We start from the raw sequence: 72,089 nt of genomic DNA on the forward strand, positions 1-72,089 counted from the left end.
AAAGTAGGATTTTTATTTTGCTGGTTTCGTACAAAAACCTACTTCAATTTTATAAAGCATTAATTGAGAACCGAAACCTATGTTAATTTTATAAAATAGAAAAGTAACAAAAAAGTTAATAGCATATCTAGTAGTATATGCCGCTTCTTCGAAAAAGTAGCATCAACATTGAAATTTAATTGAATCCCCAAATACTTTATCATTGTTTTTGAAAAATACGCTAATATAGCTATTTTTATTTTCTTTATTTTTACATCAAAACATAGCTTGAATAACATTTAGGCTTAGGCCACCAGATGAGCCCGTTGTGCCTCCAGACCGCGCTAGAGGGCGCCCAGAATGCCGCCCCTCCTATAGAAGGTCAGCAACTCCTTTAGCCCAATACCGTGTACTGTGTCCGGATCGATTAGGGCCGTTCCGAAGACTCCAAATCCTGCCCATATCAAAGCAGGGCACTTGGTAAGCAGATCCTCTCCTTCCATGCACCACCTGCACTCCGGGTCGTTTCCAATGCCTAGCAAGCAAAGATGCCTCCTAAGCCTGCAATGTCCCGTCTAGTTGCTCTACACTCCCTTCTGGGCAGTCCAATCAGCTCTCTGGTCCAAGGGAGGGCGGGACCATCTTTCATAAGCCTCTCCTGTCTCATTCCCGGAGCAACCCTCCAGCCAAGGCCCGTTCTCTCACCCAGGCTTCGAGAACTCCCCGCCCACGAACGAGACGATCACATTTTCCATCCGTGATCTTCTTCTTGAAAACAGACAATTTTAAACCTCTGCAAAACGAACAAAATATATATTTTTGTTTTCTAAAAATCGGTTTTTAAGAAAAGCCTGACATTTGCATATGAAACTACCATATCCTTAAAAATATTTAGTTCTATTTTGAAGAAAGCGATAAAAAAATGCCGTAGGTCAGTCTAAAACTACGTAATATTATTGAGTTGTTCTTCACAAAGTTGATCGAAAACCAAAAACGTAACGAGGCCATAACAACGGGAACCAAAGATGCTTTAAATATTCACGCAACATCGGGGCAAAAATGAACATTAATTTGTGACCAAAAAAAATGTCAACCCGGCAAATTAAACTCATCAACAATTACGATTAAATGTAAATTATAGAGGTCGATGTTCAAGATAAACGGTTATATATAATTTTGAGGCGAGTTAGCTCTCGCTACAGTTTTGTTTTCTCGGGTGTATCTGCTGGAAAAGGTAAGTAAAAATATTCCTCGTGTTGAGACCGTTGCCACACGAGTTCAAGTAACATATAACGATATCAGCTTGTGCTTAACTAAGCTCCACTCAAGTCACAATTCAATAATAAATAATAATACCTTACAAACTAATGCGGTATTTTATTGGTTTGTGGGATTAAAAAACTAACTAGAACTAATTGAAACCTATTTGTGGTAGGTATTTGAAGGAACAGTAACTTTTATATAGTGTTTTTAATGAGACCTCTGAGTTCAAAAGTATTAATTCAATTTTGTTTTATTGCAAAAAATGTCGTTAAATGATGGTAAGAAATATCAGAAGTCTGAAATAATTACGTAATAAGAATAATAACAACATAACTCAAGCAAGAAAAGAATACAGGATGGGTATCATTTGAGTAACCTCTATACCGTTAAAAAGTACGATTTGCGATGGCTCCGTCGATCATAAAACCAAGAGAGAAGGTAAAGTCTGTTTATAGATATAAGAAAGTGACTAACTAATACAAATTAAGGGATGACCAGGGCAAGCCATAAGAATGAAACATGGCCGAACAGGTCCGTACTTTGCTTAGAATTTAATTTATTATTTATTATTATAAATCAGCGGTGGTGTCTTCATGGTAATCCAGAGAAGAATCTTTAATATTTTTCGCAGACAGAAAAAGTCCATTTGGAATCCAACTATCTTTATCTTTTACCTCTTTTTTATGGCGCTTTTGTTTTACACTCAATTGAGTGAACCCAACCCTCTTCCGCGCTATTATAAGTGTCGAACCAGGTTTCGTCCAAGTAAATAATTGGACTTTGTTGTTCTCTGTAAATCCAAATTTTTTCTAGATATTCCAGTGGCCATTTCCGAATTCTAAAAGATTCTATTAGAGCTTGCCTTTTGTCAATTTCTTTAAATCTAAAACCCATGTGTTGAATACACTTCCATAAGGTAGTTCTGCCACATTTAACACCGGTTTCATCTTTTTCAAGCCTCCTAATTAAGATATCTAATGTAGGCAAGCTTTGTTCCTCGTATAACTAGTAAATTTTACGCCGTATTATATCTTGATCACTTTCATCTACACTCGAGAAAATATCGTTCATTGAGAGTCAAATAAACATTGTTTATAACTTCCTTAGTCTCAATAGAATAGTGTTTTCTACATTTGGACGGGAGCATCTCCTGAGATAAGTGTATCTGGTGTGAGTAAGACACATATTTTGCATAATTCGCAAACGCTGTATTACACACGAAATAAGAATGATTACTAATAAACTTAAACTAAGTAGTATAACAAACCAAAGAATATTAAACACAGGTAGGTATAAAATTATTTTCTATTACGGACCACAATTTTACCTGATTTTAAATTCCGCAACTTTAGGTAAAAACCCTGGGATAATCCCATTCAAAAGCAATTGGTCACTTTCTATAATCCCATTCAAAAGCAATTGGTCACTTTCTTATATCTGTGAACAGACCATACCTCAGTATTTTATCTGCTTCCAATCATATACTAAGAATGGCAAAACCCATCCATTTTATAAGGTATGATATATTTTTTAATTTTCCGATTTTTTTAGTATTGTTTTAATTTTTATTGCATGGGCAGACTTTTCAGACAATAGTTTATTTAACAACTTATCATAATTTTTTCATGTAGATTCACCCACTTAAATCTTCGCATATCGTTAAGGAATATCTTGATCTATTTTTACATAGAAAATACATGAATCCGTCTCTGAGTATTGGTGTACTAGTTAAATTAATAAATGCTTAGTCTGTCTCAATCTTCATCGTGCTGGCTTTTGCCTGCAATCCAACGGCAACAAAACTCGGATCCGGTAGATATTAAAGGACAGAACATTAGAGAAAGACTGTCAAAGGTTTTGGTAGTAATATACTTTTTTTTTTTAATTTTTATTTTTTTTTTAATTTATTAAATTAAATCAAGAAAAACAATCACATTAAATATATACAATAAATTCATAGCTAGAGAGATTAATTACAATAGGATTTATGTTGTTTTGTATAAAAATATAAGAGTCCTTAATCTTTATACTGAATTTTTTCAGCTCTCAAAGGTTTTGGTAATAATATATTTTGTTTACTGGGGTGGGTATAATCCTATTTAATTACACTAAGAACAAACAATGACATTAAATATATACAACAAATTCATAGCTTAGAATGATGATGACATTTTTATTCTAAATCTAAATCTAATTCTGTTTCACCATCAGAGTCGCCATTGAGATTAATTAAATTAGGATTTATGTTGTTTTGTATTGAAATGTAAGAGTTCCCAATTTTTATAATGTGCTGCACTGAATTTTTCCTGCTCTCAATTGGTATGTTATTAATTACATTTTTATCAAATTTATAAAAGTAGGAGTAACAGTTTCTGTTCTGACTTTTAAAATACTACTGGGTTCCACAAATGCTCTATAGGATTAAACATTCAATGATATGGAGGAAGACGAAAAACAGTATACAGTCAAAGCCTGTTGAGCCAAATTATGGCATACATACTGTTTTCTAATTGCATATGAATTTAGGACTTCCAAAAGTTGCGCTTTTTTCTAACTGAATTCAAAATAAATAGCTTGCGTTATCAATGGCAATAACACTGTTATTGGGAATATTTTTGTTGAAATCCATTTTTAGAAAGTTCGGCACTTGTATACTCATGATAATCCAAGCTAGAATCCTTAGTTTTCTTTGTAGACAACGGCGATCAGTTTGGGACAAATATTGATGCGTTTTCATATTTTTGAAGGTTCTTTGGTCTTTTTGAGAGGAACGAAAACATGCTTTGGATACATCTATCGAATATCGAATCGTGTTTCATCAAGGTAAATTATGGATCTGTTGTTTAATCAAAAGCTTTTAATTTTGTGAAGGTAATAAAATAATCTGTGTGATTCTACTGTTTTTTTTTGCGGTACTTAAATCTCATTTTAAAAACAGCTGTATGGGGGATGGCACGGCTTATATTTATACTGGTTTCATCTCAGTCTTTCAGTTTATCTATGGTAGAAACAACTTCGCTTTGAAAAAGACCATATGTTTTCCTTATTTGCACCAAGCGACAAACGAAGCGACATTGTTATATTCTTGTAAAATATCTTTTTTGAACCGCTAAGTAAGTCCTAAAGTAAAAAGGATTATTCAACACTTCCACAAATGGTCACGAACATACACAATATTCAGAAACATTTCAGAAAGAAAGAAATATACCTTGCCCACTGCTACCTTGTCACTCATGTAAGAATACTTTTTTGGCTAATGACTTTACCCAATAGTAATAGCTAATAACATCGTTAAAGCTTTATTGGCGAGGGCCAACACGATGAAGATTGAGATATAATTCAACTGATTCTGTCTCTCTTACTTCCAAGTAATATAATGGTGATCGTTAGTGATGGCTGTCTTGCATTGATCAGATACACATTTAGGGCGGAACAACATCTATTGGAGTATCGGTGGAAGCAAGATGAACAATCTATTTTATTCTGTCTGACATTTTATTGCCGACAATCACAAATCGTACCGACTATAGCTTCTATTTTCTTACCTAATAAAGATGATTTTTTTTCCACAAATGCGGAAGGTTTTCGTAATATGCGGCTAGAATTTTCGCGACGCCCCGTATAATCGACGCCTATATAGCGACGAAGGCCCGCCCGTGAAAGGTAATTATTATTCTTATTCGCGCGTAAGAAGAAAAAAAAAACGACTTATTCAAGGTAGAAGTTCAGGAAAGGTCTGGCCGCCGGTTTAGTCAACTTTCGAACCCCGAGCGAGGGACAGCCGCGGGTACCCCACCATTTTTTTTACGAAATCGTCGCCAAAACACGATGACCCAAAGCGACGGCGACGCCGCCGGTGTCTCCGCCGTCCTCGTTACCGTCTCGTTGATATTCGCCTCAGCTGTTTTCCTGATCCTTAAGTCTCTGTACGACAAGAGGCGGATTTTCAAATTCGCCGCGAAAATCAAGGGGTTCCGGTTTTATCCGGTGGTCGGGAACGGGTTCCACATCATCGGGAAGAGTAAGTTTAACTGAGAGGTTAAGTTTCTCAAGTTTAATAATAATTCCGGCAAAATAGTGGAAATTTTCGCGAATCGATTTTGCATTAGACTAGTTTTGATGCTTCTTTTCTTACATTACTCGTTTATTATCTACAGGGCGACCGGTATAAGAGGTGTAAGGTGTAAATCCATGAGTGTGATAAAAAAAATTTAAAAACAAAAGTTGTTTCTGGTAAAATGATCAGTATTTTTTTGTATTATTTCAATTGTCGCTCGATTACATATTTATTTGTAAATATTTAATAGAATTAAATATTTTTTTACAATGGACCATCCTATATTTTATTACATTTTGAAATACCTCTTTGAAACACGAATTCAAAAATAAGATTTCAGGATTGATATTGCTATTCAATTTTAAAACACATTTAAATAATGACTGGACAAAATAGAAGAGAGGATCGAGAAAAGAAACCTGTAAAATTTTCATTCATACCTTTAAAGGTTTTTTTAGTTCTTCAGAATTTTGCAATAAAATCAGAGTAAGTGTTCAAATAATCGGCCGTTTTGTTGCACGTATAACATACATCTTTTCAACATTGCTTCTGCAACAACTCATAATTTTCCAACGTTTCCATTTCCTACTGTATACATAATTTTTGAGGTGATGCCATACAAAGAAATCAAGAGATCTCGCAGCCCATCTCAGGTTGCCTATCCAATTGTTGGGAAATTTTGGCATTTAAAAAGTTCCTCATAATCTGTGTACTGTGTGGTGGTCCGCCATCTTGTTTGAAAAACATATGCTGCAGAGACGCTAGTGAAAGGTTCATAGGATCTTCTGTTTGTACAAGGTTTAAATATCTCTCAGAATTTAAGGTGTTATCGAAAAAATATTGTCCCAACTACCTCACTTGATGCCTAACTTCATGAGCTAGCTGTGCATTTACATCTGTCCAAAATATAGTGTGCTTATGATTAATGAGTTCACAATTAGTAAATCGGGATTCGTCGGGCAAAACAACTCGTTAATTTTCTGAATAAACCTGGCACAATGCCATTCTTCTGACACTATTGCCATCCTGAAGTCCCTGGCACCGACGTTCACGATAAGGATGATATCTATGATGCTTTAAAATACTTTTCGTTGTTGACCAAGCAAAGCCTGTGGTCTCTTCAATCTGACGTAAAGATATAGGAAGTTTCTTAACGACGCTTTGCAACGCCAAATTTTCTTTATTTTCGTCTGGAGGTTTGTTCCTTTTTACCTTAGAAAAACTCCCGTTGGTGACAAGGTTGTCTTTCAGACTCGGTTGACGTCTTTTCGGATATTTATTTAAATAAAGTTCTTCGGCCTTTGCTACGTTTCTTCGGTAATAAAACACGTCACTATTTCAAAAATTAATTCATTTAAAAACTCAATCTCTTAACTTCACACAACTGAGACTAAGTGTTGACAATAATCACGAATCGCCTGGGATACGCTGGCATCGCCAACTTGATCGAAAAGCAACGCAACGATATCAAAACATATTTTTGTTATTATTCCGGATTTATCTTGACCAAACATGAATGTGTTAGACGTGGTCAAAAGTCATTTTTAAAGAGGAACTTGAAAATGTAGAAATTCAATATGGTGGCCATAAGAAAAACCAAAGTTGACTTCCTCCGTACGCTTACATTATTTTCACGCCATTTTTAAGCATAATAAGCAAAATATTGTGGTTTTCCAAAAACGGAAATTTCCCTTTTCCCCCCTGTATCGATTTAAAATAAAACAAAGCTAGATGTACATAATCTTATACTGGACACCTTGTATAATTATCTATATAACAGTCTCTAATACACCATTATTAGCGAATATCTTTGGGATTCAGGTTATATTAAAAACCTTTTTCTTCGTAACATATTTTAGAAAACAATACTTTTTTTCAGACAATATTCAACATTGAAAGATTTTTACCAAATACGCGGGGTTTCGCAAAATGTTACTTCTCTCAATGTTGGTGAATCAAATACCCCGTACAATTTTATATTTTCGGACAGTCCTCTAAAAGACGAATCCGACGCACCGTTTCGAATTTATTGATGATTTCTATCAATTCCCAAGCAATATTAACGCAATTACAAGGAGCCCCGATTTAAACCCACTGGACTTCTTTTTGTGGGGGCGCTTTAAGAGATAGTATGAAAAAAGCACATAGAAGTTTTTGCATTAAAACAATAAACTCGAGATACAATTTACCAATTAAAAAGATGGCATAAATCATTTGGAGGTAATATTTACCACTTGCATTATTCCAAACGGTGTACATGTGAAAAATTTAATATAAAGTTTTTAATTTTATTTATGAAAAGGTTTGTCAAATGTTACTGTTATAAACATAGAATAATCTGTATTTTTTACAGTATTTTAAATAAATGATTAGAGATACAGCAATTTCATAAAAAAATATTAGAAGAGCTTTCAGAATTAAGGTTAATTGCATTAACATTGCCTCGGAATTGATAAAAATCGTCGCTAAATCCAAAAAGGTGCATCGCAGACGTCTTTTAAAGGGCTATCCGAAAATATACAGGGTGTTGCTTTTTAAAAAATTGAGAGAAGTAACATTTTGCGAAACATTGCTAAAATGATAAGTAAAGCGGAAGTACACGGAAAAATGTTTTAAAGGTTAGTGTGCAACGTAATCGACACCTTTCCGACATAACTTTATTCCCGAAGATATTCACTAATAATGGGGCATTAGTCAATATCTTTGAAAAACAAATCAGAATTTCTGAAAAACAAGAATTTCAGGCAGAATAATAATAGAAATTGGCAGTTTTATGATTTTTAACATTACAATTACTGTTATCAAAATTGTTATTGTTAAATATCAGTCTTCTTTCTGAGAGAAATTTTGGCTTGTTTGCAAAAATTCTGACTTATTTTTTAAAATTCTGACTTATGCTTATATTTTTGACGGCCTTTCGACGTTCGTAGATCCCTACAAAAGTAAAATTGTCCAATATGGGTGTTCAGAATCCATTGTTTCTATTTTCAAAAGTAGGGTTAGAGACCTTTTGGGATCGCTAATTTAAATTTGCGCGTTCGCCCAGTTTCTCAAACCCGCGTAACCCATGGCTTGTGCTTGTGCGCAGCCGCACGGGAAAAGGAGGAAGTTTTTTGACATTTGAGATTCGAAAAGACACTTCCGCATGGTCCGGCGCCAGAAACAGAGCCGATTCCGCAAGTCCGCGAGTTTCAAGCGGGAGTGCAATAAACGGGGCCCGTCCGGAACCGACAACACGATAGCCTGCGGTAAGCCTCCACAGTGGGTCGTTGCCTATCGTGTTCGCTGTTTTTACCATTTCGCATCCCAAAAGGGTTAAGCCAACCGTGTACCGTTCGACCCTATTGGAACCCTTAACATTCTGGTCCTTCTTCTGCCTGATTATCTGAAAAAGCGCGTGGAAAATGCAGTCTATTTAGATTTGCTGACCATTTTGCACGTATTTGTACCTTGTTTTGCAGCAATCACGTTTTTTATCTCTGTTGCTCACCGGTTTTTTTGCACTCTCCGGACATCGTTTTTTGCTCGGTGTATCGCGCACTTCGCAACTTGCAAGATCGCATTTGGCCACAGGACAATTGAAGCAAACCACATTCGTTTGACACTCGTATACCACGAATTTGTTTGTTTACGTTTTCGCGTCTTGTATTCCAAGTTTCGCGTTCGAATAAATTGAATCACCTCCTTTTGGACTTATTGCCTAACCATTTGTTTTACCATTTTTGGATTGAAAATTGCCGCCGCGTCGCATTCACGAACCTTTTGAAAATACGAATATGTTTGTTTACCTTTGCAGGAGCCTTTACATTACATTTAAAAATGAGTGAATACACAGGCCTTACTAGACAGCAGAAGTCCATCCTAACCCGTTGTGAGAATACGCTCACAAAAGCGCAAATGGCGCAAGATACACGTGCTGACACGAAAGACTTGAAAGTTTTTCAACTGCGTCTATCGGACTTGGACTCTCTCATTACTCAATTTGATGATTTGCACTGTCAAGTATGCAGGTTAGATTTAAACGAGAAGCAGGAAAGCGAACAGGAAGCACTGGTAGCTTCATTTGACGAGATAAAATATTCTATAAAATCCATTGCTCGCGATCTTCTTCTTGATACATTCCCACAAAATCCTTCATTATCGCCGATGATCAGACAAGACCATACCACCTGTTTGGAAATTCAAAAAGTAAACGTACCAACCTTCAACGGGGATTTGAAAGCGTGGCCCACTTCATCGATTTATTCAACAGTTTAGTCCATGACAGCACCGAGCTCAGTGATATTGCCAAGTTTCAAGCACTGAGCATAGCCCTTGTCGGTGACGCCCAATCATCTATCCGCAATATTCCATTGGTCGCTGCAAATTACAGGATTACTTATGATTCCGTCATGCGTATATACAATAATAAGAGGCGCCTTATTACCAACTACTGGACTAACATTTATTCAGCACCATCCGCTAAAGCCAACAACGCTCGGGAATTGAGAAAATTGCTCTCGACCTTCCGGGAAAATTTCGAAGCCCTCTCACACTACAACGACCTCAACCTTCTAGACTTTGTTAAAATGAATATCTTCCTCCAGAAAGTGGATCCTTCTCTCAAACAAAAGTTCGAGATAGATTACAGCGGAATAGACATCCCAACCTACACCAACCTGTTTCTAGAAAACAACTGTCGTGCCTTGGAAAACTGTAATTTGTCAGACAACCCTGCTGATCCAATAGTCCCTTTTCGTTCTAGTGGTGGGAAAAGGGGAGGTAAACCCCCTTACAGTTTGACCACCCGAATCGATAATAGTTGTAGTTGTTGTAAGCAGCAAGGTTTCCACCCCCTAATTAAGTGCGACAAGTTTTTAGAGATGGAAATACCACAACGCTATGCCTTCGTTAAGAAGGAACGCCTTTGTTTTAATTGTTTTAGGGCTGATTCGGTGTCATCCTGTACACACGAAGACGTATGCCACCTTTGTTCTGGACGCCACAACACACTACTTTGTTTCTCGAAAAAGCCTCCCAAAACCAACCCACCAAGCAACTCGTCTACCCCCAAAAGTACCATGTGCACCTCCACAAACATTGAACGTTCCGATACCAAGTCTGTTTTGTTTGCTACCGCCCAAGTGTTGATATTGAATTCGAATAAGGAGTTTGTACCCTGCCGAGCCTTATTCGACACCGCAAGTGAAGCCAATTTTGTTACTCTGTCATGTGCCAAAAAATTAGATTTGCCCATTGTTCCAAATAGCACACCAATCCAAGGTTTGAATAACATGACTTTTAAAGTCCCCCATGGAAACATCAACCTTCAAATTTCCTCACAATATTATAGCGATAGTATATTTAAGTGTAAAGCTATCATTACCCCGAACATCTGTGGACTTGTCCCTCCTACCAAGGTGAACAACGTTCCTTCCCAGTGGCCCTACCTAGATGGTTTGGACTTAGCCGACCCAGATTTCAGCAATCCAAATGAAGTGGACATCCTACTCGGCGTTGACTTATTTAGCCAAATGCTCGTTCCAGGTTTTGTGAAAGGACAAAACGGCCCATCGGCCGTAAACATCATATTCGGTTGGGTACTATTGGGTGGTACCAAAAAACCTAGTCCTAAAACCCTTACTTGCTGACTACCTTAGACTCTACCGTTAATGCTTTGAACCAGACCTTGAGAAAATTTTGGGAAATTGAATGTGTCCCTACCAAAGTCCCTCTCACCGACGAGGAACAAACATGTGAAGAGATTTTCTCGTCTACCTATTCTAGAGACCCCTCTGGCAAGTATATCGTTAGGCTCACGTTTGGAGAGACCTCCTCCAACCTCGGTGATTCTAGAAACCAGGCCTTGCACAGGTTTAATTTGTTAGAGGCAAGACTCAACAAAAATCCACGCCTTCGTACCTTGTATAACGAGTTCATGCAAGATTATGCCGACCAGGGTCACATGACCATCAGTTCATCCTGCGATTACCCATCGTATTATTTCCCGCACCACTGTGTGATGAAAGACGACAATGGTTCCACAAAAATTAGAGTTGTGTTTGACGGTTCATCTAAAACTTCCAATGGTTTAAGCTTGAACGATGTTTTATTAGTCGGACCTAAACTACAAAAAGACATCGTGAAAGTGTTAATATCATTTAGATTTTTCCCTGTAGTATTTAATACTGACATCCGTCACATGTTCCGAAATATCGTAAACGAACAAGACATCAAATACCAGAAAATTTTATGGAGATTCAATCCACTTGAACCAATCCGTGAATACCACTTACGCACCGTGACATATGGTTTAAACTGCAGCCCTTACTTGGCAATCAGGACACTGCACCAATTGGTAAACGACCACGGAAAAGACTACCCCCTCGCATCTTCCAGTATCTTAGACTCGTCCTATGTAGATGACCTGTTTTTTCGCTATCCATAGAGCAGGGATTGGAACTTCAAAGACAACTGATTGGGTTGTTAAATTGTGCAGGTTTCGAACTGCGAAAATGGACCTCCAACTGCCAAGAGCTTCTTGCGAACATCCCAGAGAGGCATCAACAAAGTATTTCGTTTTCAGATAAGGATTCCACAGTCCTTAAAGTATTGGGACTGCAATAGAACCCAGTGTTAGACGTCTTCTCGTACTCCGTTAAACCATTGTCCCGTGATTGTACAAAGAGAGTTATCTTGTCTGAGATCGCTCGGATTTACGATCCTTTGGGCTTCCTGGCACCAGTAATCGCGGTTGCCAAGTGTTTGATCCAACGTCTGTGGTTGCAGGGTATTTCTCGGGACGGCACACCTTCTAGCGACATCGTTACACTGTGGCAACAATACGTTTCGCAACTTCCTATGTTGTCTACCATTTCCATACCCCGTTACGTTGTAAAACACTCCGCTGTTACAATGGAACTGCATGGGTTCTGCGATGCTTCATCGACAGCTTACGTCGGTGCAGTATACATCCGCCAAGTTCACGACGACGGTGATATTGCTGTATCTCTCTTGTGCGCTAAAAGCAAGGTCTGCCCTCTAAAAATGCTATCCATACCTCGTCTGGAACTGTGTGCGGCCTTGTTGTTAGCAGAACTCATGTGTTTTGTTTCCGACAACTTCAAAACAATAAAAGTCCATAGCATTTTTGCTTGGTCCGATTCCAAAGTGGCTCTTGCCTGGATAAAATCGTGTCCTTCCAAGAGAAAGGTATTCGTAGCCAATCGTGTTACAACTATTCAAGAAAAAATACCACCAGATTGTTGGTCCCACATTAATGGTTTTGAAAATCCTACCGATTGTTCGTCCAGAAGTTTGCTTCCCAACCAATTCATTGATCATCCCTTGTGGTTCAAAGGTCCACCCTGGTTATCCTCTCCCTCAGAGCTGTGGCCCGTTTTTAACAACTTGCCTCCAGACGAAATCGATACCCCTACAGAAGAGAACCGATTAGCGTTTGTCACCAACCTATCGCCTTTAAACGACGTACAAATCTTACTCAACAGGTTTTCTTCGTTAGACAAAATCCAGAGAATCATCGCCTACTGCCTAAGATTTTATCGTAGAAAGTGCGACCCTGCCTTTTCATATTTTTCCAAATCCCTCTGTTTCGAAGAGTTATATTTTTCTCTTTATGTCATCGTCAGAGTGGTGCAGCAAGAGGTTTTCTCTGAAGAATTGAGGAGGATTCTGAAGAACGAACCTTGTTCCAAACCCCTTCGTAAACTTAGCCCATTCTTAGACACTCTGGGCGTTCTGAAAGTGGGGGGAAGGTTGCGTCACACGGACCTTGAATACGAAGTCAAGCATCCTATATTGTTACCCTGAGATCATAGAATCACCACATTAATAATAGAGAAATTCCATAAAACTCACGGACACCCAGGTCCTCGTCTACTAGAACATTTGCTAGCCCAGCAGTTCTGGATATTGTCCGTTAAGCGTGCCATCCGCAGTGTGATAGCACATTGCGTTATTTGTGCCAGAACCAACCCCAAACCTTACAGTCCATACATGGGCGACCTGCCCAAGGCCAGGGTCTCGCAGCTCAAACCTTTTTCCCACGTCAGTGTGGACTTCATGGGACCTTTTCAAATTACCTTGGCGAAGCGCAGATGCGCTAAAAGTATCTTCGTTTGTTTCCCCACCAAGGCGATCCACTTAGAAGCCGTATCTGACCTATCTGTCGAAGCTTTTCTAGCGGCCCTTCGTAGATACGTAGGCCGAAGAGGTCGGTGCTCTGCCATCTACAGCGACCAGGGAACAAACTTGACCGGTGCTAACAACCTTCTCTCTTCCTACTGCCGCCAGGCAGCGGAACAACTCGCCATCAAATGGTATTTCAACCCCCCAGCTGGGCCACACTTTGGCGGTCTCCATGAATCTGGGGTGAAGTCCACCAAAACCCACCTCCGTAGGATAGTCGGAAACCAAACCATGACCTTCGAGGAGCTGGCGACACTCTTAATCCAAATCGAGGCGATTCTTAACTCGCGACCTTTGTGTTGTGTCAGCCCAGACCCTAACGAACTTCTACCTCTAACGCCAGGCCATTTCCTTACTCTTGAACCCTTGACAGTCCCACCCGACCAAAGCCTCACAGACCAAAAAATTAACCGCCTCACCCGTTGGCAACTAGTGCAACAAATGCATCAGCACTTTTGGCGCCGCTGGCACGTAGAATACCCGCACTCGCTACAACAGAGGGAGAAGTGGAACATCCCCGATAACACCCGGAGTTTGGCACGTTAGTGGTTCTGAGAGACGAAAACTTGCCCCCATTGAGATGGACCCTCGGTCGAGTAGTCCAAATTTACCCAAGTCCTGATAAAATACCGCGAATAGTCCAAGTCAAAATCGCAAAGGGCCTGCTCGACAGACCACTGGTCAAAGTGTGCCCTTTACCAGCCAACTAGCCAACTTCCCAACCGTGTTTTGTCCTATATACTTGTTTTCAAAAGAGACAATTGATTACATCGAACCAATTGTCACTTGTTCCGCTCCGCTAGGGATACAGGAGTGTTTGCTGCAAAACCGTGCAAAGAGAATTTCGTTTAGTTTCTTCTTATTTGTTACATTTAGTTTTTTTTTTATAAAACATTTTGTATAAAAAATAGTATTTTTATAGTGGGGGGAATGTTCAGAATCCATTGTTTCTATTTTCAAAAGTCGGGTTAGAGACCTTTTGGGATCGCTAATTTAAATTTGCGCGTTCGCCCAGTTTCTCAAACCCGCGTAACCCATGTGACGGTTTGTGTGCAACCGCACAGGAAAAGGAGGAAGTTTTTTGACATTTGAGATTCGAAAAGACACTTCCGCATGGTCCGGCGCCAGAAACAGAGCCGATTCCGCAAGTCCGCGAGTTTCAGGCGCGAGTGCAATAAACGGGGCCCCGTCCGGAACCGACGACACGATAGCCTGCGGTAAGTTTTCAGTGGGTCGTTGCCTATCGTGTTCGTTTTTTTTACCATTTCGCATCCCAAAAGGGTTAAGCCAACCGTGAACCGTTCGACCCTATTGGAACCCTTAACAATGGGATCTTAAGGCCAGTTTATGCAAACATTTTGAGTATGTTTTCATTGTGGATATGGAATGGTTCAGTTTATCTGTTTCTTCAACTGTTTTAGCCAAAGGCGCAAGATCGCGTACTTCTATAGCATTGCCATCTCGTGATCGTGTATTGATCTCTTACAATAATTTGACGATAAAATTCGACCGCGGCTTTGACATTACTTGGTTGTAGTGGAATTTGTAGCAGAGATTTATTTTTTTAATAAAGCACAGTTCTTCTTCTTGTTAAAATAATTAACCTCGACACATATTTTTTTCGCAACCCATAAATCTTACGCCACGGCTCCGACGTCACGTTTATGGAAATAAAACCGTTATTACCTTATAATATTAATTTGCAATGCAACGCATACGCCATGTAAATTAGCCGTACGTAGTAAAAATCGGGCAACCTTAGCAGACAATTGAAGTTTAACGAAAAAAAAGTATTAACAAACTAGTCCGCTTTCTATTTATATATTTTTAATTAAGCGATAAAAACTAATTAAATTAACATTTTATAATAAGCGCGCGGTTCATTGATCAGCGATCGATTTTCTACCTTGCCTCTAGACGTTTTCGATGCCGTGCAGACCATTATCAAAGACCACGGACTGCCTTGCAATATGTGGGTCGGCCACGACTACAATTACGTCACCGCAGACCCCCAAGAGGTCAAAATCGTTCTCAACCATCCGAACTCGTTCGATAAGATGAGGATCTACGATAATTTCAAACTGGCGTTCGAAAATTCGCTGCTCCTCGCTCCAGGTACTCGAGGTTATGTTCCTCTTCTTCTTCTGTAACGAAACGGACTTTTTCCAGTCGACTTGTGGAAGAAGAACCGCAAGTTTTGCTCCAAGAGCTTCAGCCAGCCGATTCTGAACAATTTCGTTGAGTATTTTTACAGAAAAAGCTGCACATTGTTGGAGGTGCTGCGGGATTCCGACGACAAGGATAAATTCGAGGTGTTCGAGAGGTACACCTTCGACAGTTTTTGCGGTAAGCGTGTTCTTCTTTTCTCAAACCCGGGCGACTCAAGTCTTGCGATATAAAAAGACGGCTAATGTTGTATTAAATAAAATTTATAGTCACTTTGATGTTAAAAAATATTCAAAAAAGTACAAATTCATGGAAATTTAAATTAAAAAATAAATCTCTCCAAAAAAAAGTAAAATCTATTGGAGAGAAAATAGCAATGTGCATTTTTTCGAAAATATTATTTAAAAAATATATATGTATATTGGTGATTTTTTTTATTGCCCTAGAAATTCTAGATATATCTTTAATTTTTTTACAAAAATGTCGTTTGCAGGTTATACAACAATTAACAATTTTTCCTATAAGGAAGCCTTATTAATTATTTAATTTCAGGTGGGTCCTTGTCATTTATTGTGTGAATATTTTATATGTAAATTTATACAGGATGGGCAAAAATTAAGTACCACAAAATATATAAAAAAAAGTAAAAAGTTAATTTTTTCAAGGAAAACCTTGAAACCTTTCTATAATTTTATTGGATTTGGCATTAAAAATTAAGATGACTTTGTATAAGGCTGTAATAATCGTATAATCCGGTTATAAAGTTTTGTTTTTTATTTATTGAATATGGGAAAATCAGTAGACAAAAAATACCAAAAAAGTTTTTTTTTATTTTAAACAATAAGTGAGTAGTAATTTTAGTTTGCAACTAAAGTAATGTATACTGGCAAGATTCCTTGATTTTTTTGTTAACCCCCGCAGTTGACTTTTTTGGAGTGTTTAATTGTTTGTTAAAAGTTGAAAAATATCGGAACCTATTTCATGGCATTCCCGTTTTCCAGTAGTTTCGTCCCACAGATTAAAAAAAAACAGTTCCCTCAGCTTCACGGTGTATACCAAAGTTTACGCAAGCCAACTGACGACTAGAATACATCAGTGAATGTCAAGGATGATATATAGAACTGCTTTTGTAAAAAAATATAACATAAAAAATCTCTCATTTCTGCTCGCTTGCAGCCAGCCCTCATTATCTCATGAGCACTTTCTGTAAGTTTCGCTTCATCTCCACGCCTTTTTCAATGGCGTTGGGAGCTTGTTTTCGATCGACTTTGTTTAAGTCCCATTTGCTACAGGTGTGAACTTTTGGAGGGCCAAAGGAAAGATTAAAGTTATGTTTGAAAATGTTATTAAGCCATTGTCTAGACACAGGCGGTCTAATATTTTCTGTTGTGTACATTCTAAGAAATGCGAAGTTTCCAAATGTTTAGATCTTCGGACAAATATTTTGTGGAACTTTTATCTCGTCCATAGTGACCTTATTTAGATAGGATTGAAAAAAAATTTGATGATCTTGTTTTTGCGTCCTTTCCCTCCTTTTTCTCGCAGTATACGTCTCGCGAAATGTTTTTCTAAAAATTTCCACTTTAAAGTTTCCAAGAAGTAGTAATAATATTTGTACGTACATTGCCTCCTACTCCCAAAATATTAGCAGCATAAACATTATATTGTCACATTCTAATAGTCGCATTAAGAGGTACAAGAGACAAGAGAAGTCAAAGATTAGAGGCGATAGGTCACAACTGCGGCAAGTAACAAACCTGCGGAGGACTTGTTTTACCTACAAAGCAAATTTCATTCATTCTTTTTGTTAGGCTGTCCATTGTTTTTCTCTCTTTACTGTCTTGACGAACGTTACCGATTTTAGTCTTACAAATTGATATACTTGGAAATTCAAAAGCAACGTTGCAAAGAAAATCGTTACAAAAAGCTGTATATTTTCGGAAATATTGTTTTTAAAAATACCAATTTAAACAATGTTTTCTATTTCTTGAAAAGGGGAAGATTTTTTTTATTTTTTTTTTACATTTTTGTGACAACTATATATTAATAAGCCAAAAAATAGCAAAATACTTTTTTTTAATTTTAAATAAAAAGTCGTAAAAATAATTAAATCAATAACTTTCGCTGTTATTACGTAGAAGGAAGTTGTAAACCGCTCTTGACATTTGCTTTTATGTAGCAAAAGACGAGTGACGTCAGTACCGAATATTTTTGAAGAAAAAAATGGCTTCGAAGTAAGAAAATAAAAAAGACATTTTTATGTATGATAGATATTTTTCTACTCCCGTCTGTAAAATGCCTAATTACGCACCGATCTAGCGTGCGAAAAGCGTCGCTTTACCACGTCAGTTTCGTTTCCCACGAATCCGAGGCACTTCGGACATTTCCGGGATATTACCGCACGGGTTTGAGCACAATCGGATGTTTTCGGAGATATTTCCCACGCTTTGAATTTTGACGTTGTATGTTTTGATGTATTCGTGTTTTGCGAAAATGTACCCAAAAACTAACGGTCGTAGAAAAAGTATAGTATGCAACACGTTTGGTAAACTTTTTAAAATAATATATAATATATAAAATATAATATATTATAAACATTAAATAGTTAAAATTTCAAATTAGAATGAATAGCCTAAATTGGAAAACAAGAGTCTTCGATTATATGTTTTTATAGGAAATTAGGGATGATTTTTCACATACAATGTGCCATAACAAAGTTATTGTAAAAAATTCATGGTAACAATTAAAACGATAATATGTACAAATTTTCTGGATTCTTCCGGCTTCAATTGTTGATGATTCGAACTGATGGCTTCCTCAAATCTTAACTGAAACAATGTAAATCCATGCAAGAGTCTTCTAAAAAAAATTTCAAATGATTTCGCATTCTAGCGAAAGATTTACCTCCGAAAATTCCAATCGGGCAGAAAGATTATGAAATAACACAAACAATCTCGTATTATTGTATTAACGTATACGACAAGGAAAACGATCTCCATTACTATACTTGTCTCGTTCTATATTAAATTTGCGCAGCAAAGTTCATATCGACCACTTCGCTTCGATTTAAATAATTACCTCTCCGGGGGTTATTATATTGATTGGCTATTTTTTTGACAGAAAGCATTATCGGGTTGGACTACAATTTGCAAGTGAAGCCGAAAGTTCGGCTGGTCGAGTGGATCGGCGAGTAAGTCCCGAATCATAATAAATTTCCCGTTTGAAATGAAAAATGGCCATCGTAGGTTGCAGTCTATCGGCGGGAGGCGGCTGATCACTTCGTACTACTACCCCCTCCCCGTGTGGTTGTTTTCGGGAGAGGGCAGACGCGCCTACAAACTGCTGCGCAACGTCATGACACTTATATACGGGGTGAGTTGAAACTAAATTGTTGAACTTGTTAGGTAGCTTGAACATAAAATATTTTTTGGAGAAAAAAGAACATCGCGAATTATCTACGTAAAAACGGAAAGGTGATGTGTGTATCCTCTGGAGTCCCTCAGGGTTTGATTTTGGGACCTCTGTTATTCTGTGTTTATTACCCTTATGACCGTGTCTGCATCACTTTTATGCAGATGATAATCAGATGTATAAGTTTTTTTTCATAGATGTTCGTAGATACTCATTGATACTTTCATGGCAAATTGCATAACATTAAATTTAAAACATAAAAATCTTGCAGTGACAAAATATTCTTTGCGATTGTGAAAAAAAAATTAGTACACAGGCTAAATTTTAATCTGATAAGCACGTTACTCTATCAGGTAAGATTTTTTTATCAACATAAAAATAATTAATAAAGGAAAGTCTCGATTGATTTAAACATTATTTTTATTAGTACAAGAACAAAAACGATATTAAAAAATGTAAATTAAGTAACAAAATCTCAAACTCTCTCTCTCTTAGCCGAAAAATTTCATTAAATCACTTTTTAATGATCAGCAATAATCTGCCATCATTGCAACCTTCCATCGACAGTGATATCTGCCTTAAATTTCTTTAATATCTTGATGGTTTTCTTTATTAATAAACAAGTGAACGACTTTGTCCAAAATACCCTATAAATTCTCGATCTTCCTGAAATATAAAATTTTTATTTCGAAGTCTGGATGCTAAATTTTCGGAAGAATCCTAAGTCTCCCACTAAGTCATTAAGTTCTGATTGTGAAAATAACTGTGATATTGTTTTTACTACATATATCCTAAAAACTGTACTTCATTTTCTGTGTTTCCCCGATAACATTCTGCTAATTTATGCAAAATGTATGCCAGTGGTGTAGCAATTTCAAATTTTAGAATATTATTTTTAAAATATTAAACATGAGATCTCAACAGTTAATTCAGAAATGTTGTCTGATAGAAACAAAAAAACATTGTTTTTCTATTAATATAGTCTCTATAACTCCAAACGTGTGAAAAAAAGCAAATCACAAAATCTTTTTTTATTTTCTAGACTGGGCTATCGGTATTATTGCCTTTTTTTAAGATTGAAATCTTTTAAGTATCATATAATAATATATTACCTAGAGTGAGACTTTTATTTATGTTGTTTTAAACATTTAGATTTTTACTTTATATCTACAATTGATATTTGATCAATGTAGATTCAGTTTTAGTCCCTATATGACTAATTAGAATAATCGGATGTTTTCGGAGATATTTCCCATGCCTTGAATTTTTACGTTTGTCAATTCTGATTCGTGTTGTTTTGAGAAAATATACCCAAAAATTAACGATCGTAGGAAAAGTATAGTATGCAACACGTTCGGTAAACTTTTTAAGTCACTCGTTTATTAAACACTCGCTCCGCTCGTGTCAAATAAACTCATGAGTCAAATGCCGTTTACTGCACTTGGTGCATAATATACTATTACCACAAGGTCGTACAGTGAATAAAGAGTATTACCTTGAAGTTAGGCGCAGTTTGCGAAAAGCAAAACGAAGAAAACGCCCGGAATATTAGAAAAACAATTCATGGATTTTTCATCACGATAATGCACCTGCACTCATCGTTGCTTGTGCCTAACTTTCTGGTCAAAAACAAAACCACAATCATGCCTTGCGACTTTTTCCTGTTCCCAAAACTGAAAAAACGCATGAAAGGAAGGAGGTTTGGAACGACTGACATGATAAAGAAAAAATCACTGGAAGAACTCAAAGCTACACCAGAAAGTGCTTACCAGAAGTGCTTTGGGGATTGGAAGAGATTTGAAGAGGATAATATTAATTTTGATGAAATACTTTTTGATAAAACTTAAAAGTCACCTTACTTTTTGAACATACCTCGTATGCTGGGTGCACTTTTCAAACGCATATATATACGAAGTGAGTTAAAATTAATCCATCGAATTTAATTAATGGCGTTTTTAGGTTATCCGGGACAAACGGAGGGCGTTCAAGGAAAATCCAAGTACGTAAACCCCGTTCGAACGTGTATGGCGGTATTATAGGGTCTGCTTTGTGTTTTATATTAGTTTGCGTCGATGCGAATAGTCCGGGCCTGACCTTGCTGGACGCCATGTTGCACGCGGAGGGCGAGAAGTTCAGCGACAAGCAGATCTTCGAGGAGATGTTCCTGTTCACCACAGCGGTGAGTACTCAAAATTAATTTAATTTAATTTAATTATTTAATAATGATAAATAATAAAATAATAATATAATTAATATACAGCGTGTAGAAAAATACCAATTTTCAATCTCGATTAACTGAAGAAACATAAATTAATATACACTGTTTAGAAAAATACTGGTTTTCTCTCGATTGGCAAAAAAGACATACTTAAAAATAGCCATAGGAACTTCACTATCATTTCTTTTAATAATTTTATTTTACTTATCAATTACTGCATTTTTGACTGATAAAAAAGTCGAAAAATACCAAAAACAAGAGGAAAACAAAAGATATAAAAGGGATGAAAGAAATATATTTAATACTTTAATAGCACAACTGTTCAAATAGATTTGTAATTAAGTTTTAAAAGAGAATAAATATATAATAATAAAAAATTAAATTAAATTAAAAACACCAACTTCTCAAAATCTCGATTAGCAACAAATATACTTATTAAAATAATAATAATTTAGCAAACACTGTGTGGAAAAATTATGGTCTTCAATATTTCGATTGTGAACATAAAAGCTTATCAAAATTGGCATAAAAACTTCGCTACCATTTCTTTTCCTTAATTTTGTTATTATGTTAAACTAATTTATTTTAATTATCAATTAGTTAAATTTTTTACTAGTTAAAAACTGGAAAGTGAAAAGGATAGGAAAGTGAATAAAACAAATAGATTTAACTTTAATGTCACCACTAATCAAATAGATTTGTACTAATATTCTAACAAAAAAATAAATAATAAATAAATAAATAATAGATTAATAACATATATTAATATATAGTGTTTATAAAAACACCAATTTACTAAATCTGGTTTAACAAAAAAGAAATTAACAAAATGGCCATAAATAAAAATTTCGCTATCATTTCATTCACTAAATTTGGCTATTATTTGAAACTATTTTTTTTTAATTATCAATTAGTAACATTTTTACTTACAAAAAAAAGTCGAAATATACCGAAGACAAGAGAAAATTGAAACATAAAAAACATAAACTGATTAAATATTTTTGTACTAACATTTTAATAGCAAAATAAATTATAAATTAATAATAAAATAATAACGTAAATCAAGACACAGTGTTTAGAAAAACACCAGTTTTCAAAATCTCTAATAATAGAAAATCAAAATCTGTAAGATTGAAATAGCTTTAATTTTTTGATATCACAACAGATCGAAATTGTAACAGGAAAATAAGTAATAAATAATAAATAATAAAATTAATAATAACAATATTAATATACACTAGAAAAATAATAGCTTTGAAAATCTCGATTGGCGAATAAAAAAACTTCTTCATAAAAAAAGTCCGAGCGTTCCAAACTTTTCTCGACAGCGTCCCGACGTAATTATTCCGCGGTTGATTTAAATTATCACTCGGTTAATTCGAGTGGTTCGTATGTTCGTATAGGTTGCCTTTCCAATCATTGGACTCTACTTTTTTTGCTACACGGCTTCCGAGAATTTTCCTGCTGCAATCCGATCGGGTGACTGTTTTTTTTTTAACGGCGACTAAAATGTCACAATATTCTATTGATTACCGTTAACGATATACCGAGCGATGAGCTTGAAAATCCGATATCTATATCGTGAAATTATGAATTTGAAATCTCGGTGATCAAATTTTTAGCTGCAGTTTAAAACAGATTTTTAATGAACTGATAAATAATTGCTGTATCATTAAAATTCCGTGTTCAAATGAAGTCAGCATATTTTCGGAAAACTGTTGGCAACTTTTAAATGGATACAATTATGGGTAAATTAAATCCCTATTTAACGTTTAGTTTTTATGTGGTTATCTAGGCTGATATTGAAAAATGTTTGACATCTATGAGAACTAGCGCAGTTCTTATAATTAATGACAGAACACAATTAAGACCACTAATTCAGGTCAGTTTCGTATCGTATTAACCGATACTTTTTTGTTTTATTCAATTAAAAAATCTTAATTTTTACGAAGAGCTGGGGGCAAAAAAACACTGGACTTGAAAAATCATATTCTTAAAATTGGGTTCGGTATATCGAATATTAGGAACATATGTAAAAGAACGCGCAAGTAATTTGTTTGTCAGTTCCCGCGCATTCTTCATTCTTCCCCTCTTGTATTCTGCAATAAAATGTTGTTATAGTTAATACAATTTCAATTGGTGGTAGTGTTCTTTGTAGGAGTGTATAGCAAAATTATCTTCTCTCTATTTAACTGATTCCTAATATCAGATATATGGAATCCTAATATGGGATATGCAATATTACGAAACCAAAACTTGTTTTAGAATCCTTTTGGGAGAAGAAAAAAATCGACTCAAGGATTTATACATAAATTAAGAGACTGAAATTTACTGAATCCTATTAATTATGACAAAAAAATTGGTCTTACTTAATGGTAATATGACGAAACTAAGGTAGGTGTCTTAAAATTTTGACAGCACACAATTTCAATCACAGCAAACGATTTTGACTATTATCTCGATTGATGGGGACTAAAATATAGCTAAGAGGACTTGTTTATTGATTGCATATGATTTTGTGATTCTATGATTTGAAAATAATGATATTGGTAAAATGTCGTCCTGTTAAACATTAGTTCTAGAAATACATTCTATTTTTCATGAAATATGTAGAGGGCGCCACTTGCACTCTATACTTTCAAATTGTTACACAGTTATGACCGTGGTGATGGATTTCTTGAAAGTCACTGTATATATATTGCAAGCTCGATCGGTTTGGGAGAACGGTCGCGCTTTTTTTTATTTTAATCGTCGCTACCAAGTCGATCTGCTCAAGGTTTCTCGACGTTCGCCATTGCATCAAGAATTACCCAATTCCTTTTTCAAACTATACTAATTAAATTTGCTTCATATTCTGCATACGAGAGTCTCGAAACCAGACAAATAATACTGTTGGAATATCAGGTCCATGTAAGTCGATATTATCAGCGATGCGCTGTTGCCGCGTTTTCGAAAAAGTACAATCTTTAACATTCTGAGTACTTTCTTTTAAGTAATTGATTTCCTTTTTTTTTCAATCCTGTGAAATTGGGAAAATCTCCGAAACTACACTAAGAAATCTATAAAGCTCGAGCAAAATGACAGACATCTAGGCATAATGAACGAATAAAATGACACGTTACCGTGTCACCTGGTCGCCTTGTGTTTCTAAAACTGAATCATAACTTCAGCTTCATCTAAATAACTACAAAAAGAACAAATTTTAGTTTTAATGAGGTTAGCCAAGCTGATATTAAAAGATGTTCTTCTATAAAATTAGTGCTACTTTATCTTACAATCTATTCACTCTTATAACGAATCACCTGACACACATACAAAATAAATACATTCGATGTTCCACATTTCTTGATTCTTGGAGAATGTCCAATGCGATTCCACTTACAAAAATTTTGAGCCACCACATATCACATTGACATATCTTGTTGAAGAACTTTTGAAATCTTTTGGAACTGTCCTTTCGATTATTAAAATAACTAATGACTTCTTTTGTCAAATCGATCGAAATAAAGTATCTTGCCCGAGTACAGCAAAGCTTTTGACACTGTTCATACTGATTTTATTTGTCAAAAGTGTTTTTTTTTTGGTTTTCGAGATAGGTCTACTAAATTAATCAACTTACTTTGACAGAGGATACTAATCTACGATTGACAAAACATGTCAATGCTGCTATTGATTGCTTAAAAAACTCTATGCAAATTGTGTAATAATGGTTTCCCACCTTAAATTATCTCTAGTGACAGACTCCAGAATGCTTATTGCTACACATGGTCTTACAATAATAGCAAATATCACAGGATCAGTCTCGTTATAAGCAAAGAGAAACGTTTGAAACTTACATCATTGAGATACCTTCACTTAAAAACGTTAGACTACTGTAAGGATTTTTTAAAATAGAAGTAAAAATGCCTTTGAGTTAGTTTTTTATTCAGTCAGTCAAGTACATCTCCCACAATGTATAAATAAAGATTTTTGCTTTAAAAAAGTTAACCAAATGAATAAAAACTAATTTTCTGAAAAATATTAAAGCATTTAAAATTCTAAAGAAGGTATCATAATACTAAAATCGATATCCTCGTTTCACCAACGTTGCAAATGTTCGAGGCAGGATATTTAACATCGACCATTTCTTTCTCTAATATATTAAAGAAAATCGTCACGCTTTCGTTGTTAAAATCTTTTAATCGTGCAATCGAGGTTCCTGTTGGACGGCGAATGGATAAATTAGAATTACTTGATCAGTACTTGATAAGCAATTAACTTAATGTCGCGTCTGCTCAAACCAACCAGTTTCGGGGAAAGCTTTTTGCTTTTGCGATAAAGCCATACAAAAAGTACGGCTTTTAATATGGACCGCTGGTTCATATTGGAAACTGATAGGTGGTCCATAAGAACTAAAAATTTTTTCGTTAAGTCGTTAAAAAAAAACAATGCAATCATGTGCTTAAATATTTAATAACCTATTTACTAACTAAATCCTTTGTATAAATTATACAATAGAGTGAAGATAAGACCATATATTTTGTTGAATGATTTTTTATTATAATGTATTGATTATTGATTATTATCGATGAGTTTTTTTCACTTTATTTAAAAGCGCCCTTTGGGTAACGTTTCTTGCTTTTTTGATAATAAAGATACAATAATTTTAGGTAAATAAAGAATCTAAAATAAGTGAAAATAAAAAAGCCAAATCTTTTCTGCCGCTATTTATTCGGGTATGCGATTAAAAAGCGTTCTTTACACAGGCCACAGATACTTCCGGTTACACCCTGGCCTACATATTCACATTATTGGGGATGCACGCCGACGTACAGGTACGTACTTTGTCGCACACATCGCTTATACAGTGCGGCCCATTTGAATTGGAAAAAAATCCCTATTAAAATGGGAATTTTTACCGGTACCGATTTAAACGCACCGCAATGTACTTATACAAGGCGTCCCGCAATTTTCCGATATTTTAACCGCCTCTTTCGCTCCCAAAACAGAGATAAGTTCTAAAAAAGTTTAAATTAATTTACAGGCTATATTTTTACAGGAACATGTAAAAACAATGTTATTTTTAGTATATATTTAAACGGTTCAATTCCAGTAAAATAGGCACAATCAATGCACAATCGGATACTTTTTTATCATAATTTTTTTCTCGCTTATTTTCTGCATTAATTATTTCCTTTAGGTTGAACACAATTTTTTTAATTCCATTCTCAAATTCTATCTCAAATTTCATGCATAGTTCACGTAAGAAAGCCTTACTTTTTTTTGAGAAAAAGAATACAAAACAGAAATTACATTTTTAAATGAACAGGTAATGAACTAGTGTCAATAAAGTTCTAATATTGTTACAATTATATTCCTGCCAGTAAAGAAAATCTCAGAGGATTGAAATTTTAATTTTTCTTGGTTATCGAGACAAAATGAGAAGTCAAAAAAAAGTTTTTAATTTTTTTAATGCAAAATATCCAAAAAGACCCCTTACAAGATCTATACTATAAAATGAACAGAACATTTATTAAAACAGGCATGTCAAAGAAATTGTACTAAGTGCTGAAAATGTCCATCATTAACTTCTTTCATTTTCATTCGCCTTATTTCATATCAAAAATTGAATTATATCTTCTAAATTTTGTGTTTTTCACTTATACACTTTTAATTTGAAATATTCCCAGAGGAAAAAATGCTGTGGTAATGTAATCTTCTATGGATGATAGTTGTCTTTTCTTAATACACGCAAAGCTGTTTGAACCTATTTTAGAAGATGTAGGATGAGGATTATCCTCAACTTCTAATAAGATGTCTTCTGCTTTCATTTGATTTTGAATCAATGTAGATGCCCTATTTCTATAACTTTTCTCTCAGTTTTACTGACTTCTTCTTGAGTTCTCGTTTTGTCTTTATATCCAATAAAAATAAAAAATTACTAGTAGTAGCGATTTATTCATTTTAAAATTAAATTTCTGTTTTGTATTTTTGTGCTCCTGTATATTTTCTGTTCACTACAAAAAATGCGCAAGAAAAAATTATCATTGACGTATGCTACCATATTTTAGCCGTTCCCGATATAAATAATGATACGAAATAATCTACAGGAAAATGTTCACAAGGACGATCGAAGGAACTTTTTTGAGATACCGTTTTAATATTTATTTAATGCTTTCGCCATAAACTAACTCATTAATTCAATACTGACAAGTTCTTAAATGGAAGTGTACTTGCCAGGCAATGAAATATCTTCGATAGTTCACATAAACACAAGAACACTGCATATTTTTATGACCGACCTGACAACACTGTAAAACGAGAGGTTTATCCTTTATCGGTATAATTTTCGAATGAAGCAACGAATACATTATTCCGTAAACTTTATCATGAACCTAACATCCTCGATTTTTAAGAACCAAATATTTCGGGACGCCCCGTATACGAAACAAAAGCACCTCGCGTCACAGAGCTCCGATCTAACGTGAAACGACAGTAAGCGCGACCTTACCTTCCTCTCCATCACTTCGTTTGACGTTTATAACTCTTGTAGATTGAGAAAAAGTCTTTTGGCGACTGGTCAACATGCTTATAGACTAGAAGTTAGACTGGAGTTTTCTGCTTTATATAAATCGAACCCGACGCACTGTGGAACGATCCTGCGTAAAGCATTGATTCTGTCAAACCCAAAGCTCTAAAATAATACTGAATATATAATATATAAATGAACATTAAAAAAAAATACATCATCCGATAAACTATAATTTTTAAGGGGAGACTATTGAGATACTCGTGTTAAGAATTAGATAGATCTTTATTTTTCAATCACCGTATTATTCCTTCAATAAGCGATTTAATTTTTGCCGATACCAATTACAAAGTTAAATTAAAATTTTATATATATATATATATATATATATATATATATATATATATATATATATATATATATATATATATATATATATATATATATATATATATATATATATATATATATATATATATATATATATATATATATATATATATATATATATATATATATATATATATATATATATATATATATATATATATATATATATATATATATATATATATTCTCACGTATTGATTCACGGATGGAAAAATATGATGACACTATATTCCGGGATATCATCCGTTCGCTCGTTGAACTCCGACTGGAATCCTGCATCCGACTGGAATCCTGCAAATCCTGCATCCGACTGGAATCCTGCAGACGTTTCGCCAAAATCTCACTTGGCATCTTCAATGCTCGCGCTCCGCGACTCCGCGAGTGTTCGAAGTGTTTTCGGAGCGCGAGCATTGAAGATGCCAAGTGAGATTTTGGCGAAACGTCTGCAGGATTCCAGTCGGATGCAGGATTTGCAGGATTCCAGTCGGATGCAGGATTCCAGTCGGAGTTCAACGAGCGAACGGATGATATCCCGGAATATAGTGTCATCATATATATATATATATATATATATATATATATATATATATATATATATATATATATATATATATATATATATATATATATATATATATATATATATATGTATATATATATATATATATATATATATATATATATATATATATATATATATATATATATATATATATATATATATATATATATATATATATATATATATATATATATATATATATATATATATATTGTCCGCATATTGAATGTGGGTATAAATGACCAACATTTTTTGAATTAGATTCTGATTTTCTGAGAATATCAGAATATCACTCCTAGAATTACGGTGCTAAGAAAACGAACCCCATTAATTCATATGCAGGGCGGTTTAGAACTGATCGGATAAAAGTGTTGAGAGTAACTTTATTTTAAAAGGTTACCAAGGATATTAAAAGGATGCGAATGATCTAATTAAAACTATTAAAATAAAATTTGATATGTAATTGAATCATTGATACCCGAGTTAATTTAAAAATATTAAAATTGCTGCCAGGATTTCGGGTTGAATCTTTTTCATTTTTGTTTTTAAAGAGGTTACTAATGGAAGCTATTAGGTTTTGTGTTTACAGTTTACATTTTTAAACATGTATAGTCAATCCATTATAGTTGTCAATATAAATTTATAGGCCATTACTAAAATATGTTTAATAACTTTTTAAATTCAATTATGTTCTTGATAGTTGCTGGTATTCTATTATATAATTTAATGCAGATGAAGTTAGAGTTTGTTTACACCATGACAGATACCGCACAGATGGTTTTGTTAAAGCTGAAATTCATTACTTCTTTAATATTGTGCAGTGATAGATGAATTTGGAAGGGACAGTTAGTATTTGCATTTTTTTAACACTCAATCTGTGTAAAGACTCTTCCTCCGAAATATAAAACAAAAAAACAGGCTGAATTAAAGTCAACTTAATTGTTATGCATTTTTTGTATTCATTTGCTCTAAAAAAAAATACTTTTTAAGATAAGTGTCAAATTAAATCGATATTTTCTTAAAAGGTGGCAGCTAGGGGCAGTCGATTTTTTTTAGATTTTCATAGTAGACGTCTTTCGCTATGAGATTTCATAAACACTTTTGAGGCAGAAATTAAACAAAAACATAAAGGGCATGTTTTTATTTTGTTTTTTATGGAACAGCCGTTTTTGTATATAAAATAAACTTGAGTTAAATTTATGAACCATATAATTAATGATCTTAACCTAATTGGCCTAATTAAAAACTCCTATATAATCAATTTGATAAATTTAAATCTAATAACAATTTTTTAAGTTCTCAGTCTCACCGTGTATAATATTTATACAAACAAAAATTTGAAAAATAATTAGCGAAATGAAGCAACCATTTTCAATTTTTTTTTTTCACTTTAACTTTAGTTTTCTGCATAACACAGAGTCGTTCCACTGTGCGCTGGTGTTACGCGTCAATCTTCGACGTACGTCGCGACAATCAGCTATCAAAAAAATTCCAAATGAAATCTTTCGTTTAGGAAAGGGTTTATAAGGAAGTAATGTGCACCGTAGGTCGCGACAGGCCCATCTATTACGAGGACCTGCCCAATCTGAAGTACACGGAGCGGGCCATCCTCGAATCCATGAGGATATTGCCGGTCACACCGTTCATAGGTCGCCTGTGTACGGGCGACATCGACCTCGGTGAGTCCTTTTAATAGTTTTTCAAAGAAACATCTACGGGCCACCGTAATATCGATTGAAACTGGAAAGATTATTCTGCACAGTGACTTTTTTGTTACGTTGTAGAAACCGTAACCCATCTGCTTATAAAATTCTTCATAAATCTAGTTCTACTTCCAGAAAGAATTCTCATACCCGTATAGAAATAGACCAAATCAATAAGACTTTTCGGTCTCTAGATCTTGAACTTGTTTCTATCTTGTCCCCATTTTGGTTTATCTTCTACCCAGAACCATACAACGCGACTTTAAATCTGCCATTAAAGCTTTGTTTCTATTGGAATCCGCGAAAAAATCTGTTACACTAATGCGTTACACTGATGATATATGTATGTGACGAATTATTTAAAAAAAAACCCAAAATAAAACAGCAAATAAAAGAAAATTTTAGGTGCACCCAATCCTGAGAGAACGGCCTACTTTAGGAAAATCGGAGATTGTACCGAAGTGGCTTTTACTTGATGAAAATCCACTTAAAATAGTTAAATAAGAACAAACGTTGTTCAGATTTTCACATAAATATATTTAAATGACAGCTGTTTCGGCAACACCGTGCCTTTATCAAATGCGAATATCAAACGGTACCGATGTTTATAAATACAAAACAGTAATTACTTAATGTGAGATTTAACAAGGGGGATCCATTCAAATCCAGTTGGTCATTAAGTAATACATTCGAACCTCTCATCTTATTAATCTCCATAGCTTCTAATAAATTTAATTTTCTACTTTTTGAAACAGTATGTAAAATATCGAAATTGTCGTCAAAATTGTGTTTCTCTATTGTTTTTAAATGATCGTCGATGTTCGTTGATACGTTATTTGAAAGATCTACCTGTTTGTCCAATATAAATCTTAGAACATGATCCGCAATTTAATCTATAGACTCCAGAATTCTGGGATCTATCTGATGATCTGAAACTTTATTTAATAAAGTTTCAGATCATCTCTCGAAATGTGGCCTCAAAATTGCTTTTAAAACTAATAACACCCTAGGAAAATTTGTTAAAAACAATAAATCTAAATCTAATAGATCCCAGAATTCTGGAGTCTATAGATTAAATTGCGGATCATATTCTAAGATTTATATTGGACAAACAGGGTAGATCTTTCAAAAAACGTATCAACGAACATCGACGATCATTTAAAAACAATAAATAGTTCAGATTCTAATTACGCTATACATTTAAATTTAGAAAAACACAATTTTGATGACAATTTCGATATTTTACACACTGTTTCAAAAAGTAGAAAATTAAATTTACTAGAAGCTATGGAGATTAATAAAATGAGAAGTTCGAAGGTATTACTTAATGACCAACTGGATTTGAATGGATCCCCCTTGTTAAATCTCAATTTAATACGTCACATTAAGTAATTGCTACCTGTTTTGTATTCATAAACATCGGTACCGTTTGATATTCACATTTGATAAAGGCACGGTGTTGCCGAAACAACTGTCATTTAAATATATTTATGTGAAAATCTGAACAACGTTTGTTCTTATTTAACTATTGAAAATCGGAGACCTTAATAATCACTCAGTTGAGAAGTGACTAATTATTTTGTCCACAGCTAACTACATTCAACCATCTACTGGCACGCGTTTCAGTGGGCATAACTTTCAAAATACGAGATTTAGAGATTGTATGTATTCTGAAGAAGTTGTCGATATTTTTAGGCAAGAAAAATTTCATTTCGTTTATACTTGTTTATTTAAATTAAATCACACAAGTGAGTCGTAAAAGTAAAAGTTTTAAAAATTTAAATTTAATTGTTAAGCAGAACTTGAATGTTGTGCTGCAGCAGATTATTTTTATCATTATTTGAAGTTTTGCCAGAATGGACAGTTCTGTCATGGACTATGGGGATAAAATCTTAAGGATATATCTCCGTTTTACAAACTGTTCTCACATAAAAACATACACTACAAGCTAAGAAATATCGACAATCTTTCTTCAGTCTCTAACCCTTGTATTTTCAGAGTTGATACCCAATGAAATTCTCAGTAGATGATTGAATACAGATATGACCATTCTAAAATAATTAAAAAACTTGTGTTCTTCACTTCTCAACTGAATGATTAATACCCGTGTTGCCCTAAATGATAAAATGAAGCAGCAAGAATCTTTAAAAAATCAAATTTTAAAACCCAATAAATGAAAGGCTATGGTACTCGTGAACACAACTGACTATTAGGGAAAAATCCTAGATGTTCTCGCAGACGAATTTTATCGTCAACGTAAAACAAGCTCCTACGTCATCTATGGGACGCTAGCTTAAATCTGACCTTTGAGCAAATCGGTCACCCCTCAGGACTCTAAAATCTGCTATTAAAGTTTTGTTCCTATTAGAAACCTTGAAAAAATCTGTTATCACTGACTGATTCACAAACCAGGATTACCCTTTAGACATATTGTTGGCACCATTGGTTCTACAATTGTCTAGCAAAATATCTAGCTTCTATATTAAAACCCTTTGTAGACAAAACTGATAGTTCACTTTATTGAACAAGGAAAAACCATTTATATCAGTTATTCTGGTTAGTTTCGACGTAGTCCCTTTTTACTAAAGTTCCTATTCCTGAAACTCTCAACATTATTTCAGATATATTAAGATGCGAGAATCTGGAATTAAAACTTCTCATCCTAATTGAACAATGTTTGTCTGGAACATATTTTTTTTCTTTACAGAGCCGTAAAACTATCTCAGCCCGAATCACGGGACCCAGAATTAAAACTCCTGCCTTTTTTCTCAAATAATTTTCACATTACTAAACTGTCTTTTACAAAATACACTTTCATCCCGTTTGCTTCTTGTATTATTAACTGTTTTAGCACGTACTAATCCAAAAAACAACATTTCATATGTCGAATCGATCCTAAACAAAGTGCCATCTCAAACGGCTAATGAAATTTGATTTGAAAACGCAAAAATCCTTAACAACTTAATACTTCCAAAATCTAATATTCCAAGGCCTCAAAGCAGGTAAATTCAAAGTTACGGTAGTCACGAACGCAACTATCAGAAAACGCAGAAAACGGTAAATACAAAGTTGTAAGGATTCTTAAGCTGCACAATTTAAAATTATTTTCGTGTATACAGGGTGGCTTTCAAATTTTATTTTGAATTCCTTTTAAAATTGTCCAACGATTTTATTGATAATGATTCATACCTAAACCTAATAATTTTTTAATTTTAATTTTTGCAAAAAATACTAGTTTTCTCACTTGCCAAAAAATGATTGATCACATCACATTTGATATGATCTTTATTCGAAGATGACGTAAAAAATATATTAGATGCCTAAAGATGTTCCAAATAAACGAATATATTTGGATTATTTTAAATTAAAAAATCTCGATTTTCTTAAATAGCCCGCCACATATTATTATTTTCTCTGATTTTTTTATTCGTCAGGTGTTTTTGAGCTACTCTGTTTTCTTTAAAATAATCTTAAATTGTGCCAACTAATAATTTCTACAACTTTATATTTACCATTTTCTCATAACTTTTGAAACCAATGGGAGAATCAACTTTACTCTATCGTGAACTTATCCTGTACAATTCCAAAAGTAACCCCACATGTCTACAATGGTTCTTCTTTATTACGTCTTACGGTAGAAGTTCATAAATCAAGACGATGGTTGAAGTGTCAGAATTCCTTTCGGAAAACACTTCATTCCAAATAAAGTTAATTCTCTGTTTATAGCAGTCAATACTGCGCCCCTTCCAAATCTTCGAGATTCCTTCTGCGACGGCTGTTGACTGATCGATCTTGCTAAGGTTTCGCCAATCATCCTGTTGGTTTCTTCAGAGCTTAACTGATACTAGTTCAGTTTGAGCAGGAGATTTCTAAATGAGCTTTTCCAAGCAAGATGTCTACCATTAACGTGAAAATCAGATCTGACTCTAGGACCTGTAATTTACATATACCTTTGTTAAACATTGTATTTTGTATAAAAGAGGTATATCTGAACGCAAAAATGCAAGAAAGTTTTCTCGGAAAAGTACCATTTCCTTTCCTTACACTTTAGTTTTCTTGACATGTGGAGGCAGTCTATAATCTAGACGGATTAATTTTCTTCAATTTTCGCTCGGTTTTGGTTAGTACCAGATTATTAATGGTGGTGCGAAACCGCCGCAAAGGCGGTCGACAGCGGAGTCAGTGTATTTCTTTTCAGATTTGGTTAGTTAGTTGTCTCGCATTTCCGGGAAAAAATTCTTTTATTCTTTTATAATATTGAATCAAAAAATGTTATGTATCGGATTTAAAGTAAAAGATTTAAAGATTTAAAAATATGTTCTTGTTGTTTTTTTGTATTATTTGTAGCTTGCGTGCATTTGTAAGCATTGCGACAAGGCGGTTTGTGACTTCGAGGAAGTTTTTTAAATTCCATGATCTACAGATACAGATTCAAAAATGTTTTGCCTCTAAACTAATTATTATTTGTTTCCGAAGCAAAATGGTATGTAATAACTCAGCTCTTGTACTAATCGCGTGTTCTTTGTCGCAGGGTGTCCCTTCAACACATCCCGAATAATATGCTTCTAATTTTTGTACGATTTGTCCCGAATGATCAAATAGTATTACAGTAGCCTTGTGGTGGTTTCTTTGAAAAATATGTACCTCTCGTAAATTTGTAATGTGGCCGAAAAGTAGGTTGAGCCTTGCGCTCAAAATTTCTCACTATTGCAGGCACGAAGATCGTGCCGGAAGGTTCGAACGTGTTTATAAGCGTGATCGACTTGCATCGCGATCCAAAACATTGGCCGGACCCGTTGAAATATGATCCCGATCGTTTTTTACCGGAGGAGACGGCCAAAAGGGAACCGTACGCTTACATACCGTTCTCCGGGGGATGCAGGAACTGCATAGGTAAGTTCAAAGGTTTTTTTAAGGCATAGTTAAAGGTGTCATAAAAAATGGTCGATGAAGGCGCATTTCAGAGTGATATAAAACAGGGTTCTCAAATTCTTCTTTTCGTTCCTTTGAATTCGTCCCAAACCATTAAATTTTTGAGCCAAAAGGTTCTTCTCATTCTGTCCTTGATATTTCCTTTCATGATATTTTGTGACGTCGCATATTTACGTCCTCTGATTACGTGACCAAACTATTCTTAGTTTTTTTCCTGTTTCTGAATTCTTTGTCCCAGTTCTAGGTTTGAAACTCTATCAGTCATGTCCATAGTTGCCCTTTTACACCAGCGATAAAAAAAAAGTCACTCATGGATTTTTTTAAAAAAAGCTTATCATCGAATCGTCGATCTAGTAGGTGGTAAATTATCCATTTTACTCTATTTGGTTATCTGAATTTTAAATTAAATCGGCATATCCTAGGTTGGTTTTTATGATTTTGTCCCAAAACAGAAAATGTCTGTTATAAACAACGTCCAATCAATTTTTATTTGTAACTAACGAAACGAGTAACAATTAGCAATATCGAGAAAACCTGAAAATTAATAACGGGTATTCTCTCCTCTTGCGTGTATGAAAAAGCATGTTTTCAATTAAATTACGAATTACGTTCTGGTCAATGTTGTTCCATTCGTGCATTAGCAACTCTATCAGTTCTTGGGCACTTCTTGGAGCTGGCTGGTGTCTGTCTACGAATACGTAGTCCCATCTCATCCCATGTTCGATGGGATTCGTGTCTGGATTGAGTACTCTCCAATCAAACCGCCCAATTCCCACTTGATAATTCTGAGCAACTCTGTCCGTGTTTCCGAATTGATTCCCGCCCAAACCATAACTGAACTACCACCATGTGGAAATTTTTCATCAATACAACGTGGGGCATATCTTTCACCGGGTCTATTCCATACTTTCGGATATGAGGTGAGGTAAAAACTAGATTCATCGGAAAACAGCACCTTGACCATTCATAATCATTCCAGTCTAAGTGATTTCGGGCAAGAGTTAATTTTACTATTCGATGCCGTCGGTGCATCTTCCGACAAGGCAATCCATTAGCAGGAAGCCTTCTTCTAACAGTCCATTCGCTAACATTAACTTACATTTCTAGTTTCTCGAAGTTGATTTCGAAGCCAAACAGCAGAAGCTCGGCTATTCCGCCATCTTGGGTACACTTGACAGGATCCTGGTCTTCTAGTGATCAAGCCACTTTCGTCGTAACGTTAGTATACATTTTGTACAGCCCATAGACTCTTACCAAAAATTCTTGCAGTTTCCTGCTTTTCTCGACTTTCTTGTAATAATCCTACAATTCTAGCCATAGCAATAGCAATAACAATCTTAGCTCTAAAATACACCAAGCAATCATAAATTTTACGGAGATTAATGAACAATAAACTGGAAAGTACTCACCGCACGAATTTTTAATTAGGTTGAAAGATAACAAAGATATCCCTCCGCATTTGCCAGGAAGCATAGACCAACGATTCGGTGATAAACTTTTTTTTCCAAATTGTTTGTAATTTTTAAAAATGATTTTATGAGATCTCCAATGTTTCAAGTAGTCGTCCATGTTCCTAAGTAGTCGTGTTTTCTTATTCTTTTGCATCATTGTATTGTCTATGGTAAGGATTCCATTAACATTTGCCTCACTTGTGATAATCGTGTATTTAGTTTTCTATAAATTCATGTTTCATCAAATCGTATAGTTTGGTTTTTTTTTCAGTCCTTAAAGTACAACGGAAGACTCGTAAAAAGTTATCCATTACCAAGAAAATGACTGACAGTAATAAATCAACCAATCAATCGGGTAGCTTTCTCAATAGTAGAGAGTTTTATAACAAGATTTTTGTCCTTTGACAGTATCTCCGTTCTTTTTATCCACTCTTATTAAATAAAATGCAGCGATTGGAACCATAGACAACGTAACATAACCTATTCCTAAAGACAGTTCGGATATAAATGTAGACAAGCTTATATTGCCAACTATAATTATTTGGTTGATTTTCAGTAAAAACTTGGAGAGTTGATAGTTACCATTTGCCGATGTGCTTGTGACAAACTTTTCGGATGAAGGTAGAATAAAAAAACGAAGTAGACAGGGAAAAGCATTTAACAAATGTTGTCCGCGAGTTCAGTCACACGGAGTAAAAAAGTTCTTTAATAACTTGAAATTTCATCATCAGTGCTTCGAATTTTTCACAAAAAAGGTGTTTTAGAAATATGATATGTTTTAGAATTATGGATTATGGAGACTTCCGTAGATACATAGATACGTCAAACTGTCCCTTAACATTCACACTCGAACGCTACAATCAACTTTTCGGTACTGCTCGATAGACGAAGCATGAAATTATACAGGGTGTTCCAATAGTGCGTCAAAGATGTATATATCTTTTACTATTTGTTTAAAAAAAATGTTAAATACAAAAGTTATAGATAACACTAAAAGAAAACAATTAAATATTATTTTCAAATATACAGAGAAATTGATAAATATGTGGGAAACACCCTCTATATTATTTATAAAAAAAGCAAAATATTAATGTTGCAATTTTAATATTATCAACAGCGTCAAAAACCTATTTAAATTGCTTTTCCAAAGTCTCGGATTTAATTAATTGATTCCGCATTACATTTTGTATTAACATGTAACGAATGAAACTCTTCACTGGAACCTTCGGTACTGTACTAACACACAATAACGCGTTTTACCACAAACCGAAACTCAATTTTACGTACTTGACGCGCGTTTCGCCAACCAAGTTGGCATCTTCAGGAGAAGATTAAAACTGTTTTAATTTAATTTTAATAAATAAATTAATAAATTATTGAGATGGGCACATATTTTTTTCTCAAGACATACGGCGGGACACGTACGACAACTCTTCCGCAAAATGTTAATATATTAAAAAGTGGTACCTTTGACATTTCCACTCTTCAATTGCTCTAACTGAACTTGAATGGTCATATTTTTTGCATATTAAAAAAACCCCGCCGCTCTATTATCCTTGAGAAGAACCAAATTCCTACTATCTCGTATAAGTTTGTGCATCTCAAATTAATTAGGATCAACTCTAGCTCGAAATGTGAATAATTTCTTAAAGTTTGTTACATTTTGCACCAGTCAGCCACAGCTCATCGTCAGAAAACGTTTAACGGATTTTCAGGTAAACCGTATGCGCTAATGCTTATGAAAACGGCTGTGGCAAACGTAGTCAGGAATTACGAGATTTTCTCGAAATACCGGTCGGTGTCCGAGCTCCGGTTGACGTCCTGTATAACGATGAAGACCGTCGACCCGATCGATTGTCGGTTCAAGTGGAGAGCGCAGGAGTAAAAGTCTTCCTCTTTTTTAACGTTTTGAATTGGAATCCTACTAGCTTAATACAACTAACCAAAACTAGAACCCTCCTTTAGTGTCTCGTAGCTAAAATAAACGTTAAAGCGATGAACGTCTTTCATTACCCAGCCTAAAAACTGCACGTTACGAATTGGTCAGACGACCATGGGCCAGTGGCCAGTGACCCGACGGACATTGTCGTCAACAATGAAACACAGAGAGCGGACTGTCAAAAAAGCGGATTTCTCTTGGTGCGTTTCCATCGCTTACTTAGATTGCATGCAAATGTAACCTGTTATTTAAAAACAAAGAAATCTGCTTTCAATTTAATAAATTTATTTAAGCATAAAACATAACAATAACAATTTTAACAATTGACAATTTTTGGCAATTTAAATTTTTGATGGTTTAAGTGTTCATCATTGGTAAACTTGTTTATGAGTAGAGATATAAAGTCGGTTAAATTAGCACACTAATAGCATTTTTTCCGTTGATTACGATGGGGAAAACAGAAAAACAATTAAATGTAGGGTTTAGTTTCTAAATGGAACATCCTGTATATTTTTTACTTTAAGATTCGTGAGTCATCAACAGAACAAAAAAGGTAATATTTGCTATATTAGTCTAAATGTGAAAATAACCGAATTATCAGCACATTTCTCTTTTAGACTAATGGTTACGAAATAAAACTTTTTTCCTTTTATTGTTTTATTCGAGCCTAAGAAACACTAATAATAAAACCAATTTCCACGTCTCCATTTGTTATATAATTTTTTTGACTCCTTCTTCTAGCAAAAACGGTTTCATAATTCCGAAAGATTCGATAAAGCTGCAGAAAAAATCGTTCATAGAAGGCTGTGCAAAAAAATGATGGCCCTGTCAAATAGAAAAATTAGTCTTAATGTGTAAATTATTAGTATTGTTAAACTAATTGTTTCAATTATTTAAATTAATGTTACTGTATCACTTATGCAAAAAACGTCTGTAAGGGCGAGAGAACGATACATTGTTGGTCCATAGTTTTACGAGGGCACGCCGACCGGTGAGTGGTACAACTTACAGAAATTGGATGGTTTTCTAAATAAGCTTGACCTCATTTCTAAAAAAATTCCGCTCCAGCTCATAACTTCCGAAGCACAAATTAATTTTTGCCAGCAATTTTCAACAATGAATGGATTGCTACAAATGGATTTACTCCTTGGCCTCCTAGGTCAGCAGATATAACCCCACTTGATTTTTACTTGTGGGGTTATTTAAAGGAAGAATATTTTAAAAAAGATACCAACACGTTGACGTTTTAAAGGCTGCAAGTAGAGAAAAAATAAATCAGATATATTGTACGCGACTCGCACAATAAAGAAACGTGCTAACGTAAACGTAAAGTAAAAATGTATTGAAGTACGAGATGTTGTTTTAGAACACCTCTTAAAATAACTTTAATAGTTGGTCATAAATTCATAAATAATGCAACGACTCATAACCCTCTAGTCTAAAAGAGAAATGTGCTAATAATTCGGTTATTTTCAATTTTAAGCTAATATTGGATATGACCTTTTTTCTTCTATTGGTGATTTACGAACGTCGGAGTAAAACGTATGCTTGGTGTTCTATTTAAAAAGAGTACATTTCCTCATTCTCCACTCGATGGTTTTTCTATTTTCGTCATCGTAATCAGTGCAAAACATACTACTAGTTTGCCAATTTTACCGACTTTGTATCTCTACTCATAACAAAGTTATCAATGATGAACACTTAATTTAGATCAGTCTATATAAGTATTATATATATATATATATATATATATATATATATATATATATATATATATATATATATATATATATATATATATATATATATATATATATATATATATATATATATATTCGAAGTGTTTTCGGAGCGCGAGCATTGAAGATGCCAAGTGAGATTTTGGCGAAACGTCTGCTGGATTCCAGTCGGAGTTCAACAAGTCAGTATGATTTTCATATTATGCAAATGTGCTTTGTTTATATTAGATATTCAAGACACGACAACCGTTTCCAGTTCTAGTCTGAAAATAAATTCCTAAAAATTATTGGAAGGAGAATAGGAAGCAAAGAGAAACAAATGTATTAGGTTACATAGAACTAACGCCGTCATCATCTTGAAAATACGTAGAACAAACAGTAGGGATACCAAAATCGACTGCCTAAAGAATTAAAAAAAACAGTTTTACAAAACTCGAGCAGGAAGAATCCAGAAGTTTTGTAAAAAGTATAACAGTAGCCTATGGAGGTTTCTTTAAAAATTAAAACACAAATACCATCCATAAAAATTTAAGAGTGTTCAACATTTACAACAACTACGAACCAACCACCATTTAATTTTTGAAAGGGCCCAACAAGGACGCTTTGGTGTCGGGAGAACGAATAGCCTACCGAATTTATGAAGGAGGTCTTACAACAGGTAGGTACCTAGACATCCTTGAGGAGATCATTCCAGAATGACTCGAATATATTTCCGTAGTATATTATAATTTACCTTCAGCTTCTCTGAAAAACGGACACGGACACAACGCACCTGTAAGATGGCTTCCACGATCTCCGGATCTTTCAGTTTTACATTTCTTTTTATGGGGATATATGCAAAATATATAAATATAAAACATGATATGAGTCTATAGCAGCACCTTGACGAGCAATTAATTTGACTTCCGAAATCATTCTTTTAAATGCCATTAAAAAAATAGAAAAATGTGCGAATTTGTACAACGGTTTTACGTATAAAGTTATTTTAATATTCTTTAGATATAATGTTATTTCGTATTAATTCATGTAATAATGTACTATAATAAGTTCATAACGTGTATTTGTAATTATATATATATATATATATATATATATATATATATATATATATATATATATATATATATATATATATATATATATATGTTCAAAAAATTGACCGTTATAAGAAAAATATGTTCCAAACAAGCATTTTTCAATTAAGATCACGGATTTTCATATATCTGAAATAAAGTTGAGAGTTTCAGGAATAGTGACTTTAATAAAGAGGGATTCTACGTCAAAACTAATCAGAATATCATGTGGATCTAATGTAATGCTTTTCAATTGTTCAACGAAATGAAAGTACGAAACAGTTTTCCCAGTAAAGTGTTTTTCTTGAACAAACGTCCTGACCAGCTACTAATAAACGTATATTAGAAAAGAAAAAGTAATTCGAAAACATCTTACAATGCGCTTTTCATTCCCAACCTTAAAACTAAGCTGAGTACATGAAACATCTTTTTATGGTAACAAAACTTCCTCTTTTTCTTAAACTCAAGGGGATTTTAGCGCATTCTTAACACCCCTCCATTCGCTAAAACCCTTTAAGTTTACAGCCTCTCTAAATTTTAAAAATATTAGTTTTGATAAATCCTTTCACTTGATTACGCGGTTCTATATAAAGAATTTCTTAACATTTAACGTATACGGAAATAACCTAAACAAATTTCTAAAAAAAGTGAAGAATGATTATAATACCGAGATTATTAATAATAATTAAACGACATAAAAAAAAGTGTTCTCAGTTATTTCTGAAGCTACAAATGTAAACAAAAATGAAACTGAGACAGTACAAACACTATCAGAAAACAATGAATAGTTTAGAAATGTTAAGGACATGTCTAATTACTGCAATGACTATTTTAGTAATATCTATCTAATCTATGATAAAAAGTATGCGAGAAATTCGTCTCAATGATTTTAGTTCCTATAACTGATGCTGACTGAAAAATAGATATCTGCGTTAAAAGTCGGGCATCAAGAATTTATAATATATAAGAATATTCATCAACATATTTTATCTCCATTAAAGCTAATATTTACAGATCTAGTGACAAGTCTAAAATTAACAATTTTTAGACTTGGCGAAGGCATTTGACACAGTTAACGATGAAGAATTGTTGACAACCTTAATCGGTGTGGGGTTCGGGAGATTTTAGTCGCTACCTATCAGATAGAAAGCAGAATTTTAGAGTAAATGGTATCCTGAAAGGGAGTCCCACAATGTTATGAACGAAACGTAGCTTAAGATTGTTTGAGTAATAAGGTAACAGGCAAACAAACAAGAACTTATCAATGGACAAACTTGATTTTACAAACGCAGTCAGAAGCTCTAGCAATTGAGCTGATTGAAGGCCAAGTAAGATCGATGTGTGAACACAGGAGTGTTCAAGAATCGATGGACAAAATTTCTTCCTACCAGTGAAAGAATCAAGCCAAAAGTGAATAAGAAACAGTGGACAAATCAAAATAATGATTCAGTCAGTAAACCTAAAGAAAAAATTGTTAAAAATGCGGAATGAGAAGGCATGACCCAAATTAGTGTCCTACCAAAGACTGGGAGTGCTTCAACTGCAAAGCGAAAGGACCGAACCAAAGTCAAAGCTGGTGAGGTAACACTACAGATCGAAGGCAGTCCCAGTTGTGAAGTGAAGCTTTCAGATCTGAACATTTTTAATATCGATTATGATTTCGGAGACCTCACTGGAGATGGTGTTAAGACTATAGGTGAAACTGACGTGTTTGTCAAATATAATAATTTAGTAGTAATTTTAGAAAGTCGACTTAAATTCACTTCATTGCTTGGCCGAAATTGACTAGATGTTAGGTCCTCAGTTGCGTCACAAAGCATACAGTTTATCTCACAAATAAAAATAGGGTCATTAAACGCAATCTGTTAAAAAAATCTACTAATATCAATGTCTTATCAAATCAGTATGAAAACGCTAAAGCAAAACCAATCAGTAATTTAAAAAAAAGGTCCCATTATGTCAAAGCATGTCAAACAAAAAGTGAGTCAAAATCTTTAGTTTCAGATTTCAATATAAATAAATTAGTTTCTACAATCAAAAATGATTTTAAAAAAATACGGAGTCATGTATTAAGAAAGTCAAGGTCGAATTGAAATTCATCATTGCGCTTTGCCTTTATCAAGGAACATTGGTTTTTCAGTCACTAATTAAAAAGAAGGGTACCAACAACTCGAAATAAGTGAAGTCTCAAGAACTGTTAGTAATAAACAATCTTCTTGGTCCTTTTGCTTTTACAAGATTGACTTACAAATTGGTGCTGCACCAGGAATATTCAAAACTATGATATCCTATGGGGATCAAAAAATACAAAATGCTATTTAGACGACATTCTGTTCCTTGAATGTACTTTGCATGAAGGTTATCATTGTGAATCGTCTTGGACAATATAACATTAAAGTAAATAAAAAAAAAGTTTGTTTTTCAATTTTAGTGTAGAATTTTTATGGCACAAAATTGATGGCTGTGGCACCCATCCAACTGAAGAAAAAATAGCATCTGTCGTGCTTGTTAGGCCTCTAAGAAACCGAGTTAAAATCTTACTTTGGACTTCTAAACTACTATATTAAATTTACGCCCATGGCGTCATCAAAGTTAAAACCTGCGATCTCTGCAATAATGATGTGGATTGGACTGATGAATTTGAACAGATTTTTGAACTCAGCAAGAATCTTTTGACTGCGGAAAGCGTGTTAACACACTATAATTCACAACTTCGAATCTATGGCACACATTATGGTGTAGGAGCTGTACTAAGTCATATCATAAATAATGTGGAACGCCCAGTAATGTTTGCTTTAAGTACTTAATCTCCAACAGAACATAAATACAACAGCTTAGAGGGCGAAGAAAATTTCACAAGTATTTGTATGAAATGCCATTACAGTCAAATTTTGCAAAAAAGAAAAATATACCCACTACTGCTGTGTCTAGAATCACTCGATGGAAAATTACTCTATCGGGTTATCAGTATGATATTATATATAAGAACAGATTTGCTTTAAGTAACTAACGCTGATGATTTATCGCGTTTACCTCACAAACTAGAATTCAGAACTTCATTTATTCTTTCAATTTAATAAATGAAAGCTCTAGTATGTTAAAAGACTTTATTTTATCAGGCTGGCCAAGCGAGGTATATGATGACAAATTGAAGCCATATTTTAAACACTGAAATGAATTATCCGTAGATAATAAGTGCATGTTGATTGGTAATAGGGTAGTGATACTTCAATGTTTAAGACAAGGCATTCTTAAACTCTTTAAATGTTAATTAGGTCTTACTGCTGGTGACCACATAATTCCAATTTATTTCATCATGTCCAAAATATCAAAATTTTACCAGCACAAACCCTCGTTTGCCCTGGCCACGAGCACCCCATAATTTCTACTGAATTTTTATAGATTTTTTACATGCACATAATCAATCATTTTTTATCAAAAATCTAAATGATTAGAAGTTAAATTGATGGCCAAAAGTACTATAGCTTCGGAAACTGTTGCTAAATTACAAGAAATTTTTTCAACATTTGGTTTACCAGTAGAGTTAGTATCAGTTAGTATCTACTCCCGCCTGTAAAATAATTAATTACACACCGATCTAGCGTACGTGAAGCGTCAATTTTCCACGTCAGTTTCGTTTGCCATGGATCCGAGCCATTTCAGATATTTCCGGGATTTTACCCCACGGGTTTGGGAGAAATCGGATGTTTTCGGAGATATTTCCCACGCTTTGAATGTTGACGATTGTCAATTCTGACGGTCATGGCAGTGAATGTATTCTTGTTGTTTTGCGAAAGTATACCCAAAAACTAACGGTCGTAGAAAAAGTATAGGATGCAATACGTTCGGTAAACTTTTTAACTCGTGAATCAAATGCCGTTTACCGCACATGTTGCATGATATACTATTTTGTCAATCTAATGGTATTACTCCAATTAAGCCACCACCAGGAACACCCTCCCTACAACGGCTTTGCTGAAAGACTCGTCCAGTTAGTTAAAAAAGATCTGAAAAAATAGCTAATTTCTGTAAAGACGGGGAATGCCACAGCAAAATAGTTATTTTTAAAAATATCAAGTGTTCTTTTTTTTTCATAACGAAATACACTTACGACATCTACAGGCATGTCACCTACTGAAATCTTATTAAAAATTAGGCTAAGAACTTGATTCGATCTACTGAAACCTTGCGGGTACAGTAAAAATAGCAAAGCGTGTTCTATTGGGGTTCCGCGGGTAGAAAAGTTATTTAAACTTAACAAATCGGTATATATTAAAAATAAGAAAAACAAGCAATGGCAAAAATTAAAAGTTGTTAAAATGCTAAGTTTTGCTACTTATCTAGTGCAAGTTGGAACGAATATAAAGTTTATGCATGCAGATTTTCTAAGATCAGATTCAAGTACTATACGAGACAATGCTGATAACACGAACCTGCAAACTGATATTACTTTAACAGTATGGTTCGTGATAACAAAACATCTAATTTCTGAGAATAATTTTTTTAGTCCTAAGCGAACTAATAAGGCTCCTCTATCAGCCGTAGAATCGGAATCTCCTCAAAGTATAGTTTTAAACAAACCCACACTCGTCTACTAAGTTAGATGTCAGCGACAGTTTAAACCTTATTTAAAGCGAAGCTCCAAAAGCCTCCCGTTTAGGCAGAATTATCAAGCAATTAAGAAATTTAATCTTCAAAATTTTCCATGAAGAGGAAATGTTATGTATGGAACGTAGCTTAAGATTACGGAACTCACAGGGGACTGTGCTTGGTCCAGTTTATATCAATGAAATAATGTCATTAATTCCAGGGGTTAGAATCATGATACCGTTCTCTTTCTTCATGGTGACACTTGGCATGGGAAACTATCACTTAAACATAGTGGTTGAATGAACATCATCCTCAAATACTGAAAAAGCTCACTATATTGCGTTTTCGTTAAGTAGGGCAACTAGACTAGAATAAGACTTTATATAAACAGATAGGACTAATGACATAATTCAAGAATGTGATGAAATCCAATAATTGTCGATCTCCGTTGTCTTCTAAGTAATTGAAGAGTTTAAAAAATGTTGTTATAGGATTTTTTCCGAAAAATCCTATAAGAACAGGATTCCAGTCGGAGTTCAACAAGCGAACGGATGAACTTATTATAGTACATTATTACATGAATTTATATATATATATATATATATATATATATATATATATATATATATATATATATATATATTTTATAGGATGATTCGACCGGCAACCCAGGTCTTTCTCAAAAACTGCAAAACAAAGGACAAAAAAAGCGTCTAACACAGAATATCTTAAACAGTAGACATATACGAATTTAAAAATTACAAATATTATAAAAATAAATGACATATATTAGTCATACTCACAAATTTATTATTTTTTTTTTAAATGTCTATTATTAGCGCTGTTTGTGAAAAAGTACCACAACATACATCATTGCCAAAAACAATAACGTTCTTGCCTTGGCGTACGAATCACAAATAGAAGTGGAAAATAAACATTCATTGTATCTGATGTCTTTTTTTTTTTTTACCTCTTTGTTTTTATTTATTTATTTTTTTAGAGTGTACGTTTGTGTTAAGTTTAAGATCTACTGATACGCAGTGAAGCATCTGAGCATTAAAATGGTCTACTTTAACAATTCGAAATAGATTTCACTCAGGTGTTTTATGTCGGTTTTCGCGTTTATGGCGTTTTTATTCCTTTGAATATGTATCATCTCAATTATTTCCCTTTTTTGTGTGTTTGGTTCGGTAGCAAGTATTTTTGTGTCATCGAAGTTAAAGGTATGTGTTTTCTCCGTTATATGGCTGCTGATGGCTGTTTTATTTTTTTTGTCGTACTTATGACCATTGATGCGGTTCTTCAACAGTTGGCTAGTCTGTCCAATGTACACTTGGTCACAGTCGTTGCATGGTATTTGATATACAATGTGACTTTTTTTATCTTTGGGTATTGGTGTTTTTAGTTTACTGAAATTCCTATTTAACAAATTTTGACCCTTGTGGCAGATTGTTACAGAGCTTCCCTTAAACACATTCGAGATTTTTTCCGATAAATTTGGTATGTATGGCAACGAACAATATTCTCGTTTTGATGGTTGTGTGTTTTCCTTAACAGAAATCTTGTTGTAGAATTTATGTATCCTTCTTTTAAAAATAGAGTTAATTAAGGCACTTGGGTAATTGTTTAGTTTTAGTGTGTACTTAGCCTTATATACAGCTTCTTTTCTGTACTCTGGATCAGATAGATTTATAGCTCTGTCAGCCAACCCGATAATAACAGTCTTTTTTTGTGATATTGGGTGTTGGGAGTGAAAATTAAGGTATCGTCCAGACCATGTATCTTTTGTGTACCACATCGTTCTGATTTTGTTTTCCTTGCGTATTAGTGTCATGTCTAAGAAGTTAATTTTGTCATCTTTTTCATATTCTATGGTAAATTTTATCTTTGTGTGATATGAGTTAAAACTATTCAGAATGAGGTCGCCCTTTTCTTTAGGTATTGCTAGAAAACAGTCGTCGACATATCGAGAGAAACAGGGTAATTTAATAGTCATTTTGTCAATAACTGTTTTTTCTAGGTCTTCGAGAACAAGTTGCGCTATTACACTCGAAATAGAAGCACCCATGGCGCAACCGCCAATCTGCTTGTAATATTTATTATTATATATGAAATAGGTCGAATTTAGAGTTAATTTTATGGCTTCCACGAACTCGTCTAGTGGAATGTCTGTGTGAAGTTTGATCATGTCCCATTTTTTATTTATTATGTCTATAGCTAAATCGATAGGAATGTTTGTGTAGAGGGACACTACATCTAGAGATGCTAAAATGTGGTCATGCGGTAGAATGATTCTGCTAATTTTTTCTTTAAACTGCCACGAATCTTTAATATAGTATTCATTATCATTCACTATGTTTTTTAAGATGTTTTTTAAGAATTTTGATAATTTTTCGAAAGGGGACTGAGTGCAAGAGACAATAGGTCTTAACGGGATATTTTGTTTATGCAGTTTTGGTAAGCCGTAGATCCTTGGGGCGATAGCATTATTAATTTTTAAGTGTTTTGCAGTTTGCGGCGAGATTAAGAGAGCTTTTTCCCATCGATTTATTATATCGTTGTTATTTTTTTGAAATATGTTTGTGGGATCGTTTTTTAATTCTCTATATGTGGCCCTATCTGATAGAAGTTCATTTATTTTATTGTCATAGTCGGTAGTGTACATTATGACTGTTTTGTTAGTCTTATCAGGTTTTAACGTTATAATGTTAGGGTTTTGTTTTAGAAAATGTTGGGTTTCTTTAACTTTTTTAACTAACATATTTTGGGTTTGGTTAGCAGTCCAGTTTTGCTTATTTTTGTAGTTTCTAATAATATTACAGCATTTTGATCTATAGTCATTCCGTGCGTCGGTTGAACAGTTTCTAAGAGCTGACTCAATACTGCTGATGATGTTAGGAATGGGTATCTCTTTTGGTTGGCTGATAGGGACGGCAAAATCTGGACCAAGACTAAAGATCTCAAGCACGTTACGCGGAATATAAATATTAGTTAAATTTTCTACCCAGTTCTTATTTTGTACTATGGTATCCATATTATTTTGATACTGTTTTAGAGAATGAATTTTTTTACAATTATTTTGCTTAATTTTATTAAAACCATCTTCAGTTTTGCCGAACACTATTTTTAAAAAATCATTGTTCGTTGCCATACATACCAAATTTATCGGAAAAAATCTCGAATGTGTTTAAGGGAAGCTCTGTAACAATCTGCCACAAGGGTCAAAATTTGTTAAATAGGAATTTCAGTAAACTAAAAACACCAATACCCAAAGATAAAAAAAGTCACATTGTATATCAAATACCATGCAACGACTGTGACCAAGTGTACATTGGACAGACTAGCCAACTGTTGAAGAACCGCATCAATGGTCATAAGTACGACAAAAAAAATAAAACAGCCATCAGCAGCCATATAACGGAGAAAACACATACCTTTAACTTCGATGACACAAAAATACTTGCTACCGAACCAAACACACAAAAAAGGGAAATAATTGAGATGATACATATTCAAAGGAATAAAAACGCCATAAACGCGAAAACCGACATAAAACACCTGAGTGAAATCTATTTCGAATTGTTAAAGTAGACCATTTTAATGCTCAGATGCTTCACTGCGTATCAGTAGATCTTAAACTTAACACAAACGTACGCTCTAAAAAAATAAATAAATAAAAACAAAGAGGTAAAAAAAAAAAAAGACATCAGATACAATGAATGTTTATTTTCCACTTCTATTTGTGATTCGTACGCCAAGGCAAGAACGTTATTGTTTTTGGCAATGATGTATGTTGTGGTACTTTTTCACAAACAGCGCTAATAATAGACATTTAAAAAAAAAATAATAAATTTGTGAGTATGACTAATATATGTCATTTATTTTTATAATATTTGTAATTTTTAAATTCGTATATGTCTACTGTTTAAGATATTCTGTGTTAGACGCTTTTTTTGTCCTTTGTTTTGCAGTTTTTGAGAAAGACCTGGGTTGCCGGTCGAAACGTCAATGACAATTACAGTGTTTTAAAATTATTTGTGAGTTTTGTTCACTGTGGACCAAATCCTAAGAATCATCCTATAAAAAATATACAAGGATCCAAGAAAAGCATATTTTTCAACTATATATATATATATATATATATATATATATATATATATATATATATATATATATATATATATATATATATATATATATTCTCACGTATTGATTCACGGATGGAAAAATGTGATGACACTATATTCCGGGATATCATCCGTTCGCTCGTTGAACTCCGACTGGAATCCTGCATCCGACTGGAATCCTGCAAATCTTGCATCCGACTGGAATCCTGCAGACGTTTCGCCAAAATCTCACTTGGCATCTTCAATGCTCGCGCTCCGAAAACACTTCGAACACTGGGAGGTTATCGGCGGTGCGTGAGGTATTTATACTCTGCGCCGGAGATGGTAACGGTGCTGCTTGTGCGTGGGGGGAGGTGGCTCCGCCCCCTGAATTGTCGCGTTGTTAATTTCGCCCGATCGTAGTTGCGATGTCCCCGTTGGCTGCTGCGCATCGCTCTGCTGTTTGATTATCGTTCTCCACGTGTTGGATAAATGCAGAGCGTCGTCTCTCGTATTGAGGTGTCCGGACTTTTCTATTTCGATGGCCTCTCGTATAATCCTAGTCCTAAAATCAGGAATATTAGCTATTTGTTTGCAAGTGCCGAAATCAATTTTATGGCCTGTCTGATGTTGGTGCTGAAACAAAGCAGATGTTGTTTGTTTGTTTCTTATGGCTAAACGATGTTCCTCGAGCCTGGCTGAAATCCTTCTGTTGGTCTGTCCCACATACGTCAGGCTGCACGATCCGCATGCTACACTGTATACTCCTTGGTTTTCCAGAGTAATTTTTTGTTTTGGGTTTCTTAGTATTGCTCCGATGGTATGGTCAGGTTTGTATGCCGTTGATATGTCGTGTTTCCGTAATATTCGGCCGATTTTGTCAGTAACCCCCTTGATGTATGGCAGGACAGCGATCGATCTTCGTTGGGTCTCGTCCTGCACTCTCTGCTGCGGCTGTTGTTGTTTACTGATTGCCTTGCTGATGGTGCGCCTTTGGTATCCGTTTTGTTGAAGACAGGTACTAATTTTCTTCAGTTCTTTATCTCTGTTCCTCTCGTTTGTGAGCCTGAAGGACCGAGCAATTAATGTATTTGCCACTGCCTGTATCTGTGATGGGTGGTGATGAGATTTAGCGTTCAGATATCTATTAGTGTGTGTTGGTTTTCTATAGACAGTGTGTTCCAAGTGTCCATATATATATATATATATATATATATATATATATATATATATATATATATATATATATATATATATATATATATATATATATATATATATATATATATATATATATATATATATATATATATATATATATATATATATATATATATATATATATATATATATATATATATATATATATATATATATGTATATATATATATGTATATATCCTGCAAAATTTTCTAATGAAGTCCCAAGGTCAACCATTTATCCGTACATTATCAATTTTAGTTCAGGCGTAGATCGTTGGCGCTCGCATCGCAATTCGCAATGTAATCTTGGTATGTCCGTCGCATGTATTGACTTCCCTTTGAATCTCCGCGGTAAACCATACGTTAGGACTTCACATTATGGCAACGTAGCATTTTTTGCGTATTTCAATGCCGTTATTTTAGGCGCACAATATACTGAAAAAGATTCATTTCGACCGTATTTGCGGAGTATTTGCGGAGTATTTGCGGGTAACGAACGAAATTTTGTGACTTCCCTTAAAAATGAATGGAGTACTAAATTAATGCCTTCTCTGGTTTTGGATAAAAACAAGAAAATGTTCAAAAAGATATGATAAACACAATTTGAATATTGGCAGTTTAATAATAATAAAGGACTTTTATCATACAAAATAAACAAATATAATTTTGAAAAATTTTCTTCCGCTTGTTCGCCTTGACAAGTTTATTTATACACAAAAAGTAAGAAGCCTGAAATATCGTAGATTTCGCGAGATCAATTAAATAATTAAATGCTGATAAAGGTTATTTTCAGACATTGTTTATTTGTATTGGTTCATTTTCAGTTCTTAATTTATACTAGAGTTTAAATATATTACTCTTTTTATTTAATTAAATAATTTTTTTAAAAATAAATTCATTTTTTGATTGTAGTATTTTAGCCGGAAATTTATGAACTATTTTTGAATAGTTCAAAATAGTGTTATAATATAGCCCGAAAACGACGGTTTGACGTATATACATCTATGCTTAAATGCAGTCTTTGCTGGAAATACTTTGGAATATGGTTTTTTATAATTATGAAAAATAAGGTCGCAGACTGTAAATACCGTGTAAGATGTTGGGATACCTTATGTTAGTCTTAGTCAATAGTTCTGCAGTTCTGGATTTTCGTTTGCACTTTCTTGCTAAAATGTAATAATCACTTTTTATCATTTCTTGTACCCTAAGAATGCATCATCAATTGGTCGTATAAAAATAGTGTGGTGCAGGGGGTGGTGGGGGTGAATTTTCTAAAAATTGTCAAAAAATTATTATATTTTGTTATCTACACCATACTGCTCTTAAATTGACAAAACCGCTTTTCAATATTTTTATTAGAAATACTTTATTTTTTCATTTTAAAAACACCGCATAATGCTTTTATATGGGAGTATCTTATGAATAAAAGCTTGCTCTGAAATTTCATTTTTATGTTATCGTTTACCTCGCTGTAACTTGAAAACTATTTGGTTTATCAAAAAAGTTTTTCCTATAAACGATATGCATTGAAGGTCAACGAATCCGTTATTTTTTAAAAACCCCAATCTGATGGATAGTTTTTGTTTTTAATTAACAAAATGTGAAACCATGTCGTGAATATCACGGAAGCCAGCGAAGCAGCGAGGAAGGGTCAGATTTGCGAGGACGGTCAGGCAATAGACTTTGCGGTTCCGACGTGCGCTTGTACAACCACTTTCGCAGCGAGGATGATTTTATTTATTTTTTATGTCTACGTTTTAAGTGTCAAAATAGTTTTCTTTGAGGGAGTGAAGTAGTTTTTAATGTGACTAAAATATATTTATTTTTGTGTGAGAATGATAAATAATAACGCATTACTTATAATTTTCATCCAAATGGATATTAAAATCAGTACATGTTCTAATTGCGAACTTGATTCAACAATCAAATTAAATCATTTAACGAAAAAAGCTGCTAACACAAAAGGAAAAGTTTTTAACTTCCAATTATGTGTACCTTGTCAATAAGGCGGAAAGCTCATAACGTCAAAACAAATATCCAAACAAAAATTAATTGAATGTGCAAAAATCCGCATGAACATCTGTTAAGGCAAGGATCCTGATGCTCTACATATTTTTTTGAATTTTAATGACATAAGTTAACAAGTTTACAATGACATAAAAACTGTTACAAAACCAATACGAATTTTTAATTGCGTATTGTGACAGAAACGTTTAAAAAATCAAAAGCTCTGACAAGTCATGACTAATATGGAAAAACAAAATTAAAACTCGAAGAAATACGAAATTAAATGCTTCATGCTATTTGACAGAATCACGTAAAACAATAAATAAGCTCGAACATTGGGATTTTTGGTTAAAAAAGTTAAAGGCAACTTTGTGGATCGAATTAGTGAATTCTCCAAGAAGAAATCTATACCTAGAAGAACCTAGAAATTTTTTGAAACGGTTTTCTAAGGAGCAAGTCATTGAAGCAGTAGTGCATCACACTAAGACGGAAACGTCCAAATATTTATTATTTGCTTCGTCAGCAATGACGAAGATTTGCCAAAATATTAAAACGGAAATAAATGGCATAATTTAAATTTAAAAATTTGAAAATTAATTATTACAAAACGCATATTCCAAATAATTTATATTTTTCAACAAGTCTTCTTGGCTCCAGTGAAACATGTAATGCCAGGAAAGAAACGGAAATACTTAATATTTGTCAAGATGATGAGTTTAAATGAAAAAAGAATATACCCCTAAACTTATTGGTTTGGGACTCTTAACCTATTAGGAGACCAACTCATAAAAAATGGTTGAAACCAGCCACGCTTGTTGTCACACAGTATCTTACACACAAATTTCAATAAATGAAACTATACCTGGAAACTTTAAACTTTTGCCATATAATGTAAAATTCAATGAAAAATTTCACATGTACTGATAACCGAAGCAATATTACAAGAGTATACATCAGTTCTAAACACCTGTCAATATAAAAAAAGGTATATAGACATTCAATTTTCTGTGAAATAAGATTTCTTAATTTAGACACAACATTTTCGGGGTAATGGGCCATTGTGTTCCTGTAAAAGAAAATTTATGAAATGTATTGGTTCCTGTAAATATGTAAAATCAATATGTAGCAATAAGCGAGACAAAAATGATCCCTGACCAACACGAAGGCTTTTTTTTTAGATTAACTTTTTACTTCTACTTACTTTTAGTTGTTATTATGGATATAATTTTAATTTTTATTGTAGCTTCTATGTACCCATATGTACTATTGGTTTAATATGCAATGTTGCAATGTCAAAAATAAAAAAACAGTATCATCCCTATCAAAAAATTTGACTATGAGGGCAAATACGTATCACATTCGCTACGAAAGAGGGTATACAAACAAAAACGATCTTAAGCGGCCGCCGCAACCGCAAGTCTTTTATTACCTGACCGTCTTTGCGAATTTGACCCTTTCTCTCTGCTTCGCTGGCGGCCGTGATGTTCACGACAGGGCTTCATATTTTACTAATTAAAAATAAACGATCCATCCGATTATAGTTTTTGAAAAAGTAGCTGATTCGTTGATCTTCAATGCATATGATTTATAAAAAGCATTTTTTTGATGAACCAAATAGTTTTCAAGTTACAGCGAAGTAAACGATAACATAAAAATGAGTTTTCAGGGCAAGCGTGTATTCGTTAAAGATATAAAAGCATTATGCGGTGTGTTTTTAAAATGAAAAAAAAAATTCTAATAAAAATATTGAAAAGCGGTTTTGTCAGTTTAATGGCTGTATGTTGTAGATAACAACAACATAATATTTTTTTGTCATTTTCATTATAAAATTCACTCCCACCACCCCCTGCACCATACGATTTTTGTACGACCAGTTGGTTTTGCATTCTTAGGAACAGTGTAAAATTGCTACACATTTATGTTTTTAAAATAGGAAAATAATCACTCAGACCAGCCTGTAGAACTCCAGAGCTTTTGATTAAAGTTACATCAAAAACACAAATGTAATCTAGCAATTTTAATGAAGTTTTTGTAGTTCTCGTAATTTTTGTAAGGTTTTTAATAATATACAGAGGGTTCAAATGAATTTTTTAGGGGTGGAACTATTATAAAATATTTTTTTAAAAATGTGTCTGGATTGTTAGTCCTTTAAAATTTCTTAAACAGCAAATACCCCTTAGCCTACGAATTCATTATAAGAGGCAAAAATATATATAAAAATATATGTTTGGGTTTTGTTTACGTTGACGCAATCAAATGAATATCAATATTTTTGATCGCATTATTTAAAAGGAAGTTTGAATTAAGATTCTAAAATTTGTAAAATTTCTTTCTAAAATTTTTATCTTGACATCAATTTATAGAAGTTTATGCCTCTTTCCAAAAAAAGTATTTTGAAGATACTCAAACTTTTTATTTAGCTTACTAGCGGCAGCTATTTACTATAAGTAAGTTCTTTTTAGTTATGAAAAAATTAAATATATCCGAAACAATACCGTATGTTATAAAAGATTTGTTACTTTTTGGCTACAACACATTCAGTGCACTTCAGTGCAGTAATAATTATTACTGTTATGTAGTTTTTTCATGAAGCAAAAGTTTACATCTTTTTAAAAAATATGCAGATCATCAAAAAGTGAGCCCCTTGCAAGTGACGATGCGGCTACAAGAAAATTACGTTTAAACGCACCCGAAGCCACTCATGACATGCAACGGATTTAATTTTTTATGAACATGTTTCATATGTTCAACGAAATTTATATATAACAGAAGCTCTTTGGTCATCGTGACTTCCCGAATATATAATCTCACTATAAGGCACACCTTGTCACTTAATTAATTTTCTGTCTTTAATAATAATAAAGGACTTTTATTATAGAAAATAAACAAATATAATTTTCCAAATTTTCTTCCGCTTGTTCGCCTTGACAAGTTTATTTATACACAAAAGGTGCTTAGGCACATTAACGTCAAGGAAATAAATGAATTAATAGGAAAACATAAAATAAAGAGTAAGAAGCCTGAAATATCGTAGAATTCGCGAGATCAATTAAATAGGTAAATGCTGATAAAGGTTATTTTCAGGCATTGTTTATTTGTATTGGTTCATTTTCAGTTCTTAATTTATACTAAAGTTTAATTAAATATATTACTGCTCTTTCATTAAAGAATGAAATAATTTCGTTTAAAGGTAAATTAATTTTTTCATTGTAGTATTTTTGCTGGAAATTTATGAACTATGTTTACAATTATATAAGAGGAGCATCTTTTGAATAGTTCAAAATAGTGTTATAATATAGCGCGAAAACGACGGTTTGACGTATATACATCTATGCTAAAATGCAGTCTTTGCTGCAAATACTTTGGAATATGGTTTTTTATAATTATGAAAAATAAGGTCGCAGAGTGCAAATATCGTGTAAGATGTTCGGATACCTTATGTTAGTCTTGGGCAATAGTTCTGTAATCGCTGAACTCTGTTAAAGTTAGTTTGCTTTAAACACTCACAGCAATTTACTTGTCACAGGACGACTGAAAGCCCACAAAGACTTTTTTCTACATGTGACTGAATTTGATGCTTCATGAAGTTTTTCAAGATTGTGGACAGAGTTTGCAAAATATTTAGTGGAGTTGATTAAAAGGGTCTGAGTTGTTTGCTTTATTTAATAAACCCTGGAAATTAACATAAAGGAGCAAGCAATTGAAGCAGTAGTGCATCACACTAAAACGGAAACGTCCAACTATTTATCCTTTGGTCCGCCAGGAATGATGAAGATTTGCCAAAATATTAAAATGGAAATAATTGGCATACAGAATGCAGAATTTAAAGATTAAGGATTACAAAAAGCGAATAATTTATATTTTTTAACTAGTTTTCTTGTCTCCAGCGAAACATGTAATGCCAGCAAAGAAACGGAAATACTTAATATTTGTCAATCGATCATCTTTGCGAGTTTTAAATTCCCCTAATCCTTCATTTGGAACGTATTCATTAATAATTTATAAATTCAAGTATGATTGCGTCCACATATATCAGTAAGTGCTTTTCATGCAACATGTAATAATAAAATTAATAAAAATACATTGACCTTATCATTCCAACACTTTGACGACGGTTTCAGTTCGTACAGTGCCTTTTTTAATTTAAGGATAAAATCTTGTTTAAAAACAACTCCCTGAGGAGGGAAAATATAAAATACAACACAAAAGTTTGAATAATCGTCAATAAACTCCAATAAACGTTCACTCCTCGTTCTCGTCCCATAAAGATGTCTAGTTCATTTATTATTCACACAGGGTACATAAAATTCAACTTCTTGTATTTCTATGTCCTTTTCTGTGCCATTTAGCACTTTCTTTTTTATAATTTCTTTTAAACCCGAAAAATGCATGTGTACATACCGATTATGCCGTGTCATAAAGTTATTTTCTGTGCTCCCAACATTCAAAATTATCTTTTCTAATAATTCAATTGAAATTTCATAAAAGCCTATACCTATAGTACTATTTTTATCTGTCAATTTCACTTGTGCATTTTCAAAGATTACCTTAACATTAGACATTTCTAACTTTTTGACACTTAATAATTTTTTTCTGATGTTCACTCAATTTCATTGACAACAGCTTTTTCTTTAAATATAACTGTAAAGGTAAACTTTTCGTCTCTTAAAGTTAAAGCCGTTCGTTTGTCCTTTAGACTTCCTAACTGGCTGTCCTCAACACAATGTATGACTTTGCTTTTGCATCTTTCTTTAAAGGACTTCTCTTTTTCTTTTCGCCTGTAATTTGCGATGGATCTACCTTCATATTTAAAACTTCTGAGACCCCATTTTCTGCAATGGGGTCTCAGAATGGTTTTATAGTATAAATCTTTCCTGGTTGCGCCATCCTCTGGAACTTTGTTTGATAAATTAAATTAAATTTTCGGTATACCAAATTTTCTTTTTCAAAACGTCATAATATTTTTCTTTATGTTTTGGTCCTGTTTTGAGGTCAAATCTTTCCTGTAACCGCACACACCGACCCATACAATTTTCAATTCCTGGGTCTAAATTCTGGGCCGACCCATAACGGTGGTGGAAAAAGTAATTCGAAAACATCATACAATGTGCTTTTCATTCCCAACCTTAAAACGAAGCCGAGTACATGGAACATCATTTTTATAGTAACAAAACTTCCTCTTCCTCTTTAGAGCATTCTTAACAATTTATGGAAGAAAGCTCTCGATGACACCTTCCATCTAAAATCAAAATCATGGATACTCCACGTCGTTGATACTTTTCTCATATGGCCTCATGGTCAAGAATCCCCTTCTAGATTTTCTTCGATTTACCATTGAATTAGAAACTAATAACAATCTCCTATTCTTGGATACTCTTGTGGTGGTTCGGAATAGTGTAGCAACGTGAAGGTGTGTGTGTGTGTGTGTGTGTGTGTGTGTGTGTGTGCGTATGTATGGGCGCGCACCTTAATTGAAAAATGCTTATCCGGAACATATTTTTCTTATAACGGTTAAATTTTTGAACAAACGTCGGGAACAGCTATGGTTTCTCCACTATCACCAGTCATCGCGAATATATATATATGGAAGTCTTTGAGAAGAAAGCTCTCGATACCTTTCATCTAAATCCAAAATTATGAAAACGCTACGTCGATGATACATTTGTTATTTGGCCTCATGGTCAGTAGTAGTAGATTTTCTTAGAATTTAAACTCGATACACAGTAACATACGTTTTACCATTGAGTTGGAAGCTAATAATAACCTGCCAGTCTTAGATATACTTATCAATAGAAAATCAGACCTAATATTGGGTCATTGTGTTTACAGAAAACCTACGCACACAGACCGATACCTTAATGCATGGTCCCATCACCATCCGGCTCAAAAATCATCGGTTATCAACTCCCTTGTTTACAGAGCCGTAAAACTATCTCAATCAGTCACTGAAAACAGAATTAAAACACCTTACCTCTGCTCTTCTCTCTAATAATTTCCACATTAAATATATTAAACGTTCCATCAAAAAATACACTTCACCACAACCTTCCAATAGCAATGAGGCCACTGTGGTCCTTCCTTACATATTCAAAACATCTCTGACCATGTATCAAAAGTTCTAAAGAAGTATAACATCAAAACCAGATTTACCACTTGTCCAAAAATCTCTCAACATCGGAGGTCCGTCAAAGACAAAATTCCATTTGAGACGCCAGGAGTTTACAGCATTCCATGCATATGCGGCAATGAATACATTGGAGAGACCGGACGAAAAATATCAACTAGGCTTAAAGAACACGAAAGAGCCTTACCACTAAGACAAATAAACTCATCAGCTGTTGCCGAAAACATTCATGAAACCGGGCATAAAGTTTTATTTGTTAAAACTAAAATTCTTGCATGTAATCAGTTCTTCTACCAACGAAAATTCCGAGAGTCTATAAAATCTATAAACAACCTACCAATGTTAATCGTGACTCAGGTCTCTACCTGTCCCCAATCTGGGAATCAGTCATCCGAGACGGTGTTTACACCACTCATTAGCGCCCCCCCTCCAGCAATGTATAAGTAAGTACAGAGTAAAATACGAGCCAGTTTCAGTCAAGCTCTGAAGAAGCCAACAGGATGATTGGCAAAACGTCAGCAATTTCGACTAAGCAAAAACTGACGCAGGAGGAATCCAGAAGATTTGTAATAGGTTATTAAAATGTTATATAGCGAGTGTCCAATATCCGAAATGTATTCTGAATGACAACGGTACAGAATTCCGTCAGTATATTAGGTAATATAAGTAAAACAATGGCCCAATATGTTGTCTCTGGTTGAATATTGTTAATTTGAGTACGGGTTTCTCCGCGATGTATTTGCAAAATGGAGTTACGGTGGCAAATCCTCTCGAAAAATTTATCGATATTCCCAAACTCGTGCATGCGTAGGTCAAGCCGAAAAGGATCTGAGAATTAGCGCGAAATAAGTAAGGCGGAGCATCCCAAGGAAAAACACAACTCGGGAGTAAAACCTACCGAATTCCGCGAAGGTGACTTGGCCTTTGTAAGGACACACTTCTTACCATCGGCAATGAGCAAAACAATATAGAAATTATTTTTGCTATTTGAGGGGCCGTATCATGTTCTGCGTCAAGCTCGGCCAAATTCTTATATTATCGAGGTTAAACAGGGGCGCGAAGCCTCGCGGCAAAATGTTATAAATTTATGGAAATATTACGTTCTACCTAGTGGCTTGGCTGCAGGTGATTGAAAATTAACTATATTTTAATGTTTGATTATATGTTCTGCACCTCCTATTACTATTTTGCTTGCGTTTGTTACTTTTAACATAAATATGTATCTGTATTTTAGAATTTAAGTTGGAGGTTCGGAGTTCGGAGAGATGAGTAGCGCCATCTGGCTCTGGCTACTGTCCAGACGGTTGCTTAGTGTTTTGATTTTTGGGTTTTGTCGTCGAATCCGAAAGGCTCGCCGACTATTTTGTATTTCATCGATTGTAATAACCGAGTTAGTTGTAATAAATTCATTCGGAAAGTCTGGTGTAATCCCGTTCCTACCAACCGAAAAACCCATATAAATTCCCTGAGAGTCAACAGAAAATCAGACTTAACATTGGGTCATTCCGTTTACAGAAAACCTACGCACACATGCATTGTCACAACGCCATCCCAAAAATCATCGGTTATCAAATCTCCTGTTTACAGAGCCGAAAAACTATCTCAGACCAAACCACCGAACCCAGAATTAAAACACTTTACATATGCTCTTCTCTCTAATAACTTGCACATTAGAGGTATTAAGCGTTCCATCACAAAATACACGTCACCACAACCTTCCAAAGATAATGAGTGCGAAGGCAACCCCACAAATGATATTGTTGTCCTTCCTTATATTCAAAACATCACCGACCACATATCAAAAGTTCTTAATATAAAGTCAACTCGTCCAAAAATCTCTCAAGATGTTCGATCCTTCAAAGACAAAATTTTGTTTGAGATACCAGGACTTTACTGCTTTACTGAAATGTCGGCAAATTAAACAAACAACAAACGATGCAGGAGGAAACCAGAAGTTTTATAAATAATATTACAGTAGCCTGTGGAAGTTTCTATCAAAAATTGCGAATTATTGGCGGCTTGGGTCTGCAGATATCGAGATAATAGTTAATTTTTTGATAGAACAATTAATCGGCAATTTGTGCTTGCTTAAGCTGCAGTATATCAAACCAGTTTTCATTATTCAATTTATTGTTTAATTTAATTTACCTAAAACCTAGAGGCGCCATCTAACGTGCGCCTATTGAAATCTCTGTTGAATTTTGTTAATTTTACGATGTAACGCCACATGGGACTATAAGTTGACAAGCTCGAAAGGTTTAGAGCCTAGTTACAGGTAGTGTCAACGCGATTTTGTAAGGAGATGGTGGAAGTGGGACAAGAAATCAAGAAAACAGTACTTTTTTTGTGTGCTTTGTATTTTTAATTTTCAGGAAAGAATCGCCCTAAAAATTTATTCCGCAATCAGGATATCGTATGCAAAATTTTTATCACGTTACATCATTACGCAAATAGTTAAGAAATATCGTTCTCGTCTAACCGGTTCTGATTACTACACAACAGACTTACAGAGTGACCGCGCGAACCAATTAATAATATGAACCGTCGATAACGTCGATCGCCCTAAACGCATTTTCACATTTAATAATAATAATAATAATAAATACTCTTTATTCAAACAAAAAATAGCATACATTAGATCAAGTAAATGTACTGATATCAGTGACTATTTATATCTGAACTGACGAAGTTTATCTCTTTGTTTAAAAGTAAAGAGATTTGGTCTTTCACTCGACCAGGTAAGCAACATCACATATATACAAGCTGGAACAATAAAACTCAATACTTGGACGTTTTTCAATATGCGAAATACAAAAACGCTTACAGCAATGTTGTCAGATTTACCACTTTTACGTTACGCGTCATAATATTGTTATTTTAAACGAAACGCCCTATTTATTTTTGCTGCAATCAATTGCTCATGTCCAACTTTCTTTTTTTTTTCTATGCTTCCGCAAAACCCAATAAAACTACTACAACGCTAAAATATCTCCCAAAACTGCCAAAGTCGAAACGATAAAATTAAATGGCTGATTGTTTTTGATCATGCAGAATTCAAAAATGCTAAAAGCAATGTTTTCAGATTTACCACTTTTATGTCACACGTTATCTTAAGTGGAATGCCCCCAGGTATTGAGTTTTATCATTCCAGCATGATCAGTTTTCAAGGTACTTTTTAGTAGCCCTATATAAAGTACAATAAGAGAAAAAAAAAGGTCAATCAACAGAATATTTGTGAAATTCAGGCGATTGTTTAAGCTCCTTTCGGATACAGTTATTCAAGCAGAGACATTATATGAGAAGGTTCTTACAAAAATTGTGTTCTATGCAATGGAGGTGTTAAACTCTCTTACAGCTTACGTTGAAATTGTGGTGGATTTTTAAATGGAATGGAATGGAATAATAGTTCTGAATTTTCTGAATTCTCTATGCATTCTTTGCTGTTAAACAAGGATCACAGACATAAAAATTGCATAGAATAAGGGAATCATACAGTATCCTCCTAAGCTCAGAATTTAATGCATTACGGCAGTTATGCAATAGATTTAATTTGAAAAAGTATTTCAAATCGTAGGTCAACATCTAACCCAACTCAAGATTTGTTGCCACATTTCAAAAGTCCAATTTGATAATATTTAGCTTTAGAAACTTCAAAAATAGCGTTTAGGTCTTTGTTTCCAAGATGAGTTTTCTATCTACTTGTTCACTGGAATTGACAAAAACAGCTCAGTCTCATCTGCGTACATTTGAGTCTAGAAATAACTCAAATACTCACCCAGAAATACTGTCTAAATTGTATTCAATATAGGCCCTAATATGAAGCTCTGTGGAACTTCGGAATAATAAGTCCGGATAGAAGATGAGGGACCATCGATAATCCTTTCTGATTCTTTAAATAGTTATGGAAAATTCGCACTGCCGCGGTACTAAATCCCGCAACGCGGAAGATAGTAAATGCGTTTCATGGTTGAGCGCATCACAATACACTGAGAATAGTATAGAAAAACAAACCGTTAGGTATCACTCCTGAATCAAGAGCTTAAGCGATGTGATCAGTGACATTAAGAACTGCTGTTGTACAACTGTGTCCTTGTCCTTAATTGGGTCTTTATTACTCGTGTCCAATACTTTCGATAGAATTGGCGAGATATTAGTGGATACTAATCTTTAAAATCTGCTACGTTGGGGCTCGGATCCGTGGGACACAAAACTCAGGTGGTAAAGTGACGCTTTCCGCACGGTAGATCGGTATATAATTAGGTATTTTACAGAAGAGAGTAGAAAAAATAAATAACAGCTTCCAAACAGCGATTCGGTTAGTTGTATATCTAGACTAGCCCACGAAGTGCACAGCTGGGAGAATACCTCGGCAACTTCGCGTTAAAAGTATACATTCGCTTGACACATTTTAAAAATGCTCTTTATTATTCCAGCCTTTATTCAAGCTAGTTCAAATAAAACTTTATTACGGTTTCTGTTGAAATAAATGTTTCAAAACACAAGTGTTTTTAGCACAGAAAGACCGATCCTCAGTATTTAATAATAAATGTAAACTTATTCCAAATTCTTTTAACGCCAGACAGCAACACAAAATTCATATAGCGTTCGCCAAATTTAAATTTTTTGCTACATCCCCCTGTATACTGTATACTGACACTGCAGTCCTTCAATAGCTTTTCTGGTGAGCGAAAATGTGACTCTTAGACAACTTTTAAAATGAGATGAATGCAAAAAAAACTTTATACACTGTAAACAGCTTTTTTACATAAGCTTTTAATTATGTGGTAAATAATTGTTATATTTTAGTATATCCAAACACTGTGTGCCTGTGTTTGTCATTGTAAACTTTTTTTTTATTTGGTTGAGTCAAAAATGTATAAAAAATGCGTAGACGAACTATCTTCTATTCTTAATTAGACGCCTTCTCGCCATCCATTGAAGTATTAGAAGGGCGTTATCATTGAAACCGGAAAATTAAAAACGAAAAGCCTCATAAAATCTGAATTGTCTTTTAAATTTAATTAAAAATTAACCGAAATCTTGAAGTCCAAGTATTCATTATAATGGTCGAAATATTAATTATAGGGACCGGTCCACAAGTCATAATAACTTTTGATGAAAATTAAAGATCAAAAGGCACAAGCTGTAAACATAGTGAATGGACGAAAGGAACACGATCGAAACTGTTATAAAAATTTAACAATTTTGGTTATCACCTCGTCTATTAAATAAAAATAAACCTAATAACCACCACCACCTAATTTTTTTCAGTCGAGTCGGTCAACATCAAGCCAAATTGTTCTAACAACCTAATCAAACCATGGGCAACAATATTATTATATTGAGCAGTTTAATCTAAATACGGGCGACATAACTGCGTACATGGAAAGATTAAGTACGCATTTCGTTGCAATGTCGTGAAGGAGAAAATGAAGATTCTAATGTTACTAACGCTAATTGGTAGAGCAGCCAATGGTACACTGAAAGAATTCCTTAGCCCTAACGTACCTTCACCAAAACCTTATGATGATCTAAAAGCGAAACTTACAGCGTAGTCCCTTACAGATTGCTGAACGTTATTAGTTCTGGGTAGCAGTTCAAGAGCAAGGAGAATATATCAAAATCTTTGTAAAACGTTTCAAAAGCTTATATTGGGGTTTTGGCGCATTTTTACAAGAAATGTGGACGGACAAATTTGTTTGCGTTGTAAGGTCACAGGCAACCAAAAAGATACTCTTATTAATAGACAAACTTGACTTTACAAAAGCAGAATCAGAAGTTTTAACAATGGAGCTGGCTGAAGGTCAAGTAAAATCGATGTGTGAAAACAGTAGCAGTGGTGTTCAAGAATCGGTGGACAAAACATTTTCCTAAAAGTCTAATGAAAGAATCAAATAAAAACTGAACAAAAAGCAAACAAACAAAAACAAAAGCAGGTTTAGTTGAGGAATAAGAAGTCATAATCCAAATCAGTGTCCTGCCAAAAACTGGGAGTGCTTCAAATGCAAAGCGAAAGTGCATACAACTCGTGTATGCAAAAAGGACGTACCTTTGAAGAGGGAACAACTCAGATAATGATCTGACCCTAGGATTCTTTTCAGCCATAAAGGACCTAACCAAAGTCAAAGATGCTAATGTAACACTACAGATCGAAGGTAGTCCCATTAGCTTTGAAATTATTAGTGTTTGCTGTACTGTCATCCATTTTAAGGAATATGAGGAAAAACTGAACCTTTTCAATGTCGATTATGACTTGAGAGTCTTCAATACAGATGATGTAAAGATTATAAATGAAACTGACGTGTTTTTCAAATGTAATAATGCTATTGTAAATTTACCTTTAGTAATTTTAGAAAGTCCTTCATAAATTCACACCATTGCTTGGTCGAAATTGGCTAGATGTGTTAACCCCAGTGGAGTCAAAATTTATTATTTAACTATGAAACAAGTCACAAAGTATACAGTATATCCCAGAGCTTTGTCAATCGAATGATTCTGTGTCAAATAAAAATCCGGTTATTAAATGCAAGAATCTGCTAATGTGAATGTCTTATCAAATCAGTACGAAAACGCTAAACCTAAACGAATGAGTAATTTAAACAGAGTTCCGATTGCGTCAAATCATGTCCAACAAATATCAATATTTGAAAGTGAGTCAAAATCTTTAGTTTCAGAATTCAATTGCAATGAATTAGTTAGAATAACGAGATATGTTTAAAGAAATTCAAGGTCAAATTGAAATAAAATAAAATAAGCACAACATGTTTTCCATAGAATCTACCATATACCCTACGCCATAAAATCTAAGGTTGAAGAGTTAGTTTCAGTAATTGTCCAAGTCCTATTGTAGTCGCAAAGAAAATTTCTTCTGAGCTTAGGATTTGCATTGATTAGGCAACTTTGAACCCAGCCTTGGATGCTGATGATTGGGTTTGGCCCATTACATCGCATCCTTTCAGGATTAAAAAATACAAAATGCTATTTAGACGACATTCTGAATGAATGTTATCAATGCGTTAGATTTGTGCGAGTCGTATTGGACAATATAACGTTCTTCAATTATATGATTTTTAGGCGCTTCTGGCATCCAAGTGAAGAAAAAATAGCATCTATCCAGTTTGCTAGGCCTCCAAGAAATCTTACCGAGTTAAAATCTTACCTCGCACTTATAAACTACTATATTAAACTTATGCCTATGTTGTCAGCAAAGTTAAAACCTTTGTACGATAATAATAATAATAATAATAATAATAATAAATGAATAAACTTGTTCGATTGAGTGGACTGTATTTTTCAATACCTTTATTTTTAACTTCTACAACTTTTACAAAAAAAAGGGAAAGAACATATGAAAATGAATAATGAAGCTCGGTCTATCGGGAGCGATGATCCCTTCTTTGCAGGCGACCTTTGTTATGGTGTTGCGTTGCTGGGCAATTTTGAAGATCGTCCATCCCGCGGGTCTTGAAATGTCCACTGGATTTCAAAGCGTAGGAGTATTGATTTCGTCCACGGGTAACGGGCAGATCTTGCTGATTGACCGCTTGACTATCCCATTCCTTGTGCGTATGGAGACCACTCGTACCAAGTTGTCGCGACCCATTTGCCCATTGTAACGGCGGCAGATTTTCTTCCTTGATTAGGACTAATGCATCCACTTTGATGAAGGTATGGAGGTAGTAATGACTTCCAAAAATTTTGAACCAATTGCTGCAAACTGATGGAAATTTTTCAAACGATAGCTGGGAATTTAGGTTACGTCATATTGGGGCGCGGCTAATAAATTTGCACATATTAATAGGTGTCCTGGCATCAGAGATTGTAGGTGCGTGGGATCACTGGATAAGGGAAGGAGAGGTCTCGAATTTAAGACAGCTTCAATTTGTACAACTACTGCATATAGTTGTTCGCAATTTAATTTTGTTTCACCAATTACCTTTTGTAAATGATTCTTAAATCACTTTATAGCTGATTCCTAAATTCAACAGTGATGCAGAGATCTCGCGGGTATAAAATGCCAAGTAATGCGATTTTCCAAAAAATAATTGCTTTGAATTTCATTGTTAGCAGTTTGAGCAACACGTTCGCAAAATTTGTGTTTTTAGTGTTATCGCTATAAAGATGCTTTGGAAGTCTTCTGCGGGCTACGACGCTTAAACGCGTCCATAAAGGCTTCAGAAGTAAGATGTGTAATTATCTCTATGTGAACCGCCTTTGACGACTAACAAACACCGTCAAGTAAGTTTTGATCAAAATTTAAATGGTCTAGAGGGAGTAACGCGAGGTTGAAGCAATGAACCCAATTGTTAACTTATATTAAATGGTTTTGGACGAAAGCATAGCATACATTTTCTCAAAACACTGCGGATATGATTTTTTGCGTTCAGCGGCCAGAAATCGTCTTTTATTTGCGCGAGAATAAATTGGGTACCAGCGTGTAAATATTTTCTGTGATAATGTTCAATTAAAAGCCTAGTGGAATGTTGTTTACTGGGCAAAACAAATGGATGCTTATGATCAATAACAAGATGCGAATTTTTCAAACGTCCTCCTACACGCAATAAACCAATTTGATCGATAAATGGACTTAAAGCCAGCATCTTGAATTGAATTTAAACATTTGATTTCCGTCTGAAAAACTTGATGCTAAATATTGATACATAATAATTGCATTGTCAAGTTCACATTGAAGCAGTGTATTAAATCGCCTTGCATTCTTGTGCCTTAAATTGTAGCCAAATCGCAATACATATGCGGTGATACGAATCAATTTTCGATTTGAAAAACGTTCTATTAAGCCAAGATTATTTAATAAAGTAAAAGATAAAATGATGTTTCCTTTTCGCGCCTCAGGTAAGTCGGGCATATTAACAATTTGCGTTTTAGGCCAAGAGCTTTCTTCGTCGGTAAGAAAGGTAGGACCTTGAAACCATTTTTCCCTATTCTTTAATTCAGATGGGTCTAGACCACGTGAAATAATATCAGCTGGGTTGTTTTCCGATTCAATGTGTTGCCACGATGAATTTTCACTTAATATTTGTATTTCCGAAACCCGATTGTAAAGAAATGTTTTTCACCTGTTCGGTTTCGAATTAATCCAATATCATAGGATGTGTTCAACAAATCAGAAAATTGGGGCTCGCAAAATTCATACTACTTTGGACATTAACTCGGCTAAGAGTAATGCGCTTGGCAGTGTTTGCGTTTTTAACGGTGCAAATTTCGATTTTGTACAAATTAAATTTGATTTTCTTTCCCGGTAGGAAGGTTCAGACAATTAAATTTGATTTTCTTTCCCCGTAGGAAGGTTCAGACAATGCGTAAATGCATGCGCCGTAGGCGTGCATGGATAAATCGCACAAACCGTGTAAAGTAATTTTAGTGTAGTCCGGGATAAAAATGTTCCGATCAATTTTTATTTCATTCAACGAGTGCAAGTTTTCCAAAAAATGTGACCAATTTTCTTTTCTTCTGTTGGAATCCCGACCCGCTTAGATTTGCCAAAGTTGTTGTAGAATTAATTTTGCCTTGACTACACACGGGTTAATGAGTCCTAAAGAGTCGAAGAATTGTACAACACCGGAAAGTATACTTCGCTTCGTAATACATAAATTAATAGCAAAAAAAAGTGTATTACTGATCGGATCCCAAATTACCCCTAGAGTCTTGGTCTCCTCGCTGGTCCTTATGCAAAATTCGGAACGTGAGTCCAAATTATAATTTTCTAGTACACTTAGATCATTCGATCTCTACTTACGTAAATTAAAACCTGATTTTAACAAGGTAGCCGAAATATTTTGCATAAGTTTTATCGCTTCAGAAACATTTTCTGCTCCCGAAATAAGTTCGTCAATATAAAAATCTTCTATTATGATTTTACGGATTTCTGGATCAGTTGAATTTCTCCCGATCTCATTAAGTGTACGCGTTGCTAAAAAACTTGAACTTTTTAGTCCATATGTACCCGTATTTAAATTAAAATGAGCTATTTCGTGCGAGGGATCATCGCGTCAAATAATTCTTTGCAAGGGCCTATGAATTTTGTTTACTAAAACCATCCGATACATTTTCTCGATGTCTGGCTTAAGAGCTCTCTTGTGAGTACGCATTCGGACAATAATATCAAATAAATCACTCTGCACCTTCGGTCCTAATATCTTCATTACTTATCCTTAAAAACTACATGATGCGGAATATAATATGACAGGGCAGGTTCATTTTTTTCCCTTTCACTTAAGCAAGTCATGTGACCCATTTTTTCATACTCCTGTAAAAAGGAAATATACCGAGCCTTTGTGTCGGGTGCCCTGGCTAGCTGCTTTTCAAGGAAATGTAAACGTTTAATCATTGTCGGCAGTGATTAACCTAATTCGACGTAAGAAAGAATCTTTCAGTGCTAAATTTAACTCGTATTGTCCATTTCGATTAACTCGCGTATTTTCACGGAAATGTTTTTCACAATCGAATTCCTCGTAAGATAATTTTGAATGTGGATTATCGACGTTTTCGAATTTCCAAAACTTTTCAGTTTGTCGACTTCACTTGTCAACATTAAGACAAAATTTACTATCCGATTTATTGTCAAGGCCGTTAAATTGCATTGGACCAGCTAACACTCATCCAAGTTTTGCATTTTGCAATACGGGATTTTTCTTTCCTAGTTTCATTTGACCATAATATAAATGTCACAAAATATAGTTGCCCCGAGTAAAACATCAATGCCTTGCCAGATATTAAAGCAATCGTTAGCTAAACGTAAATGGCTTGGACTACTTAGTCTGGTAACATCGAAAGAATATTGTGGTAAAGTATTACCTACTTAAGTTCCTTAGAATTATTCACATAATATATCAGTACCACTATCGCTATCATCGCCTGTTCTAATTATTAATTGTTCTATTTTATTTGCAATATGGATATACGATTGTTCTGCTTTTTTCTATATGTTTAACAGTATTTGCCCAACTTTGTAGAGGGATCCATTATATCTTGATCTCTTTCATCTACACTCGAGAAAATATCAGCATCACTTCTTTTTTTCCTCGCTGAAATGGGATTATTCACAATTTTCTATGCAGTTGATGTTGGAATTTTCGTCAATCTGGCCGTTTCTTCTAAAGATGCTTGTCTGCTGGCACTACGTTCAATGAGAGTCAAATAAACATTGTTTATAACTTTCTTAGTCTCAATAAAATAGTGTTTTTTACATTTGGGCGAGAGCATCTCTTGATACACTAGACTCGCACATATTTGGATAATTCGCACACGATTCAACACACGAAAAAGAATGATTACTAATAAACTTAAACTAAGTAGTATACCAAACCAAAGAATATTAAACACAGGTAGGTATAAAATTATTTTCTATTACGGACGACAATTTTACCTGAATTTAAATTCCGAAACTTTAGGTAATAATCTTGTTGCATTGTATGTTAATGACCACCCTTGGATAATCCCATTCAAAAACTTTCTTGTATCTATGAACAGACCATAATTCGGATGTTATCTGGTCGACAACTAGAAGTGGCAACAATGCGTGGTATTTATTGCCAGTAGAAATTAACCGCATATCCACTTGAAAACAGATGTTGGAGGGCGATCCGTTTATACCTGAAATTGACCAGTCCAAACGTTTCCCTGGTAACTTGTCGCTCAAAAAATTCTTTAGTATAAAAGTTAAGATTCACTTCCTGAATCTAATGGCGCCCGACAGGAAATAAATTTATTGTCGCGGTCAAGAACTTTAATAACAGCGGTGGTTAATACCAGTTTTTTATTTCGCAAATAAAAATTGGATTTTAAGGCGACGGTTTTGTTTTCGCTTATATTATCGATTTTAAGTTCATTGCTTTTGACATTTTCATTTATTTTGATTTTGAGTTTAAAGTGTTATGGTCATTTGACATGTCTTTCCCTTGCAATTATTCGCATGTGGCCGATTTGCAAGCAATTTGCGACACCTATATGTGACATGCGGGTCATTTTTACAAAAAGAGCATGAATTTAAATTTGGATTGGTTTGAATGGTTTTCGTGATTAGTTACAACACGAGAATGCGTTTTGTCCTTGCTAGAAGATTTACTGTCTATTGTTTCTAATAATTGACATTTATTTTTAAGAAAATTTAATAAACTTTCTAGCTTCGTGCTTTCTACATTGGTAGTGGAGGCCTCCCACTCTGCGAGTTCGAATATCTAATTTGCTTATTGTAACAAATATTATTGGAGTGTCCCAATGATTTACCGGTTCATTTAAATTTTGTAGCGCGCGAGTATTTCGCTGAATCGTATCGATTAACTTACGTGTTGCTACGTGCGATTCCCTAGGCACCAGAGCTAAATCAAAAAGATTTTTCATATGATTATGAATTAACATTTTTTTGTTCTCAAAACGCTCATTTAAAAGTTCAATCGTGACATCATAATTAGTTTCGCCTAACTCTAACGAGTGTAAGAGATGCTCAAATATGACTGCAAATA

The 72,089-nt window shown here is 34.3% G+C and overlaps 1 protein-coding gene across 3 annotated transcripts; it reads left to right on the forward strand.

Annotated features, from left to right (window-relative positions):
- Positions 1–436: 436 nt before the first annotated feature.
- LOC132705946 (cytochrome P450 4C1-like) lies at positions 437–38,827 on the forward strand. 3 transcript variants are annotated; one of them, XM_060676929.1, is made up of 13 exons: positions 437–459; positions 4,824–4,905; positions 4,960–5,263; positions 15,404–15,601; positions 15,656–15,832; positions 18,773–18,842; positions 18,898–19,024; positions 21,023–21,062; positions 21,127–21,242; positions 26,027–26,095; positions 30,255–30,420; positions 35,158–35,337; positions 38,543–38,827. In XM_060676929.1, the coding sequence occupies exons 3-13, from the start codon at positions 5,071–5,073 to the stop codon at positions 38,710–38,712; spliced, it is 1,506 nt and encodes a 501-aa protein (XP_060532912.1). In that variant the 5' UTR covers positions 437–459; positions 4,824–4,905; positions 4,960–5,070; the 3' UTR covers positions 38,713–38,827. The 3 variants fall into 3 exon arrangements, with proteins under 3 accessions (XP_060532912.1, XP_060532911.1, XP_060532913.1); XM_060676928.1 differs by lacking the exon at positions 437–459 and adding an exon at positions 1,161–1,213; XM_060676930.1 differs by lacking the exon at positions 437–459 and having other exon boundaries at positions 4,964–5,263.
- Positions 38,828–72,089: the final 33,262 nt, after the last annotated feature.

This window comes from Cylas formicarius, unplaced genomic scaffold (assembly GCF_029955315.1).
Source record: "Cylas formicarius isolate icCylForm1 unplaced genomic scaffold, icCylForm1.1 PGA_scaffold_8__14_contigs__length_24414737, whole genome shotgun sequence".
NCBI classification, from domain to species: Eukaryota; Metazoa; Arthropoda; class Insecta; order Coleoptera; family Brentidae; genus Cylas; species Cylas formicarius.

Excerpts from the sequence above, each read along its gene's own strand:
- LOC132705946 (XM_060676929.1), top strand. The coding sequence starts at position 5,071 with ATGACCCAAAGCGACGGCGACGCCGCCGGTGTCTCCGCCGTCCTCGTT. Across the intron at positions 21,063-21,126 it reads GGCGTTCAAGGAAAATCCAA|TTTGCGTCGATGCGAATAGT; the intron begins GTACGTAAACCC and ends GTTTTATATTAG. Across the intron at positions 35,338-38,542 it reads GGGATGCAGGAACTGCATAG|GTAAACCGTATGCGCTAATG; the intron begins GTAAGTTCAAAG and ends ACGGATTTTCAG.